The 61,142-nt window shown below is 44.8% G+C and overlaps 5 protein-coding genes across 9 annotated transcripts; 3 read left to right on the top strand and 2 right to left on the bottom strand.

The window, feature by feature from the left end:
* Positions 1–8,459: 8,459 nt before the first annotated feature.
* mul2 (mitochondrial E3 ubiquitin protein ligase 2) lies at positions 8,460–11,444 on the bottom strand. Its single transcript, XM_018753796.2, has 5 exons — positions 11,389–11,444; positions 10,563–10,701; positions 10,378–10,465; positions 10,129–10,249; positions 8,460–9,596 (listed from the first exon to the last, which is right to left on the bottom strand). The coding sequence occupies exons 2-5, from the start codon at positions 10,677–10,679 to the stop codon at positions 8,876–8,878; spliced, it is 1,047 nt and encodes a 348-aa protein (XP_018609312.1). The 5' UTR covers positions 10,680–10,701; positions 11,389–11,444; the 3' UTR covers positions 8,460–8,875.
* A 46-nt stretch (positions 11,445–11,490) lies between these two features.
* Positions 11,491–19,589, top strand: alg3 (ALG3 alpha-1,3- mannosyltransferase). Of its 2 annotated transcripts, none has more exons than XM_018753794.2 (9): positions 11,491–11,757; positions 12,813–12,912; positions 13,020–13,167; positions 13,467–13,627; positions 13,850–13,970; positions 15,219–15,424; positions 16,998–17,071; positions 17,787–17,931; positions 18,025–19,588. In XM_018753794.2, the coding sequence occupies exons 1-9, from the start codon at positions 11,577–11,579 to the stop codon at positions 18,182–18,184; spliced, it is 1,296 nt and encodes a 431-aa protein (XP_018609310.2). In that variant the 5' UTR covers positions 11,491–11,576; the 3' UTR covers positions 18,185–19,588. The 2 variants fall into 2 exon arrangements, with proteins under 2 accessions (XP_018609310.2, XP_018609311.2); XM_018753795.2 differs by having other exon boundaries at positions 11,680–11,757; positions 13,031–13,167; positions 18,025–19,589.
* Positions 19,590–19,723: 134 nt separating this feature from the next.
* vwa5b2 (von Willebrand factor A domain containing 5B2) lies at positions 19,724–35,391 on the bottom strand. 4 transcript variants are annotated; one of them, XM_018753166.2, is made up of 22 exons: positions 35,192–35,391; positions 31,740–31,922; positions 31,347–31,562; positions 30,504–30,729; positions 29,858–30,009; positions 28,740–28,871; positions 28,420–28,544; positions 28,060–28,236; positions 27,757–27,867; positions 27,059–27,261; positions 25,866–25,980; positions 25,566–25,751; positions 24,282–24,480; positions 23,821–24,089; positions 22,437–22,656; positions 21,976–22,278; positions 21,608–21,745; positions 21,393–21,503; positions 21,164–21,214; positions 20,859–20,958; positions 20,665–20,776; positions 19,724–20,568 (listed from the first exon to the last, which is right to left on the bottom strand). In XM_018753166.2, exons 2-22 carry the CDS (start codon positions 31,876–31,878, stop codon positions 19,912–19,914), a joined length of 3,942 nt encoding a protein of 1,313 aa, XP_018608682.2. In that variant the 5' UTR covers positions 31,879–31,922; positions 35,192–35,391; the 3' UTR covers positions 19,724–19,911. The 4 variants fall into 4 exon arrangements, with proteins under 4 accessions (XP_018608682.2, XP_018608678.2, XP_018608680.2 ...); XM_018753162.2 differs by having other exon boundaries at positions 23,821–24,480; XM_018753164.2 differs by having other exon boundaries at positions 23,821–24,480; positions 29,858–30,000; positions 30,588–30,729.
* Positions 35,392–39,576: 4,185 nt separating this feature from the next.
* LOC108935075 (COP9 signalosome complex subunit 7b-like) lies at positions 39,577–46,076 on the top strand. Its single transcript, XM_018753350.2, has 6 exons — positions 39,577–39,777; positions 39,901–40,076; positions 40,546–40,797; positions 40,908–41,110; positions 45,209–45,314; positions 45,628–46,076. The coding sequence occupies exons 3-6, from the start codon at positions 40,792–40,794 to the stop codon at positions 45,676–45,678; spliced, it is 366 nt and encodes a 121-aa protein (XP_018608866.1). The 5' UTR covers positions 39,577–39,777; positions 39,901–40,076; positions 40,546–40,791; the 3' UTR covers positions 45,679–46,076.
* A 3,309-nt stretch (positions 46,077–49,385) lies between these two features.
* Positions 49,386–58,610, top strand: prss56 (serine protease 56). Its single transcript, XM_029250160.1, has 12 exons — positions 49,386–49,479; positions 50,578–50,736; positions 51,398–51,640; positions 52,030–52,219; positions 52,452–52,560; positions 54,978–55,134; positions 55,257–55,399; positions 55,605–55,764; positions 56,067–56,252; positions 56,525–56,689; positions 57,000–57,179; positions 58,346–58,610. The coding sequence occupies exons 1-11, from the start codon at positions 49,386–49,388 to the stop codon at positions 57,107–57,109; spliced, it is 1,716 nt and encodes a 571-aa protein (XP_029105993.1). The 3' UTR covers positions 57,110–57,179; positions 58,346–58,610.
* The last annotated feature ends 2,532 nt before the right edge of the window (positions 58,611–61,142 follow it).

The raw sequence follows: 61,142 nt of genomic DNA, 5'->3' as shown, positions 1-61,142 counted from the left end.
AAATTTATGTAATACGGTTGATGGGACGTCCCTTGTATCTGTACACCTTTTCTGGAACAACCTGGTGGGACTGTTTTTAAACATACGCCCCCCTCCAATCCCACAGGACCTAGCTATTGCAGCGATCACAGCCCTTCCCCTGAAAACGTCCCCAAATTCGCCACCCCACCTCATTATCCTATCTCACAGACTTCTCACAGTTCACATCCCCAAAATGCATACGTCGCAATTTCCTCGCCACCTCACTGCAACCCAGCGGACAGGGACGTGTCGGGCACTCCGGAACAACAGAGGCAGACCCTGACCAGGACGTACCCAGTTTCTCCAAACAGCTAAAATCCCTCTTTCCCATCTAGAAAAATTATGCTGTATCTTACACAAATCCTTCTGACCCACCTTTCTCCTTGCCCCTCCACCCAACTTCTGCCTGTCTCAGAGACCCACCTGTGACACCCTTGTACCCGCAGCTGCAGGAACCCTTTTCATGTCTCTTCAAATAAAGTTTTAACCACATTCAGTGCCACATCACATCATGGGGTCAAAGCCCGGAAAGGCACTACCTTCTGCAGAGAGAACATGTTTCAGAACAATGTCTTCATCCGCCATCCTCTATCCCTTCAAACGTTCTGTGATGTATCACAGATAGGTACAATCCTGCTGCAAATAAACAGTTTCCAAACAGCCAGCAGCCAGTCTGATAAGGAACCTGATATAGGTAAGCCTACCTTTATCACAGTAACTTTCCTGACTTGGGTATTTATCTTGGCAGCATGGTAGAGTAGCGCCTGGGTGGCGTGAGAGAATGTCGGTTTGATCTCCACTCAGTCTGTGTGGAGTTTGCATGTTCACCCCATGTCTGCATGGCTTTCAGCCTAAAGACATGCAGATCAGATGAACTGGTGACTCTGAATTGCCTAAAGTGTGGGAATGGGTGTCTCTGGCTACCCTGCCTTGCATCCAATGTTTCCAGAATAGGCTCAGAATCACCGTGACCCTGCTCAGCACAAGCCTTTATTGAAATTGGATAGATTGATGCTACTTATCTTCTCTTCCACCTATCTAATCTCTGGCCTGTTCTTAAGTAAAAACCAAAACCTTAATATCTTTAGCTCATTCTCACAAAAAGGAAAACTGTGACTGACATCTGTCCTCCTAGCCCACCTGCCCCATATATGACCTTCACCTTGTCCTGATTTGCTTTTGCTCTTGCAACCTGAAAACAGTCATCTATCACTTTCACTACCCCGACAGCTCCTTTCTGATTTGTCAGTACTGTCATGTCATCTGCATGTAGCAATACTTTAACCGCTTTCCAACCCTTCACCAGGTGTCCCCAAGCTCATCACTCTTAGCAGCCTGCTGCAACATCCAGCTCAAGGTTGGATGTATAGGACATACAACAATAACCACTTACTGCCCACATCTAAAAGGCCATAAATTTTGTACACCCTTCTCAAACGGAAGAAACCCACACTGTGCCCTTTCATGATAGCGTACACATTGATAATGCAAGCGGGCAACCCCTCCCGCACTCTTAAAACCCATCCTGAGAGCACCAACCTTACCTCTGCCTTCAAAAACACACTTCTTCTCAGCATTATGGCCACCCCATCTGACACCAAGTTCCCCAACTCCCAAAAGGAGACACTTCCACCCCACTCTTCACCTATCACCAAGTGAGCCTCCCTAAACATCAGAAACATCCCCCTTACTTCTATCCAATAAACTCCTGACAGACGGAGTTTATACCCTCAATGGCCTCATTATATTTACATTTACAGTACTGTGCAAAAGTTTTAGGGACTTGGGGAAAAAAGCTGTAAAGTGAGAATGCTTCTAAAAATAATGCTCTTAATTAATAAACTTCCTACAAAGCTTAATAACCATCCACCATCAACAACCGCTTGGCACGGCAGGCTTGCCTGGGTCCTGCTCTCTGGCGGGTCTGGGATTCGAGTCCTGCTTGGGGTGCCTTGTCCCCTCCCCCTCCAGCCTTGCACCCTGTGTTGCTGGGTTAGGCTCCGGCTCACCGCGACCCTGCTTGGGATAAGTGGTTTCAGGCTGTGTGTGTACTTGTACTTTCTTTCTTTAACAACATACAAAACCCTTACTGTAATACTGTAACTTCTTGCAAAAGGAATGCTCGGAAATTTAAAATATACTCTTTCCCATTGACAATAATTCAGAAGACATTAAATAACCCTCTAAAACAAATATTTTTGTGAAACATCTAAGTGCCTAAGACTTTTGCACAGTATTCATTTAGCAGATGCTTTTATCCAAAGCAACGTACATCTCAGAGAATACAATTTGTGCATTACATTAGGGGAAAGAGAGACATAGATGCAGACGTGTGTTTCTTAAGTACAGTTAGTTTCTTTCCATCATATGCACCAATGTTCATCACACGAGTAGCTGCATAAAACTCAAAACAATATTGATGATTCCTGATCACCTTCCTGCTAGTTTTTTTTGGAGATACACAAACATTTACATACATTACAGGAGTAGCTGTGTAAAGGCTTATCTGGGCATGATCTTAAAGTTATAGATCATGAACATTTAAACCTTACATGAATTTAAGAGATTATGGGCAAAGTGAGTTTGGAAGAGATGAGTTTTAAGACCGTTTTTAAATGTGGGCAAAGATTCAGCAGTTCTGAGTCAGAGGGGGAGGTTGTTTCACCACAACGGAGCTAGAACCGATAACCTCCGTACTTTACCTTTCATGTGTGGGACCACCAAGCAGGCAGATGTGGAAGAGCGTAGCAGTCTGACTGGGGTGTAGCAAATTATCAAGTTTGTAGATATCTGGGAGGAGTTCTATTGATGCATTTGTAATCTAAAATCTATAAATTTGATCCAGGTGACTATAGGAAGCAAGTGCAGAGAAATGAGTAGAGAAACATGGGAACGCTTTGCAAGTCAAATGCAACTCGTGTAGCAGCATTCTGTATCAGCTGTAGAGGTTTGATGGCAGTAGCAGGAAGGCCACACAGGAGAGAGTTGCAGGAGTCCAGACAGTATGTCACCGCAGCCTGGACAAGTAGTTGAGCAGAGTCTGTTGTGAGGTAAGGATGGATCCTGCGGATAGTATGTAGGATGTATCTGCAGGACCGGATTGTGGCTTCGATGTGCCGATAGAAAGATGGACTCAAGTCAATCGTCACTCCCAGACTCTTAGACGAGAAGGCAGGCAAAATGAGTGAGTTGTTTGATCAAGAGATCGTGACAGGAGGACAGGCCAGCTGGAAGGTGTAAGATCTCTGTTTTGGAGAGATTGAGTTGGAGGTGGTGATCAGACATCCATGCAGAGATGTCCGACAGGCGGGCAGCGATGTGCGCAGCCACATCATTTAGGTTGCATAGCAACCCTGATAGTTCCAGTCTCTCCCTTGATCTGAACCCCTAAACTTCCCCCCTCCCCAAACAAGGAAAACCATCCTACTCCCCCTCCTTACTTCCTGGTGGAAAAACGCCTCCCATGTTTTTAGTTCCTACCCCAGCTGCCTCAGCTTTTCTGCAGTGAAGAGGTATAGGCAACCCCCTCTTCACCCTCTCCTTTGAAGTGGCCTGTTCCTGTCAAGGTCCCTCCGCGTCCTCAGCCTCCGTTGAAATCTGAAGGTTTACTGCGGTCTCTTCCTTATCACCTGCCAGCCCCTCTCCCCAGGCATAATTGTGCTGTGTCTGCCATGTCACCTCAGTGGCTATCTCCCTTCCTCTGTGCCTTGGCAGCAACCTCTTCAACAAAGAAATAGCTCCTATGGGAGAGTCCTGACGGAGATGATCCACAGCCACAGTACTCCTTTCTGGCTCTGCAGTCCCTGCTTTTGTATACCTTTACGGCAGACTTTTTTGGAACAGCTTTCTGACATGTGCGTACACAGTCAGTCAGCCCTTAATAGGCGATTCACGACAATACAGCTCCCATCCCTGGTTATCGGTTCAGAGAAGTCATTCAACACAACAAAAGCAAAATGAACACTGAATAAATGCTCACAGGACCCACACACACACACACCGTCTGAAGCGCTTGTCCCATACGGGGTCGCGGGGAGCCGGAGCCTAACCCGGTAACACAGGGCGCAAGGCTGGAGGGGACGCCAGTCCGTTGCAAGGCACCCCAAGCAGGGCTTGAACCCTAGACCCACTGGAGAGCAGGACCCGGTTCAACCCACCTGCACCCCCCGCTCACAGGACCATGTAGTAAAATTTCAGAACACAGTAAATTCATTTAACTATGTACAAGGCAACATTGGACACCTTCCTACATCCTAGTACAATGAGAATCTTAACCAATCACAACTAATGATTAATGCACGTGGCACATGCAGTCTGATGGGCCTGATGGGAGGGACCATCCGAACATTCTGGTAAGTACTAAACTGTCTATTTAACCTCCTACCAACTTAGTAGGGGAGAGAGTGAAAGAGAGGAGCGAGGAAAAGCCTGAGCATCGTCTCTCCCAGCCACGTCACCTGAGACGCCTGTTCCTCAAAGTCACTTCCCCAAGTGGACACAAAAATTCCTCCTGCAGCGAGTACCCTCAGTCAAGATCCTTCCCCTGAACTGATACAGAAAGAATATCAAACTGTATTGTTGGGTACAGTGTTATAAAAATGAGATACAGTGATGACCTGTCGGCGATAAGGAAATCCCGTTGGACTGATGACAAAAATGCTGGCGATGCTGAAGAATTCCCTAAAAGTGCTTTGTAAGCATTATGTACAATGGAAGTCACTGGATGCTTGAAGAGCACTTCACTGTCACTATTAACATATTACAGTATTCAGGCATTTCTGAGCACTTTCTATACGCAGGCGTTGTTTTCCATCACCGTTTTTGTCCGACAAAATCCCAGCTGATGTAGAAACCATGACTGATTTATTTTACAGGTTACTCCTCCCTTGTAAGGGGTCACATTGTCATGGCGGAGAGCCGTGTGGAGCTCTGAGGTGTCAGTGGTTTGCAGCGGTCAGCAGAGAGCTGCGCTACCTGCATCCTAATAGCATCCCCTGCATCAGTCTTTACAGCACAGGAATATTAAACCCCCCAAAAAAATAAAACACTTTCACCCCCTGAAGGGTACTCACATCTATCCGTTACATTTGGCAGATTGTGACGTTCATACCGAACACCACAGAGTGCCCACAGCTGAGGTTAGCACAACTGCTGAGTGACAGCATCCAGAGGCGAGACGTAGCTCATGTCCTGCATCCTCTGCTTGTAACCCCACATATAGCTTACATCAGTGAAAAAACAGACAACAGCAACAGATGGTGTACAAACATTTGAAAAGCATATAATTTTGTAACAAACACTGTAGGACTGTTTTCTGAAAAATACAGCCGATTGTCCCCCAAAGCAGCAAAAGCTATTTTTCTGTTGTGGCCACAGCCAATTATTGAAGCATTTGGGAAAAAGATTACAATTACTTCCTTATAACTGTTTTTCTTGCCATGCTTCACTGTAGCCCTGGATGGAACAGGATTCCTCCTGAAGTAACCCGAGTTCTGCCGTTTCCTTAACCGTACCGCAACCTGAATAAGACTGTTATATAATAATTTAAATCTGCCAGACTAGTTCCTTGCATGAGAAGAAAAATTGAAAATGCGGGCCAGCTGACCAAGGGAGGATTAATATTTTGTTGGATTATGCACTGGTGCTGTCTTTACGTGTGCTGGGAAAGGGGGTGGGAGAGCAAGGCTGAGATCAAGTGGCAGATGGCTGTGTGGTGGAGGTGGGAGACAAGGGCTGTTAAGGAAGACATGGGACAGAATTGCTCAACTCTACTCCCTCTTAAATCCTCTAGCATCCTCGTCTGACCTCCTCATTCTGACAGGAAGTCGGCAATTCGGTCCCTCGCTGCAGACTATGCTGATCAAAGAACCATCGCATCACGGGCCCACATATGTAAGCTTCATACTCATAGCAATAACTAGTATTTCTCTGTATTAAGAATAAAAACAGTGAGCAGTCCGGGATCTGTGAATGTAGATAGAGTGTCACGTAAGGTGCAGTGTTAGGGTTACTTCAGATTTAGGGTAGAATGGAGAGAATGGCCTTCCTTCTGTAAACATACAAGACTGATGACATGCTTCTTGTTAACGGCTAATGCCTACATGTGGCACGCTGTCATCCCTCGGCAGAGGTCTGGCTGTCTGCACAAGCTGTCAATTCCATAAAGACATGACAGCCCACATGAACCAAAGGCTGCAGTCGACACGTAGGCAGAAAGGCTTGAGGTGTCTTGCTGCAAGGGACAACTTCTCTCTCTCATTTCAGTATGAACGGAACTCTAACGCTCGATTTGCATAGCAGTTTTGACAAGGGTTACAACAAACTAGGGCATACACACTGTGTGTGTGTTAAGTATGTCTATATTACAATACGCATCACATCAGTAGCCGATACAGCTCTGCTCTGATTGATTTTTACTGAAATACGTGCTTATTTGCTAATTCACTAGATATGTAAGACACATTAATAAAATGTTAATTTTCATATGTGCACTGTTTCCGAGTAAACAAAACCAGAATTTACTTTTACTTGTATGCATTTGGAAGCCTGTGCATGGATTTAATCAGACTGCCATATCTGTAGGTTTTGGGTTTTTCCCCCACCGAGGCTAATCTCAGCGTTGAGGCGTTCTGCAGTGTGGTCGCCTGAATAATCTTGTACAGCATCGTCAATAATCCTCTTCATTTTGCAGAAGAAAACGGAATCCTTTCAGTTGTGCGCAGTTATTTAACGGGCACGTTGGGAATCAGATTTGCCGACTGCACGGTGTAGTGACGGGGAGCCTGAGCTCTAGTAAGGCTGTGCCCACAGCTGGATGCTAGAACATTCCGCCTGTCGGCTTGTCGCTTGCAGGGCCCATCAGGACAGCTGGTGCAGCCCCTACCCCCGGCTCTCTGTTGTCACTGGAATAGCTTGTTCGTTTGCTGTCGATGTGCGTGCTTTTTTTCTGGCCTGGAAATTGGTGTATCGATGTACGAGTTTAAAGGCACAGTTCGCACTGCAGCGTGAGTAGCCCACAGGAAAGCGTGCTGCTCTCTCGCAGGGTCCCTGCACTAGTCAGTGAACCACTGAAGCTGATCTTATGATCTGGTTCACGGTAACATGGTGCTCAGCTCATCCTCTCAGGTAACCACAGTAACTGGCAGTGCTTGAATGCATCCTTCCCTTTTCACCCCAGCCAGCTGTGTGTCCCTGACGACACGTGCTCCTCCCAGCCTACACCTCCAAGCTGAGAGTTCTCACATTCACTACACGGGTGAATTGGTGATGTTCTCTTCATATCCAGACAGTGAGCAGATGAGGGTGATCAGTTCTCCGATACTGAAATGCTGCTGCTCTAATCGACAATACATGACAATGATATGGTGCACCATTAATGTGTAATCATATGGTGATGGTGGGGCTTCACTAGATACAGCTCTGTCCTTCAGATGATGTCACTCTGGTTCCTGAGGGCCAGATAGCCAGACTCGGTCTTTATGAGTACAGTCCCTGCTCGCTTTCTGCACCCTGTTTTTGGAAGATTACAGTCCCTGCAGGTAGGCTCTGCTCCATTGTTTTTGTCAAAAGCAGGAGTCCACTGATGGGTTCTTTCAGCTGCCTGAGCTGTTATAGTAACATTCTAGAAAAACAGGAACAGAAAGTGGTATCACTCTGCCATCTAGTGAAATCATGGTGAAAAACATCTTCTCAAGGCAGTGTTTTGAAAAACTCATTCGATGGGGATCCATGTTGAACAAAAGAAAATACACATCCGTTATAGTTAGCATTTATTGAACATTCTTCTCCTGGACCTGTATGGTGGACTACCATTTAAGGAGACAGGTTTTAGACTTAATGGTTGTAGCTTTCCTGCCTGTCCTTGAGCTGATGCCGTGCCCTGAGCAGGACACACAAGGTTGCCAGGTAATCCGAACAGATGGCTGCCCACAGAGTGCATGTAAGGATGGTACAAACAGCTGTGAATATTGTGATTGTGACAGTTGTTTCCCAGTCTCCTTACCAAGCACATGAGAATCCTTTCTAAATCTATAGCTGTTGAGGGGACATCTACAGAATTCTACAGGACTAACATCCCTGATCTGTTGGGACAATTTATAGTACCTCAACCCTTCCATCTACTCCATTGACCTCCCAGTTCCATTCCCCCTGTTCTTTCACCGTGCCACTCCATCACTTTATCAGCCGGTTTCGTTACTTCCGTGACCCCCTGCAGCTTTAGCAGGATTACGTAGTTGAGCCCCCCCAGGTCTCTCTGCTGCTTCAGTAGTATGATGAAGGGATATGAAGACGTGCCAACCCAAGCTTTGTGAACTTTAGACTCAGCAATACCAGGAACAGGAATTTAATGTCTGAGTTTAATTTCCATTTGAAAAAATTGTTTCCATCTCTTTGTTTCCAAGAGGAAAATTATAAATTAAATAGGATAATAAAGCCAATACAGAATGCATATACTTAACCAAATATAAATCACAAATTCTATACTTAAAATAAGCAGCACTTAAGGCACACAGCTTATACGCAACATCTGTCAGTAATCTTGTAGTCCCACATATTAGTAGCAACAAAACTGTTTTATATTCACATTTTACATCAGTATTTTTCACCATGGACGGTACTGGTACAGACATCCATTGAACCAGGTGCTAGGAGATGAATCATTGAATTTGACAGTTGATGACCCTGGCAGTGACGTACAGCCTCATTTCACAGTGGTGCTTGGAAATAACAGGCTGTCCTGCGGCTGGCACGGATGCAGCCAACTAAGAATGAGCGCTGACTCAGGGGTTGCCCTCCCTTCCATGAGCCAGCCAGACAGAGTGCATGTGACCTCAGGGCACCATGAGCTCAGGGTTCACGCCTGGTAGAGGGGCACCACTCTCTTAATGGGCTGCCTGCACATGGGGCACACTGGCTGTGGCAGAGCCTGGAAGCAGCGGAAGCAGCAGCACACATGTCCGCAGTCCAGCACCACACAGTTGCGTGGACTGCTCAGACAGATCACGCAGGCGTTGTCTACAGTCTCCACCTCCTCATCATCATCATCCCTGTCCTCAATGGTGCTGAGCCGCTCAAAATCTCTACGCTGCTGCTCTCGCACCTGTTCTGCCTGCAGGTGTTGGTAGTAGCGCCGTGCCACCCACAGGAGCACAGCCACACCTGCTACAGCACAAACCGAGGCCAATACTCGCCACAGCAGTGCCTGTCCCTCCTGCTGCATTCGCATCGTCTCAAAGTCTACTGGTGTGAGAAAGAACTCTGAACCATCTGTGGGTGGGCGCAGCTTGAGTGTGTGATCCGTGTCCAGAAAGAGCTCCCCGACACCAGTGAGCATGGTCCCCACCTTCACCATCTCCTCTGTCTCCAGCTGGCCCTTGGGCTTCTCCCCACTCAGATACTGGCCAATGATGTCAGTGAAGCTGTAGCTGGCCTGGTGGAACTTCTCGTGGACAACTTCCATATTCAAGCCGGAAGCCTCCAGGGGGCAAAGGACACGAACTGCTGCTTCATCTGATCCCACCAAGTTGAAGGGAACTGTATTAATGCGCTGGTGCAGGATCCTCTCACTGTCTGTCCTATATGGGGAGGAAAGGTTTGGTCACGGGCTGCAGAGGCACAACACAGTCTTACACCATTTTACCAGTCCCCAGTCTGTGAGAATTTACTTTCACATGTAAGAGGAATCTGAAACTTAGTTCAATTTACGGATAGTTTAACTGTCCTGCTTTTGTAGCAAATGCCTGTAATATGGTTTAAGGACCGGAAGACAAAATGACAGTTTTGATGTATAAGAAGGGGATTCCACGATGCGTTCTGATGTGTTCTAAATATCAAAGGGTGACACTTGTCAGTCTTCTGTGGAAAGCCTGTGAAAGGGTATCGGAAAAGAGGAAACGACTGACTGCTGAGCCTCAGATTCAGGAAGAAGAAATCGAGTTTTGTTCAGACCATTGCAAGAGAGAAGGAAGGGATGTGAGAATTTTTTATACCTAGACTACATGAGCTCTGTGGACATGTCAGAAATATTTTCACCCCAAAACAAAAGGAAAGTGGGATCAAATGTATGCTAAATGAATAAATGTAAATGTGAATGTGGTCAGTACATACCAGGTGCGTGCCAGGCTGTTCCACACCAGCTTGTGCTCCCTTAGCACCAGCTTCTGGACCACCCCAACACAGCCCTCTTGAAACTGGCTCCGGAGTGGCTCCTTGATGGGCTGTACATTCCCTAGGAGCCGCAAGGTGGAAATGGGGCAAGCACACATTTGGAAAAGTCATCAGAACTACAGGTCACCAAACCAATTCAGTGAAGAGTACGACGATGTGTGAAGAGGACTGCGGACCTTCTCCTCTCACCTTCAACGATGACATACTGAAGACACTTCCCTGGTGTAGCATTTAGGATATTAGCCAGGTTTCTGTCCAGAGAGAGCTGAGGTGCTTTCTACAAGCATGCAGAGGGAACTGTTACGCATTGTGACGACTGGTACAATAGTGTGAAGATATCAAAGAAGAACACAGAGCAACAGGATGATGCATACATTGAGCTTGTCCACAGTTTTCTGTTTTTTCCGGTAGATGTAGTAAAAGAGTCCAGAAAGGGTGATGCTGGTCCCCAGACACAACACCTCAACTGTTCTGAAGGGAAAGCTTTCCATTTTACCACACTGCACTCAGTCCCTGGGTGGAAGGAAGTTAAAAGACAATGTGAAATAAACAGGCCGATGAATTTTATTCTCACAGTATTTTATTTAGCAAGAGCTTCAGATCAGAATGTCTTAATGATCGGACAGAATTTAAATTGCTAGATAATGGAGATAAACTAATAGCAACTACTATTATTGTTATTGCTATTCCACACTTAACAAGAGGAGAAGTGTTTAGGAAAATTTCACTGTGATTTTTCTCTTTCTCTAATAAATAAACAGAGACAGACAGCTGGGCAGCTGAACTGAACATTTTCAACAGTTAAAAGTTATCAGATCAAGGAAGGAGGAGAAACTACTGTAATTTTTAATACCTGAAGCCTTCCCCAGCAGGTGTCAAGAGTTACGAAACCAAAGTATTTTACTTAAATACTTTACTTACGTATTTATTTATTTTAAACTAACTGTTTCCATCCTAAATAAGTTTATATAAGCAGTGCATGAACGCGGGTAGCTGTGTGTGTGAAAAGCGATTTGAGCAGAGAGAGTATTCACTTGACTAGTATCCAGCAGGACACACTGACTGACTCGGTCGCACTTATTGGTTTCCAACTTTTTGTCCAGCTCGCAGTGACTACGAGGACATTTTTATATTTTTATATTCATTAAACATTCACGACCGAAAGAGCAATCAACGACTCGGTAACCACGAAATATTTACCTCTTTAGGAAAAGACATGTTTAACCCCGGAAGTGAAACGTCACTCACTCGTCAGCTACGCGAAAGGTTGCGTTGATGTCACGTGACGGGGATGCAGCCGCCTCCGCCTCCTTCTCCACTTCGTCCTCAACCCTCTTCTTGCCCTGCTACCTAGTGACACGCGGCGTAGCCCGTCTGCGCGGACTCAAATGGCTGCGCGAGCTCGGAAGAAGCACGCCGACGCGACGTGCGGAGCGCGCGGGACGCTGTGTGCGCTGTGGCGGGACAAACACTTGGTTTTGTTTAACGCCGAGTACACGGCTCTGGTGACGGCGTTGCTCTGGTTCGTGGAGATCGGCATCAACGTGTGGGTCATTCAGAAAGTGGCGTGTAAGTGGAGACCGCTAGGCGACATTTGATTGGTTGTGACTGAACGCGTGCGCTCTTCAGCAGAGTGCCGGGGCGCTGCCGTTACTTGCTCGTATTCATTCTGCGCGTGTTTGTGAGCGTGTGACACACAGAGTGTGAGGGCGCGTTCAGCGTACGCATCACACATGGCAGCAACATTGTGTGTGATTGTCATGTTTGAGCCGCTGCCTTTAAGGCTCAGAAGTTGTTTGTTCGAATCCCACCTCCTCAGGAGACTCGTCTCATACCCAACCAACCAAGCCTGGGTCGCAGCTAAAATAGCTGCGGTGAAATTATCATCATATAATTGAGTGTAGTTTAACCTTGTAGGTCACTGAAGTGTCAGCTAAGTATAAATATAACAAGACCCTTATAGAGTGCGTGTACTTATAAGTTATATCAGACCCCGAACAATAATACCACACACACGACAGAATCTTTACTCTTCCGCTACTGATTCGTTAAGTTTCGCTATTCCTCAGAGCGACGTATTCGTTTGTACACGAACAAGCTGCTTACAGCTTTTTTTTTTGCCCATTTGTGTAATTTTACTGAGGGTGAGTAGCTTAAACTAGTAGGGTATCTGTTGTAGGGTAAGTAAAAGTTATGCACTTTGCTCCAGGTACTGCAGGAGGAGCACAACTCAAACCTGGGTCCTTCTCCTGGAAGGCAGTGCCTTTGATCGCTGCACTGACCAGCATTACGTTGTTTTTTTTTTAATGATTACTTGTGTGACATTTGTACAAGGCACCTTGCAGTGTTCCGGAAAAGTGACGGAGGGCTGATCGCTGGGAATAATACACATTTACGTTTACATTTATTCCTTTAGCAGACGCTTTTGTCCAAAGCGACGTACATCTCAGCAAAAAGTACAATTTATGCATTGCATTAAGAGAAGGACACATAGCTGCAGACATGAAAGTCTCAAGCAAACCTAGTTTGTTCCCTACCGCTTCCTGCACCGAGGTTCGTCGTTGGAGTAGACCAGCAGACACATTGCTGGGAGACTGATGAGCTGCCTGCGGTCGTCCTTTCAGACACAGAGATCGACTGGAAGGCCTACATGGACGAGGTGGAGGGGGTTATCAATGGCACCCTGGACTACACCCAGCTCAAAGGAGACACTGGACCGTTGGTGTGAGTCTTCCCAAAGCATCGGTGACCACTTATGGTCATAACCAAATTGATATTGGCACCATGTCAACATCCTGACCGTTTGTGTGTGCACACGTGTGTATAATTAGCTACCCTGCAGGCTTCGTATACATCTTTGGCGCCTTGTACTACATGACTGATCGTGGAGCGAACATCCGGATGGGACAGTACTTGTTTGCTGTCTTTTACCTTGTTACCCTGCTTCTGGTATTCCGAATCTACCATCGCACCCAAAAGGTAAGCCTGTCCAAGAAGGGATCTATTTACCATAATGTAATGGCACCTCAGATTCTTTTAATGTTTTCTATATATTAGTTATACACCTCATATGTCTCTACAGATGATTCTAATTGAGACGTTGAGGTTCAGTATTTTGCCGAATGGTACCACAGCATTACTCCTTCTGGGCCTCGAAACAACAATTGTTCAACTGCAGGACAGTTAATTGCATCTTTACTCCTTAAAGAAAGTCACGGTCATGTTATGTAATATGCTCTGTTTATCTAGCAACCTGTCACTTCGGGTACTTCTTCCAGGTTCCACCGTATGTGTTTTTCTTTGTGTGCTGCGCTTCGTACCGCATCCACTCCATCTTTGTCCTGCGCCTCTTCAATGACCCGGTGGCCATGATGCTGCTGTTTGCTTCAGTCAACCTGTTACTGGACGGTCGCTGGACCCTGGGCTGTGCTCTTTATAGGCAAGTGAGGTCTTTTTCACGAGTATATTTTTCATGCACAGTGTCTGCTCATTTTGAGTGCTTCAGAAAAATGACATTTTGGAAATGCATACCGTGTGTTTAGCCCTTCGCCCTCTTGCTGGTTCAGCCCTCGGTTGAGACTGTGTGACAGTCTCAATTGCTCAGACAGACTTTAAGTAACACTGGTGTCTGATGCACCTGTTTCTGTGGCATCCTGGATAGCTTGGCTGTGTCTGTGAAGATGAACGTGTTGCTCTTTGCACCGGGACTCCTCTTCCTGTTGCTGTGGGAGTTTGGCCTACAAGGAACCTTGCTCAGGCTCAGCCTCTGTGCTGCTATACAGGTGAATTGCTGATCTGGCCTCCTCTGTTATGCCCTCTTAGCTAGGTTAGAAGCTTACGTTTACGGGCAGTCCCCGAGTTACAAACCCCAGACTTGCATACAACCCGTATTCACAGACCACCCCATTACTGACCAGAAGGGGGTTTTCTTTTGGGTCACCATTAAATAACAATCAAATGAAAATTTTGTAATTAAGCTTATTAAAAATTTGATTTACTGTATATATACAGTGGTTTGTAATCAGAAACGGGTGGTACTTTGGGACGCGCATCAAAACATTGCACGTCTGCAGTGGCTTGTCAGCTTGTGGGCGGGGCGTGTGAACCAAGGTAGGACAGACTTCCTTCTTTTCCTGTTAAGTGTCTCGCGTTACTGTATTTGGCTTAGTTTTTTTTTTTTTTTTTTTTTTTTTTTTTTACCGTCCTAACCGTGGCAGCAAAGTGTTAATGTGATGCATCCAAGAAAAGGGGAAACGATCATGATTGAAGCTAAAGTGGAAATAATAAAGCGAAAGGTGCAACGAAAACGAATGGACAAGCGAACATAAAGTTTCTTTAATGTTTTGCCCTTGCACACTCTCGCTCTCTCTCTACTCGGTTTGCTGATCGACCGACTGACCATTTGCCCGTCCCCAACCACGAGAACACGTCCAGTCCTTTGATTCTGAATAAACGATCCTACACTTGGGTCCAGCATCCTCTTTGTCCTCTGTTCATCATGACAGTAGTAACATTTATTATCTCTTTCTATGTCTATTATAAATGCCGTAGTTACATTTATTTTATTACATTGTCATTTACTGTATTGTTATATTAAAGATGTTTTAGTGCATCCCAAGTGCTGTTTTTTTATGCATAGAAAGGTACGTGACATAGTATATACTAAGACAAACATTTGACAAACTGGCGTTAGATACCCACCATACCTAAGTGTTCCCACTTAAGTCAAAATCCAACTTAGACAGACTGAGGACACGGAACTTGTTCGTAACCCGGGGACTGCCTGTACATAGACCTGCTTGTTACGCACTGTTTGAAGGCACAAAGGAAGAGTTCCTCTAGATATCCTTGAAGTAACTAAGTTTTGGTCAGATGTTAATTTCCTTAAGCACTTGGTGAGACTATTAACTGACCTTGTTGTTTTAATGCCGACCTGAAATTGTCATTGAAAGCAATGACGTCGCACAAGATACAAATGCGTGAGAATGCGCATGCTGAATAATGATGAAATTATCTCCATTGTGCATCAGGTGCTGCTCGGTTTGCCATTCCTTCTGGAGAACCCTGTGGGTTATGTCAGCCGGGCCTTTGACCTGGGTCGCCAGTTTCTCTTCAAGTGGACTGTCAGCTGGCGCTTCCTGCCCGAGGAGGTTTTTCTTAGCCGCTATTTCCACTTAGGCCTGCTGGGGGTGCACCTGCTCACCCTGCTACTCTTCACACTTTTCCGATGGAGACGGTAAAGTGCTTTTGTTTACGCTGATGTTTACTGAAGCTTCTCATATAACCAGGAAACAATCCAAAATCTTATAAAATGTTTCACACTGGATCCTCAATTTAGAAACACAATTGGAATCAGAACTTTGGTTTGTTTGTAAGTTCAACTATGTGCCTCAGTTTACTCATGGGTTTGGTTCTGTAAAAATGTCAGATAAAGCTATAATGAATGAAAAAAATTGCTAAGACTTTTATTCCAGTTTCATTGACTGCTTATCTAATGCAGGTTTCTCTTCAAGAACCTATGGTGTCAAAATAAGGCATACGGCAGGGTATACTGTGGGTGGGACTGGAAATGAAAGAAATAGTTATACCCTGAAATACAGTTTGTCATATGCCCATTTGCGTTATGACAGTGTGAGTTTTAATTTAGTATCCCTGCTTCATCTTATGAGTTATTTCATTTTTACAAGGATTTAATTTGGATTTTTCCCACCTCCTGATAGTTGAGTAGTGCCAGACATTTACATTTATTCATTTAGCATATTTTTCTCTAAAACAGTGTAAAATGGTTCTTAACTATTTAGCTGTCACCCTTATTCAGAGTCACTTACAATGTTAGATACACAGCATAGATTCCCTTCTGTAATTCACCCGTTTATACAGTATAGCAGTGTAACACATTCATATACTACAGACAGCTTAAATTGCCAGTTTACCTGAAAAACATGTTTTTGGACTGTTAAGAAACCCATGTGAATATGTAGACTCTAATCAGACTTAATTGGGTGTCAGTTTTGGGGTGCAGGAATACATACTTTTTTTATTATTATTATTATTTACCATTGGAACTAATTGGAATTATGTTTTCAGGTTATGGAAATTCACCCTATTAAGGGATTTTTAGGAACACATTACCTTGAAATTGGAGAAGACTAATGTGTGTGTGTTCAGTTCTTTTAAAATGGTCCATGTAGAGCAAACTGTTCTCTTGTCCTGAGTGAGCATGTGTGTGGACATGGAGTCAGTTATATATGTAGCTCAAAAAAGCTGTGTTTTGAGGGTAGTGGATGCCCCTCATAGTGGTAATGCTCAGAGGCCTTATAGGCGATCAGTACCGTTTGAGGAAAATTTCTATTCTTGCTGAGAAGTACTGGCAAGCCAAGAGAACCTATGAAGACTCGGGTGACCTCAGAGTTCTTCTGGAAAAGTGTATTGTACCTTAGGAGAGGGAAGGCATGATCCTGAAAAGGTGGAGAAGTACTGATCACTTCCAAGAAGATTGTTGAGTGATGGAAGGAACATTCTGAAGAACATCTCAACGCAGTGGACATGTCCACCTACCACGAGACAGAGTTTTGTCTTGGGTGTATTAAAGCCCATTATTATTTATGAAATTATTATTGCAGTTCAAGGCCTTCATAGTGGTAACTAGAGAGGTGGATGAGATTTGGTCAGTGGTGATACATACACTGGGTGGTGATGTGGTTGTGTGGCAAACATGTTGCTTAGAAAGTGCTAGACCTTTCAATGTGTGCTTGTTCAGCTGTTTGTGATCTCTGTGCACAGTTATGAGTTTTGACTTAATGTTTCAGATCTGGAGAAAGTATTATGGCATTGCTGAAGGACCCATCCAAAAGAAGTCATCCCGAGAAGCTCACCTCTGATCATATCCTTTTTTTTTTTTTTTTTTGTTGGCCTTTATGGTAAAATGCAGTAGCTTGAATAATCTTGGTCTTGACATAAACAATCTTGTTTATGCACTGTAGAGACAAGCACAGTGTCACAGTGCACACACAGCCTTTGGTAATTGTAAAGACTGATACTGGCAAGTTGTCATACCTGCAATGCCAGGTGACTAGCTAATTGAGGTAGCAGAGATATGATCAAACTAAATTTTATTAAACTTCTGGTTGCAGTCACTGCACTGCAAGTTGGCGCAGCCTGTTACTTATCTTGTGTTACGAGCATCTTTCTTATGAAATTTAAGATAAGAACATTTGTAAGTCCTTGAATTGTGTTTCCTTCACCTGTCTTTTCACTGAACCTTGACCTGCAGTTCAGCTTTTCACCATTAGGGGCAGCAAAATACTCTCAGAGAATAGATATGCAGGCTGTGGAGAGAAGAGTGCACAGAGTCAGCATGCGTTTCATTTTATTATTGCTATATCAGAGAGTTTGACAACTTCAGTGAATAACCAGAAGTACAGTTCTATTACTACACTTTCTTGAGCACAAATTTAACCACGTGTCATCAAACACGTTCATGGTATTGCAATGGTTGCTTCCCCCTGGCCAATTTTGTGAAGTTTACCATGAGTGTATTAGTCTAAAGTGTATTTGGGCTATTTCTCTTTTGTAATATGACTTTAACAGCCAGCCACAGATTATTTCCATCCTGTTCACTTCCAACTTCATTGGTATGTGCTTTAGCCGCTCGCTGCACTACCAGTTCTATGTGTGGTACTTCCACACTCTGCCCTACCTGCTGTGGAGTGGTGGGGTGAAGAAACTGGCACACCTGCTCAGGTATTCCTGCATCTGCCTTATTATTTTAATTCCACGACTCTGATGCCAAGATGACAGATGTCATTTGTATTGCTTTCTTCTCTAACCTGACAGGGTCCTGATCCTAGGGCTAATTGAGCTTTCCTGGAACACATATCCCTCCACAGTGTACAGCTCGGCTGCCCTGCATGTGTGCCACTTTATCATCCTGCTGTTGCTGTGGCTGGCACCCCCAGCAAGTGTAAGGAGTGTCGACAAGGCCAAACGTCCGTGAGCAGACTGTTGTATTCAAATGAGGATGCTTGCACACCGCTGGCCTGAGTGGATGTAACGAAGGACTGGCATTGGGTTAAAAAGGTGTGGTGGGGTTTCTGAGTCTTCTCCACTACTGTACCACCCCAAGGTTTGCCATCTCGCTTTTCCTCATTGCCGCCAGGATGGTGATAGGCCCACCTCTCCCATTCATGGTACCAGTGAAACTGTGATGAGCTAAATCCTTCCATCACTTGCAACCAAAACAGGACACACTCAGGTATAAAATAAACTAAATTTCCCATATAATGTATTTTAAGTTTCAGTCTCTGATTTAAGTATATTTCATTGTATTTTTTTCCTTTGACCTCACAGGTTTCCTTATGTATTTTTAACAATGATTAATTTGACATGATCCTCATTTTGATATATATATGATGCTGGCCTTATTTGTAGTATCTATTTTTTGATTTATAAGGACTTGCAGGCACAACAGTGCTCTCATTTCACTGTTTAATAGTCAATGTAAAAAGCTCTGGCAGCTTATGCGGAGGCTTTAATAGTAAAGGGGACATCCATGTTAATTTGTATATGCACAACATTTTATTGTTACTGGAGCAAAGACATGCTTGAAGGACAAAGATTATCATTCCTGACAGAAATGATATTGGTAATGATAGTGTGGTCTTTTCCCCTACTGTTGATGAAGAAGAGGATTGGTTTGAATGCTTTTTTTTGTGTTTATAATGTGAAACTATCGTTGGAAACAATTGAGCAATGATAATTTCACTCAAGTTTGTTAATGAATAAACTTAAAGGCAGATCATTTGTACATAATCTGTTTACAGTTTGGAGTGTACCGTCAGTATAAGTTCCTTAATATTTGGAAATAAATTTATTCTGAACTTTTCCACACAAAGGTTTAAGAAAACAATTAAGCCCATTTGTTAAACTGTAAATAGCTTTATTTACACATAGGCATGAGTATAAGCAGTCATTCCATGAATCCATGGTCCCCAAATCCAGACAATTCATCATTGTCATGTTCTCAGTGACAGCCTTAGTGCACACTTGTCTTCTCCTGCTGAAAAATTGTTTATGCAAGTATGGGTCTGTTAGTAAAAAATGGTACTTATAGTTTTTAAATACAGTATGTACAAATGATCATAGCAACTATTTGGGGAATATTATTGAAAAAAGATGTGTTGATTTCAGTGTATTTCTGCAGTGTATTTGCAGCATTTTTTTGGCTGTTTGATAATTATACTGTAGAAAATGTATAGTTCCTTAGAAATATTATGGAAAAACACAAAGGTCGCTCACTCACATAATGAAAGGCACAGTCACTCCAAATACTATTTATGTAAGCTGTTCCTTCCTAAATCAATATTTTCTAGCTATTGATAACAGGGGGTGTGATGTGGTGGCACAGCGGGTTTGACCAGGTCCTGCTCTCTGGCAGGTCTGGGGTTCAAGTCCTGCTTTGGGTCCTCTGCAACGGACTGGCGTGCCATCCTGGGTGTTTGGTCCCCCCAGCCCTGCGCCCCGTGCTGCTGGGCCAGGCCCCAGTTTGCCGCGACCCCGCTTGGGACAAGCGGTTTCAGACAATTTGTGTGTGTGTACTAATAAGTTAAGCCAGGGAACCCTTGGAAATCCCTCCATTTTATGTTGGGGAGTAATTGATCTTTTGGCTAGAACAATTTGTAGCTGTGTTTAGAGAAGCCCAGGTCTGTGTGCTTTTCTTACATTTCACACGTTGTTGGGATTGTAGCATAGCATGTTCAGCTTGATGTTCTCATCCCAGTGACGAATGAGTAAGAAGAGCTGGCGTGCTGCCGTTTTCAGACTGGCCAGGTCCATTCCCTCCGGTAACTGCTGTCCCCGGAGCCAGAAGTCTGCTTTGGCTGCTACTAACTCCCACTCCACGAAGAAGCCAGCACAGCGATGCTCCAGCCAGGCTAGTGCCACTGCTGTAGCCCAGCTTGAGCCCTCTAGATCCTGCTGGACCAGGTAGTCCACAGACTGCTCCGAGGGCTCCGGCAGCGAACCTTCGAACATGTCCGTTTCGGAGCCACGGCCGCTATCCACCTGGGGCACAGCCCTGTGCAGCTCAGGGGTCACCTCCTCCATACTCGTGGGCTCTACTGAAATGTCAACAATGTCCTCGCTGTGGGCAAACCCTAACCTGGAACTCGAAGCTAGCATAAGTATGTCACTCTGACCTGCAGGAGGCTTGGGGCCAGTGCTGGTACTGATGGAGGGGGAGGTACATTGTAATGGGGGGCTCCGACTGCTGCGGTGCCTAGTGTAAGGAGAGGCTCTCTTCAGCCGATCCAGCGGGATCTGGATGCACTCGGAGTACAGGTTTGTCAGAAGAAAGGCCCCAGAGGCCAACTGGAGACGCACCTGTTGGTGGGGTTCAGAGGACACTGTGTTCACTGAATCAATACAGTACCTGCTCTAAGGTTTCGGTGTACATATTCCATTACATGGCTGGCTTACCAGGGGAAGGTAATCGGCACTCTCACACTCTCTTTCGCTGGCCAGGCAGTGGGGTTTCAATGGCCCATGCTTGCTGGGCTGTTCGGCGGTCCTCAGCCGGCTCAGCATGAACCTGTGGCACACGGACAGCGTATTCTGGATTCGGTACTTTTCTGGTTAAGAGGAGAAATCTCAGATTGGGACAAAGTTCTCACTTGGAACCGAAGAAACTCTCCATAGACCAGCTCTCTGCTGAGCGCTGAGAACGTGTGGATGCTGCTGAAGGGCTGGCAGGATTCCAACTGCCCCCTATACCTGCAAAACATGGAGGGTGACAGAGTCAAATGGCTTCGCCTTTCTAGTTTTTGTATGCATCTTCCCCCCACCCACCCATGTTGAGATACTTTGTACAAGCCATTGATTGTTGGTGCACGAGGAACACAAACTCCACAGAGGCTTTATTCTCTGTTAAATAATAGAGGCCACTGAACAGAGGAGAAAGGAAACTAAGGGTACTCACTACTGTCGCAGGAGGTCAGACTGCAGGGGGAAGCAGGTGTGTCATCCCTGTCTGGAGAACCAAGGAGGGATGCTGAGTGACTGCTCATGTATTCAACCTCTGACCTGTTACCTCCATTCCACTATATCTGCAGTTGGTTTGCTGGTACTCTACTTTTACCCGGTAACTTCTCAGTATGTGGCTGTGGTGCTTGAATCCTAGACACAGACACTGGTGTAGACGAGTGTACCTGTAGATGTCATGGTGTCCTCAAAATCCTCAGAGTCGCGCCTGGAGGGTTTGCACCCCAAGCCCATGGAGTCGGCTCTGTGCCTCCTGCCCCGCAGCCCAGAGTGTGTCCCTGCTCAGGTCCAGGGTACACGTCATGGGCAATAAATTACTACCTAATCATGAGTAAGGGAGTATGTGTGCCCAGCTGCAGAAATGTGGTTGGTTGACATTTACCTGCATCGCACATTTCCATAGAGCTGGCCAGACCCTCGCTGGAGGAGCTGTTGATGGGTGTGAAGGCTGTGTACATGCAGAGTATGTTGGAGCCCTTTCTGGTCTGAATGGCTTTTGTGCGGTACCTCTTAGAGAGCCCTAGATAGCACACATTGAGACATGAACACCATGTGTGTAAATGTCTCTGTTGATGTGTAGTTTTGTTTGATTCACAGACTCTTCAGAAGATTCACCAGCTTCAGAAGTACTTATATACATTTTATACTTATGTACTGTCAGGATGCAAAGTTTGCAGTTTAAAACAGCTTCTCAGCAACTCTATTTTGGTTTTGTCTTCATGTTCACATGTCTCAAGGTAAAGCCCTCACCGTGCTCGGAACTGGGCTCCCGCTCAGCCATGTTCTCAAAGTCACGGATGACGGAACGAGCAGTTAGTTGATGTATGATCTCTAGCCAGCTATTCCTTCCCGGTGTGGTCCTCAAGTCCTCTGGTTTCCAGAGAGGTGAGAGGTCCACCACTGCCTCCCAGGACATGGGCTTGCCAGCCAGTAGGCCATGGATGACCGCTCGGCACTGAGTAGGGGGCTCCTCAGGGGGGAGTGCAGAAAACAGGTACTCTGATTCCGTGAAAGTGTCCCAGTCCAGGGGGGAAGCGGGGAATAGCAGGCTGTCTGCGTTTGGGGAAAAGGGTGGATGGGAAACAATAAGGAGTGCCTTTAACATTTCACTCTAAAGGGCATGATGTGGGTGTCTGTCTGAGACACAGGATGGCTATGATAGTGGTATTAGTCCTGAAGGTGTAGGGTGGATTGCTGCAGCTCACACTCACTGGAGTCAGTGAGGCTCCTGTGGGACAGTGCCCCTTTGGGGGTGGGCATGGTCTCCGCATCACCCTCATTGAGCTGGCCACCCAGCACTTGGTGGAAGGAGACCTTCTCAAGTGCGCGGCGAAGCCGGTGGAGGTCCAGCTCTCCCTGAGGGGAAGAGAAACTACGCCCCGACATGGCTGAGCGGGCCAGTGCTCTCTGCTTCAACCTACGTTCTTCTGCCTGGGGCACATGGGGTTATTAGAGAGAGGGAGAGAAATTTGCTGCACCACCCTGACAAAAAGATCTGCCTGCATCCATTCAACACAACACCAACAAAGCACTGATGCAATAAATACTCATGGGAACATTTAAGGAAATTGCAAAACACAATAAATGCATTTAACTATGGACAGAAATTTAATGCTTAGCATAAGGCGGCATGGGAGAACGTCTTTCCAAAGTGACATTCTCAAGCAATCACAACTATTGATTTTCAGTTTAATTTATCTGAGAGGACAGATTCATTATTATATTCTTATTAGTATTAATTTGGTAATAGTTTTCTCCAAAGGGACTTGCAGTGTTAAGTTACAATTACCCATTTATACCACTGGTTAATATTTACTGTATCAATTCAGGGTAAGTACCTTGATCAAGGGTACTGCAGCAGCAGGGGGGATTTGAACCTTGTTCCTTTGAGTCCTTACAGAATTAAATTATAAATGTAACTATTAGCTCGATTACCTAAAATCATAGTGAAACACCAGCTTCTTTCTGGGAGCAGGATTGAGGATGGACTCAAGTTGTGTGTCACACTTGTCCATTTTTTAGTGCTATTTAGAGAAATGGTGAGTGCGGTAACAGTGAGGGACTGGAAGCTCCTCATATCTTCATTGTGCTGCACCCGCACACACAACAATGTGCAAGAGTGCCACAATTGTATAGACTTTTAATAACATGAATATCGTTACAGTAGCGTAAAAGCAGTCTTACGATCGATGAACAATCTAGCGTCAAACATTTGTCTGTAACGTGACACAGGTGCCTCTTACAGCAGTGTACTGATTTGTACAGTAACTGACAGTGTTGTAGGAACTTAATTTACTTTATTATGAGTAACTGATTAATACATAAAATTGAAAGACAAGCTAGGATTCTTTTAAATATTTCAAATTTTTCTTTTAAATATTTCAAATGTTTGAAATATTATCAATTTATATTTTAATCATGTTACTTTCGTCCCCTCTCAACAGGATTTTGCCTGGGTGTGACTTCACGGAGCGACTTAACCCTGCTAAGTGAGGGATCGCTGTTCTTCCTGATGTACAGAATTTTTTCTCCTTCACTGCCACACAGTTCTTTCTCTTCATTTACAAATAGCTCTTGGTGACCTTTGTCTCTCACCATTGCTGACCCACTGTCAGTGCTGTCAGAGGAGGCTGCTTGTCTCCATGTCCCCCAGCGAGTTAAACCCCTGGGTTCAGATGGGGCTGTCCTTTTGAGGCCCTGGGGCAGAGAGCTAGCGTTGTGGAGGAGCACAGCCGAGTCGGACTCGGGCGAGAGGTCGGCCCTTTCGCTGCTCAGGGAACAGTGGGTCAACATGTACTTCTCCTGAACGTAGGAGGCTCGTGCGATCCGGAGGCGCACGTCACTCGGTGACTCCGGCTCCCCGGCTATGGAGAAACGCGCACGAAGAGTCCCAGTCAGTCCGAGCACTTCCCCAACTTCATGCCGATTCGCTGCACACTGGATATCCCCACTTTCACCCAGCTTTTGAGACTGCTGCACGTTTGTATTGCTGTCCACTGAGTGACAGAAAGATGGATTGTGTTTAAGCTCTCTCCCTATGGGTAGGCTGGTCTCACCTGTATCTCCGCTGGCATCGGAGGGACGGGCACAGGAGAATTCAGAGGAGATCTCTCTAGATATCTCGCAGAGGGCCTCCTCGATGTCACTGTGCTCAGGGGCTGACACCGGAGCCTGCAGGAGCTCGTCTTTGGAGTGCCGTGAGAGGGAGCCCTCGGACCCATGTGACAGCCACCTGGAGGGTTGACTCCTGCTCAGCTTTGGGAAGGAAGTGTTCAGGGCCGTAAGTTTCATTCTGCAATCCCACCTTTAATCCAGGATTGCATTCGGATCAATTCTTTATGACACTGCCAATGGAATGGTAAGTGAAAGCATTACTGTTCACTCAGTCCCTGTTATTTAGTCTCCCTGTGTCCGGTCTGAGGTTATTAGCACCACTTATCATAGTTTGGTTTTAGTTGTCAATTATCAAGTCTGCAGAATCTGGACCAGCCTGTGCAACAAACTGAGACCGCATCTGAAAATTTTGCCAAGCTGCATTGTAGGAAACTCAAAACCTCTCTCAACCAGCTCTTAACTTTGTTTTACTTCAGCGAGCCCATGCCCTCTGTCACGGTAAGTTTACTTTTTTAAAAATGTATTTTACATACACTAGATCCCTGATGTATGAAACATCTGCTAACAGCATGTGGAGATGACCCACAATGTGTGCTCTATGGAGGATCATGACAACATCAACAGTGGTGAGGGGGTCAAGAAGAAAAAAATAGCAATGATGCTATATCTTTAATTTCTGTATTTATAAAGTACAAGAAAAAATAAAAACATGAAATAAAAAGAAAATTCATTATTATCACTATTCTAAAGACTATTCTATAGACTTTAAAAAAGCTCTCAGGTATAGAATGGCAAGGATGATTTTAAGTGCATGCAATTCAAAAAAGCTTTTCTGATATGAGCATTATTCAGTGACTTCATGGAGGCGATGGAATAGAAAACATGTAATTTCCTGGAACAAACTAAAAAACCAAAACTGTAAAATTTTTGTGTGTTACGGTACTTTTTCCGTTTGATGCTAAGAATCATTTAGGGTAATTTTGGAATGGGTTTGGGACGAATTGGAATTTATCCCTATAAAAAAATAACGGCGTAACTTCATCTCTTTCTGCAATATTCAGTTGTTTTGTGAGAACATATTAGAACCAGTTAAAAAAGGCTAAGTTTATGTTGTATCATTGCAGCATGCTTCAAATTTGTAGAATTGAGATCCTTCTCACTCAGTTCTTTGGCAGACTCACTGTTTCATCTCATCATTCATAAGTCATGATTCAGTTAGTACTTACTTCACACTTCTTGCTTTGAAAGGCAGACAGATCATAAAGCGTACAGTAGCCTATGAGACAGTTCCCTGGGTAGATCGGAGGGATTTCGCTGGGCGAGAGGAGAGCCTCCATGTTGTCTGGGAGGTACCAGTCTATACGGATATCGGTAAGGACGGGCTCGAAGGCCTTCTTCAGGGCTTTAATCAACTACAATAGAAATGAAACAATTTTATTTTCTCATGGGAAATTTCTCATTCATTTCTTTGTCAGTCAACTATTTTCTCCTTTTCCCAGAAGGGGGCAGTACTGCCTCATTCTCACCTTGGGTTGCAGTCTCTCATCTACATCAAGAAACTCTGAGTTTCCACCGGTCACCTTGGCAACTCCCTGTAGCAGTCGCCGACAAGCCAGAGGACCCAGGCCAAGGCCAAAACACCTGTGAACCAGTACAACCTTTATGTGGACATATAATGAGGGTTAAAAAGTAAAGATACAGTTCAGCTGTAGAAAAAAAGGCTGGCTTTGGGGTAGAGATGACTGGAGGGAAGGTAGTGCATTGGCTGGGAAAACTGTGAGTAATGTCACAGTCTCCATTAGAGCTCCCTCCCAACTAACTCATTTACTTACGGAACCATTTGTCTGACTGCCTAGACATTTTGATTCACCGACTTATTTTAAACCAAATGACATGACGGATTTACCTCCCCCTCATGACTTTGCCTATAAACCATGGTGGGCAACAGAGGAGTGTGGGGGCAAAAGATCTTCAGCATCTCTTTGGGTCATTTGCTTAATGAAAACAAGACAGCTGGCAGCTTCTTGAAGGCTGATTCTCAGCAACCATGTGAGAGAACACGCTCGCTGCGAGTGCTACGGGACACGGAGATGGAGATGCCACGGAGACCACGACCGTGTGCTTGTAACCACGGGCTCTGGATAACCTTACAATCCACTGTCTGTTTTGGCCATTTGCTGCTTTTGGCACACACTACCTAGAAGTGGCCAGACAAATAAAATTAGCCTGAGTGGTGTGCTGCAGGGTCTACGGGAACAGCAGAGAGACACAGCCATGATAAGCACTTAGTCTGATTACTAACGGTGACCAAACCTCACACCGTATCCCCAGGGACCCCCGCCCTGGCTCCCAGCTGCGGATTCCAGACGTACGGTTTATACTCTCCCGGGTCTTCTGCTAGTCTTGGCTTTTCCATAGATTTCAAGGCTGTATTTGTTTATTTACTTGTTTATTTATTTAACAGGGAAGCATGAGTAAACATGAGACGTTTTCTTGTTTAACTGGCCAGCCACTGCTTGCTAGGGTTAGGCTAAGGCTAACGTTGGCTCTCGTCTTCTTGACCAATGCATTTTCCCTGCTTTGCTTTTATGTCAAGGTGCTGTATTTCCAGGACCTCAACAACAAGTTGAGTCTGCCTCTTCAGATGCACAAAGTGTCAGAGGACACCGAGCCAAGAAGGGGTAGCTGTGCCAGCATGTACTGGGATTACTGCCCATACCTGGCTGCACACGTGTGCCTCCGCACCAGCTCCAATACCCGGCCCACGTTGCTGACCGTGCGATCGGTGATGATGAACACCTGGCGTGGACAGCTGCGCTGACCTGGCTGTTGGTACACCCAGGACAGAGCGCCGAGTAGGTTGGTGCCTCCTAAGTCCGCCTTCATCCTCTGGATATACTCACAGGCTGTGGCCAAGGTCTCCTGGGCATTTAAATTAATTCATTATCACAACTTAAACAGATGCACTTGAAGCAGTCACTGTCAGCTGACTAAAAGGACACTCAAGAAAAATATCTAGAACGGTAATTACTACATGCTGTAAATGCATGGGAGGTCACCATATGGTCTGCTAGGTTTTATGGACAAGTTGACCTCCAGGGGCAGATGCTCTGAGAATCTGATATTCTGTGGTCATAGCAACCTGGTGGAATTACCTGGCTAGGGATCGTTCTTGGTTAGTAACACATAATCTCGCCAGGCTCTATAAAACAACAGCCTTTGAAACTTGTGTTCAGTGTATGAGGTAAGATGTTTTTTATTGAAATGTTATGTGTACGCAGGTATAAGAAAGCTCACCCCACCTGTAGTCCTTTTTTGCTGTAGAATGATGGACAGTGACGGAAAAATACCAAAAGAGACTAACTCTAGTGCTGCACCAACATAGTGATAAGTGTCACGAGACTGTGTCCTACTGACATTGGTGCAGAGCCTGCTGCTGGGGAACAGGGTTCTGAGAATGGATCCAAAGCCCACGATGTTCAACAGTGTTCCCGGGGGCAGGCTTTTTATGGCCACCAGCATTCCCTCCTTAAAGGAAGAAGAGAGCAGTCACAAACTGATCGCCTTAACTAATGGGTTCCCAAAACAAAGGGACTGAACTGAAGAGGGGTCAGGCATGGCATACTTACTCTGGTGTCATAAGTACATAACAGATTTAGTCCAGAATAAGGAAGACTTGACATTGTGCACTACAGGGAAAAAGGGAGGACAAGCAGTGACCTTGACTCTGTCGACGTTCGTGCTGCTCATGCTGCCACTACGATCCAATAGAAAGAAGAGCTCTCTGGTAGCATGATGCAGCTCCACAGGTTCACTCAGCAAGTCTGGGCACAAGTTAAGCATCAGAACTGGATTGCATAGGATGTCTTTGTGGAAGCGCTTCCTCACAAATTGCATCTGGGAAGGAGAGAGTATCATGCAGATGTAGTTTTTATTCTTTATATTGTAGGCAGAAACTAAAACGGCACTCACGATGGCTTAAACGGGAGCTGATGTGGAGCAGAAGTATCTGACTTTCTAATGCAGTGTACCTTGTTGTGTTTATCAGAAGTCTGAGGGCAAAATGGGGACCGATCTCACCTTCTTCTCAGGCTCTGCCTCCTTCCGGGAAATACGGATGAAATCGCGACGGGCACTTATCTGCTGCTCATACTCCTGGAAGGTGAGGCGGCCCCTCTCTAGGATTACTTGAGGCTGGAAAGGCTCTGTGGGAGACAGCACAGGTCATTTTCAAGACCCATGTTGTCACCTCCTTCTATGACAATGCGTTAGAAAAATGAGGAGTCTTGGCTTTGCCTTTAGTATTGAACTACAACCCATACTCTAGTGAAAGAGTGAGACCACAGGCTACATCCAGTGCCCTGGTCCTTCAGTTAGACCCCGGTATAGATTCAACTCACCACTCAGGTGCAAAATGATCTCCACATGCCGATCATACGTGTGCTCCTCTGCCAGGGTGATGTAAGTGGTGGAAGCAGACTGTGCACTGGGGTCTGCATCAGCCCGCAGTGCATGGGTTGGGCTTTCCAGACCTGTATAACAGGCATTTGGGTGAAGGGACAAAGGGTCACAGAACATGATTTAGTACCAGAATTAATTTACTGTGTAATATTATTTTTGTTTTATAGTGTTCTTACTATAAAATTAAAACAGTACAAGTAAAGTTCCCTGAAAATGCAGAAATGTTTTTTTTTTTTTCTTCTTCCTACATCTGACATGAGAGAATAGCCAGGTGCCATGTCCTTCCCAACTAGCTGCCTTGTGTGGTGCCTTGACTGCAGGCCCAATAAGCATGCTATCAAATGAGCTCCCTGTCCCCTGCTTCATGGCTGCTGCCCACCCCAGTCTTCTGTGTTTTGACACTCCATGGCTCTACAGTCTGCATACTGACATATTTCACAATGCTGATGTCACATCCAATTAAGTCTTTCATTAAATTAAGTTTAAATGCTGGTCCAGCTTTCGATGGCTCTCCCTTCTTATCCCAGACAGCCTGTGACATTCCAAGTACTTCTTAACAAGAGATGGCAAGGAATGGAGAGACCAGGGGTTTTGCTACTGGGACATGTGCCAAGCCTTAATTGCTCTCATTGTTATTCCACACATCGCCAGATGACAAGTGGCCTGTCATTGCTTGGATGCTTTTGCATGGGTCACGGTCTACTTTTTGGAGCCTTAGACGTAGAGATGTCCTGACAACATCTTAATATCATGACTCAGAAGAAATACCCAGATTAAACCAACTCCGAAATAAAACCTAAAAGCACTTTGTCGTTGCTGGCTGATGGTACAAACAGCAGAGTAACCTCTGTATGATAACGTCCACTAAAATGCCACAGAAGTTTTTTGAACTGTGGGATTTATGAATCTTGATTACAGCCCTTTCAGGGCCAGTAATGGAAACAGTTGGAAACAGAGGCAACAGCTGAAAAGGTGTAAAGGTGGTAAAATGTACTATAATATCCATAAAATTCTTTTTTTAGAAAGCTTTTGGTTTTAGCCCAGAGCAGAACCTTACCTGCAAGAAGACAGGCCCCCCGCACAAGCAGCTGGAAACTGAGTTCATAAGGTAGGCTGCTGGTAGCAGGGTTAGTAAAGATGGAATGGAAACACTGCTGGGCAGAGCCTGGAGGCCTGTCCTGTTTCCCAGCCCCAAAGCAGCTGATTGGCCTGGGTCAAGGAGGGAGTGTGGGGAAGATGCATATACAAACAACTGTCATTGAAAATAGTTTTGATCCAGTTATCAATAAGCCTATCTTGGAAGCACAGGACATGAGGCAGGGTAAACCCTAGATGGGATGCCAGTTCAGCAGAGGGCAATCGTATACTCCTTCACTCACTCACTCACTCACTCTCACACACACACACACACACAAAAAATTCAGAATCCCCAACCCATCTGAAACATGTCTTTAGACTATAAGAGGAAATCACAGCACCTGGAGGAAACCGATACCAATAAAGAGAGAACATGAAAACTTCACATAAATGGATTAGCATTTAAATCCGGGGCTTCGAGGTACCAGTGCTATCTGCTGCATTGCCGTGCCACCCATAAATGGATTAACGTAAATCAAACTTATATGAAAAAAGCAGTAATGAGTTGATGGGCAATGTGGATCTCCTCCATAAACAGTTTCTGGGGGCAGTAAAAGGCAACGTACCCACTTTCATCCCACCTTTCTCCATGCTCACTCTTGTTTGGAATTGTCCTTCCCCTGACAATAGGGGTGAGCACTGAGGGATACAGCAAGCGAACCGCGCCATTCTCCAGCGTGCCCACCTCCATGGTAGTACTCATGACTACAGTCACAAGGTCCATTGGGCCAATGGTTCCTGTGCTCATGATGAAGGTGGTTCTCTCCAGGTCCTCATCCAGGACTATGTGCCCTGAAATGGAAAGTCTGACCATCAGTCACATTGAAAGGTCATTGTCTTAAGTGGCTTGTGGATATTATTGTTTATTCTTCATTTAGCTCATGACTCTGTACAAGAATAATTAAAGAGATACCTTTATTCAAGGCAAAAAGTTAAATGCATTGAGATTAAGCAGCACTAATAGTTTTTGTGTAGCACTAACAATTCTGGCCAGTAACTTAGGACAAAGCATGATTACTTCAAAAAAGTAATTTGTGTGAATGAAAGATTTAAATGAATCCATTTAACTTTACTGTCCCAGTACAGCTTTCAGAGCAATTTGATTATGCATGATTAATAAAGAAATTAAATCATTGTGCTGAAATATAGGCTCTTAAGTTGGTTCATCTGTAAAAGCCTACACATCCTTCTGTATCGTAATGCATTGGCCTAGTGCTCCGTGTTTAGCAAGAGACGCTTTTACCGTAACTGAAAAAGAAAAGAAAAATTGTCTTATCTAACTCTTTGAAAGGGTGAACAGTATTACTATTCATCTGTTTGGATACACGCAACGGATTCCCATGTAGATCATCTGTGTCCTCCAAATGTGCAGTAACCTGAAGAGGCATAAAAAATTGTTGTAGGCTCACCATTGGTACAGTGCATGCCTCGGCCAGAGGTACCACAGCAGCTGCAGTCGTGACCATTCCCATACTGTGTGTCTAGGGTACTGCACGGACAGTAGTCTAGGCGACACTCCTCTAGCTTTGCGCAGCTCTGGATCTGAACGCCAACTATGTGGCCAGCAACAGTCGCCTCAAACCCAACCACTACCTCTCTCTCCCTCATTGGATACACAAATATGCCTGTGGAGACAGCAGGGCAGGAGACAAAGAGCCAATGCATACATCTGAGCAACACTACAGGGAGCAGTGAGTGTTGCTGGGCATTCAGTTCAAGAAAGAGACCATGCTTTTGCATGCTTCCTGGAAGTACTTAAAACTGAATTTCTGGCCTAAGTACTTGGTTCTCAGCATTCTTACCTTCCACTGGCTCGTTCTGCATGTTGGCATAGGTGAGGTTGCTGGTGATGCCTAGGGAGTAGCCGTTGGCACAGGACTTGACACAAGATGCTTTGAGCTGCAGAGGCTCCCAAGTGGACCGGTTCCGAAGGCCTGGCATCACGTCCAACCACAGGGTAGGTCCAGGACTCCTGATAATGAACGCTGAAAATATGCACTGGGTGTACACCAGTAAACAGACAGACCAATGAGAGTAACATGGTTGTGTACTTTTTTCTCTATAGAGGGGGGCTAGTGAAACATGCATCCCCACCCAGCACTGGAGCATAAGGAGGGCCTAAAGTTTACATTTATATTGACCAGATGCTTTTCTCCAAAGCGAGGCACAACTTTGAGTAAACAAAAGTGCGTTTCACCAACAGACAAGAGACACAAATGCAGACATGATTCTTGAAATACAGTTACTCCAACCACCATTTCTGTTGGCATGCAACTATTTTTCTGATATTTTAATGAAAAATAAATACACTTTTAAAACATATACCTGATGCTTTTCTCCAAAATGACTTACACTGTTAAAATACACACACACACACACACACACACACACACATTTTCAGAACCGCTTGTCCCATACGGGGTCACGGGGAACCGGAGCCTACCCGGTAACACAGGGCGTAAGGCCGGAGGGGGAGGGGACACACCCAGGACGGGACGCCAGTCCATCGCAAGGCACCCCAAGCGGGACTCGAACCCCAGACCCACCGGAGAGCAGGACTGCGGTCCAACCCACTGCGCCACCGCACCCCCCTACTGTTAAAATACCTCCGGTTATTTATAAAGCTTTGTAATTTTACTGGAGCAATTTTTTTAAGGGTAAGTACATTTATTTAGCAGACACTTTTCTCCAAAGCAACTTCCAATGAACTCTAGTATTACCAGCCCACACACCTTATCCACCGTGGTGACTTACACTGCTAAATACACTACTTACACGGAGTCACTCATCCATACATCAGTGGAACACACTCTCTCTGTCTCACATTATCAGTGACCCTAAACAGCATGTCTTTGGGAAGAAACCCACACAGACACGGGGAGAACATGCAAGCTCCACACAGACTGAGCAGGGATCAAACCCCTGTCTTCTTGCACCACCCAGGTGCTGTGAGACAGCAGCACTACTTGCTGTACCACCATGCTGCCTGAGGTACTGCAAGTACCTTGCTCAGGGGTATTACAGTTCTAGGTGGGCTTTGAACCTACAACTTTTGGGTGCAAAGGCAGCAGCACTAAACCCTATGCTAGAAGCAGCCCGTTATAACCTTTTCCAAATGAACATAAGATGACTGTTCTGCAATAGACTATTCACCATTCCAATCCTGTTCTGTTCTTAGGGAAACAGAAGAAAAGAAAAATAGTGAACAGTAGAAAAAGTACTGATGCTCAGCCCTGTAGCTCTTCAATATTTGTAAGGGTTCCCTGGAGCTGTTACCAGGTTAATCCAAGTCCGCACCTGCACAGCAACCAGGAATTGTGTATCACAGTGATGCACAGCTCAATCATTAACTACTCAGTCAATATTCCACGAGCAAAAGACTGGAGATCAGCAGACGCTCTGGTGCAAAATCAAATATTCAGATCCTTTGTGTATGTGTCCAGCAGTCAGGGCCACTGCACAAATTAAGAAGTCATAAAAACACACCGCTGTAGAAATTACTTTGGTTTTATTATCCCATCAGCATACGCACTACTCTATACAAATGGTTCAAGGTTTGGAATAGAATGGATATTAATTTAGTAAATTAAATCATACATGTAGATTTAGCTTTTTTTGTATCCTCAGCGATTAAGGATTTAGATGACTTCATACATTTTTTTTTTTTTTTTTTGCAATCATATATTTTTGCAAGCCCTTTACTCACTTCCCACGATTCATCTGGGGTAATCCTGGCAGGTAGTTAGCCTAGGCTAATGTACTATGCAATAACTTTTAAAGTGAAATATCTGAACAAGTACATCAATCTCGGATTTTTAGTTACTGGTCGTCGTTTTAAATGTTGAGGTGTAATGGTTGGTGGTGCTTGTCACAGCTCAGCAAACCTAAGATTGCAGGCAGCGGCTTGGGACTGTTTGTCTTTGAACAGGTAATGGCCTTTTTACATTCATCCTCAAGGTAGATCAACATGTCCCATCTGCTCAGAGGACCCACCGAAAGGCTGTTTAGATGGATCATCATTGAGACAGATCACATCAGTTGTTCTGGCACAAAGATGAAGAACCCTTCCATGAGATACATGAATTAAGCTGTTAGGTGGAAAAAGAATTGAAGCGGTTAAAAAATGCCTTCTAAAGAGTTTAGCCTTGATGAGGCTGTGCACACAGTACTTCTCTACATGAATATGGGTACATTTTAGTCCCTGGTCCAGTCTATTTTTTGCTTCTGGTACCTTTGTCCTGGTGAACAGCATTGCCTCCCTGAATTGGAATTTTGGAAGGTGTAGCAGACAGTTTAAAAAATTCATGGGAATGTGACAATTCGACAGCACCAACCTGAATATAAAAGATCGAAATACTGGCAGATACTGTTAAGTTAAATGTATTTATGTTCATTATTCGTTCCTAAGAGCACCTCTTGTCATTGATTTTTGCTTCGTCTTGGCCGCACTTCTAGCTTTCGGTGACATAATTTCCAAATGATGCCCCGAAGACGTCGCAGCCCTGGAAGATTCCCACAGCACAGCAGAGCTCCGTCCATAACCTGTCCAGCACTGTTCATACAGTACATCTCTTCACTTCTGTTTTCAAGAGGGAAATGGACCGTCAACGACCTCTTTTACAGTACATCAGTACAGCAGACCGGCCATTCTGCGATGCTTTTTTTTTTCTTTTCCAAGTCCGCTCGGACCCGCGCCTGACTGACAGCTGCCGCGCGGTCAATAAAGACCGTTATTTTTAGCGCAGTTTCAGCAGAGAACAGAATAAACTTTCAGTTCGCATCTCAGGCTGTAGTTAACCCCACGTTTTAAATGCGGAGCTTTGCAGTGTGCGTTCTAGTTTACGGCTAAAAGAAATATATTGTTGGACACTGAAGGAGTGAGGATGGAAATGCACGATCAGAGTTTATTTATCGGTGAAACATCGCGCCTATTATACACTGAGTGCATAGAAACGAAACTAAAACTTCCTGAATAATATTTCGAAAACATTTTTTACAGCACCTGACCGTTTCTTTTCAAGGATGCGAACAACTAATAAATCACCACACACAGGCAAAAAAGACTTAAAATGAATATGATGAAGCGAATTTGAGAATATGGCTTATTTCTAATAGACAACACACTTTAAGCTGCTGTAGGCCTGTAAAGGTTTTACAATCGTTTTGGCGGATTAAGGCAAAAAGTAAACATTATGAAATGGGCGAGTATAGGAGTTGAGGGACATTTGAAGAGAGCGCACACACACTTACTTACCCGGTGTGTGTGTGTGTGTCGAGTTTTGCAGCGCTCGAGTCGGGACAGAAAACAGCTCTCCGCGTTTTTTGCGTCCTTTCCTTGCAGGTGTTTCGGGGGTGTGAACGGACCTCGGTCCTCTGAGCGTCGGTCTCCTCCTCGCATCCACCTACAGACGAGACGTGGACGATCGCAGGGCGCGGACCGAGCTGTCACTGACACTGCGCACACGTGGGTCACACCCCGCTCGCGGCTCGCCCGGGGGTGCTGGGACCTCCTCCCACGCGTTCAAAAGATCGGCAACGCGCACTGCTGAGGAAAACGGTCGTTATTAACAGTCTTTGCCGCGTAGCTGACGCCTTTGTTCACTTCGACCTGCAGCGTTGCGTAATCACCTTTACAATGATTTACCTTTTAGGCAGGGTAAGTGCTTGATCAAGGGTACTGCAGCGGTAGTCGGGGGCGAAACAACAAGGACCTTCCGAGTTTAACGCAACAGTCCTGACCACAAAGCTACCTGCTGCCCCATAAAGTTGTGATGAAACCGTTGCTTCACGGTAATACCTGTCAAAGTTGCCTTTACAATTTAATAATCATTATTAAGAATTACATTAATAAATGCAATACAAATAAATTATTATATATTGTAAATCATTTAAATTATCATTTAAAAATAATGAATACCCATATCAGTCTGAACTTTTGAATTTTTCATGATTATAAAGTTTCAACATTTGAAACAGAGGTGAAGCAATGTTCACATAAGCCTGTTCCCCACATGTTTGTATAAGAAATGTCCTGTACAGTTTATATTTTTTCCTGCCAAGTACCTGAAAAGTTGATGCAGCTCTGTACTGGGTTCAGACTCAGTGATGTTTTTCATTCCACTGTGGCAGTTTTATAAGAGACCGGTGGAGGTGTCTAAATGCCCTGGCCATTGCTCCATGACTTGTTTGTGGAGAAAGTGAAGAAGATGGGCTGCTGTGTGTCCAGGCAATTGGCTGTGACTGCAGGTCGTAACTCAATGGTAATGACTGACTCGTAATTACACTTTATGTTTGATCTGAGCAGAGCACACACTGCACAAGAGCGCATACAATGCAGGTCCATCTTATCCACTCAGGTGACTTTGTTTATTCACATGCCTGCCTTGCGCTTTAAACCAGCATCATAGTTTATTATGAGAACACGAGGTGAAGGTGTTGTGAGACTATGGAAAATGGTGCTGCGATACAATGAGACAATGGAAGAGAGTTTTGAGATGTGTTGGGATTATAGAAGAGTTTTGCTGATGCGCTGAGACAAGGGAAGGATAGGAAGAGTGGGTTTATAATCAGTCACTATGAAAGCATAAGTTGCTGAACTGAAATGATGGAACACTGTGTTGAAATGCACTGACACTGTAGCAGAGTGTGTTATTATATACAGTACTGTGATTGTGTAAAAGTCTATCCAAAGACTGTACAATAGTACTAATGAAATATGAAGGATTCTAATATTTGAATTCAACTTTACATGTGAGTGGCAAGTTCAAGTTCAAGTTGTTTTTATTGTCATTCCTTTGTAAAGCTTGTATACAGTAGAACGAAAAGTCGATTCTCCGGAGACCATGGTGCAACACAGAACAACCAGGCTTTGTTAAGATTTTATAAACGAAAGTATATTATCTCATGTGAATACAACTGGCTTCTGCCTTCTTTCAGACTCAGGGACTGTCATTATTTAATAGTGTAAGAAAACATATGTTGAATATATTCAGGCTTTTCAGTGTTCCTGCACACAAACTGTGTCTATTACATTCTTCTCTAGACCAGCAGGAGGTGGACAGCACAAGGAAAAAGCCTAGAAAGAGTACGTCGTGTTCCAGCTTAATGAGTTTATTTTTTGTGTAGCAAGCATAGCGAGGCACCTGCTTCTACAGAATCTCCTAATCCTCATGTCAAGCTGACAGAGAAAAATCTGGTTATTTGATCCAGAGCATCTCCTTTCCTAAAACCACACTGACCGATTGAGGACATGGAAGAACCATGGAAATGCCCATCAACACCCGTTAGAGAAATGTATTGATGCCATCTGTTATGTGTTGTTTTGTGGTACTCTGTGTACATTATTGCCTTTTCAGGTTAAACTAATTAAGTGCAAATGTCATGGCTAATGAAGAACATTTCCACACAGTTGTGAACCTGAGCCATAGTTTCCCACTGTTACCATTGCACTAATCAGTTACAAAAACAGTAAGTATTACAGTGGCACCATGACACAGTAGGTACTGCAGGTGCCTCACAACTGCTGGGCTCTGTGTTTAGATATAGGTTTGAATCTGGCTCAGTCTGAGAGGAGGTATGGGTGAGCTGTGGAGTACACGATAAGGATGAAAGAAAAAGAAAGATTTTATGTTCTCTTTCTGTGTGAACTTTTCTGGATGCACCGTTTTCTTCCCCCCAAAGTTTGTCACATTTGTCTTAAGGCGCCATCTGTCGGTGACTTCTAACCCCTCTGACCACACAATGAAGTGCAAGAAAGGCTGCTGAACATTTCATTTAAGTACCTTTATGTATTGCTAAAATAAACTTTTCAAAAAGGTTTACTTTAGTGACAGTTTGTTGAATTCAGACACCATGTGTAGCCACAATACAATGTCACAGTAAAAACATAGAAGAGGTGGTTGAGGTCAGACATGTACTATTCCCAGGCCCTATCTTTAACTGGGCATCTGCTACATGGATTTACAATGCTCTGGTCTTTGGGGTTCAAACATTTGTGTACATAAATGTGATATTTTTTCTTGTAGAGGTTTCTCAAGGAATCAGTTGCTCTCATGAATCATGTCTGTGAGTTTCTGTACTGATATTTATTCATTTAGCTGACACTTTTCTCCAAAGTGATTTGCAATGCTAAGGTACTTACAGTGATTTATCAGTTTATACAGCTAGGTAATTTTTACTGGAGCAATTTAGGAAAAGTACCTTGCTCAAGGGTACTACAGCTGGAGGTGAGGCTTGAACCTGCAACTTCTGGGTCCAAGGGCTACATTACCATCTGCCGATATATTAGTGGGGGTGAGCAGCATGTGCTTTTTTTGGCAAATATTTAGGTCATACTAGACAACTGCAAAGCATGTTAAGGATATATAAAATCTCTGACTTTGTTTAAGAAAAGTTCACAAAGCCTTCATTAACATGAAGCCCGTGACTCCCGTGTTTCAGAAAGTTCAGCATCAAGCTGTTTTCTGCATGCCATCCACAAGGTTTTTCTGCCTGAAAAACTGAAATCTGGTGTTTTCATACCTGTGTTAAATTTTCAAGTCAGCCCCTTCACCATTTTGGAAGTTAAACACTAGCCAGCATTTGCTTTAGAAATGAACTAAGACCTTTCGCCCACCACATATAAATAATGTGCAAATCACTCAGTTTGGCAAGATATTTCATTAGTCCTGAAGCTTTCATTAAAATGTAGACACATCAGGGTTGCTATGCTCTAAAATGTGCATGTTTTATTGAAACATTTCTAGACAATTTTTAGTTGATGTCAGGCTTGCCATCTTGTTCGTCCTGCACTGGCATCTTTAAGCTTAACCTTGGCACTTAAACATGGAAACAGCACAGATATGTAATACAGCACAATGGGCAAATGGTTACATATTTATCTAGGGTGCTCACGTAGCCCCTTAACCCACCCTAATCTTATCTAACAAATTCCATAAAGGGTGATCATGATAATCCCACTGAATGCTGAAATATCAAAAATAAATTTGAAGGCCAAATGTTAACTTTTCTAGTGGAAGAAAGTCTGACACTTCAGTCATTCACTTTATTATTATTTGTGGATGGAGTTTCTGGTTTGGATCAAGCAAGATAATACATTATTTGTCATGTAGGTAAGAATAATCAACCATGGTCCCTACCTTAAGCAAAAACTACATCTGAGCCATGGCTTAACGGGAATACTGGGTGACAAAACTTTAATTAAAGTTAATTTGAAAAGTTGAATTGACTGTATTTCCAAACTGATATCTCTCCGTCTTTAAAAATCCTTTGTAAATATCAAATAAAGTATCTTAGAAGGGGGAAATTGGCGAAGGAACTCTTTAAGAAACCCATTACAGAGCAAGAGTGAAGCATTTGTAGTAGTGGCTTCTGTTATGAGTCTCTCAGGTTACTAGTATTTTATTACAACGCAGTAAATAATCTTGGAAGCTTATTTAAAAATACACATGAAAACAAATCAGTGGACAAACACCCTCCAATGTACTGTGTGTGTACTGGCGAAAGCCATTAAATATCTGTACGGCAAAACATTTGTGAAAGGGGATATGCGATAGCACGAGCTCATTGAAATTTCAACAAACCCAACAACGCTTGCGCACAAGACGCACAGTCACGTGATATAAAACGTAACCGCGGCCGCGCACGCGACGACTTTCAGAGCGCGCTCGCAGTAGCGAGACGACTGCGTTAGATTTCGCTCAGTGGGTTTGTTTGCGCTAATAGACATTGCACGCTAAATCAAAATCTGCAATAGGTTGTCATTATTATAATTATAGGCGTTAGCCTAGTGCTGATTGTTTAGACTAGTTTTTGTTGCAATTACAGGTTGAAGTGAACAAGGTAATACTAATAGTAGCACACATCACAGCCAAGCAAAATTCATTGCTGTAGTTCTATGCCCAGCTTACTCTGCTCATTTTTTGAACCATGTAATGCATAGCATGTATTTGTCTTTTTTTGTAGAGTCAACTGCAATGGCAGGGGTTGGGGAACAGAACCTGCCTAGTCTTGTACAGCAGTTCATTATAATGGCCCAAAGAGCTGAGGGCCCTCAGCTGTTATCCACTATTAGCCAGATGTTGGAGGCCCCAGGGGTCTATTCCTTTGGAGAGTTTCTTAAGCTGGGCTGCGTCCGAGAGGTAACAAGGCACACGTGGTGATGTAGCACATAGTGCTCACAGTTACAGGCTCTGTCATTGGGTCTGGGTTTGATCTTTGTTCACTCTGTGTGGAATTTGCAAGCTCTTTGTTTGTATGATTTTTCTCCCACAATCCAAAGGTGCTCTGGTTTCCTCCCACAATCCAAGGATGTGTTTTAAAGAAATCTGTGGTGTAGTCTCACTGACTTAGCAATTCTGGGATAGGCTCCAGATAACCACAACTGGGTGTTAGAACAAGCAGTTATTGATAGTGAAATTTTATTTGAGCCTTTGATCTGAGCTGCAGTATGTACAGTTATCCCACAAGGTAGTGCTGTTTCCAAGCTAATCAGTTGAAGTTGCACATCACCAATTTAATTAGCATCATCCTGCAAAAGAACAAGTGCAGCATTGTATTAATGTGAGTCTATGGTAAAAGTGCAGAACATACTTTTCTGTCCTTATACAGCTTGCAGATGGTCCTGATGATGCATACTTTAAGCTCTTAAATGTGTTTGCTTATGGCACCTATCTTGAATATGAAGGTAAGATGCATATGTTCTCTGTTAATACAAAATGTAAGGTTGCCTGCTTTAAAGCTTAAATTTTTTATTTTAAAAATTCCCATTTAGCATACAAAGACAAACTTCCACCATTAACAGAAGTCCAAAAGTATAAACTGAGACAATTAACCCTTGCCACTCTTGCTGGACAAATGCAGGTACAGTGCATTTTAAGTCTTGATTTTGTGGGCATGTTTTTTGGTCTGGCCACAGAACTTACGTAATTTGTGCGGCGATATGGTTTATATTCTCCTCATCCCACCTACAGGACATCCCATACTCAGTGTTGCTGTGTGACTTAGGTCTTGACAGCCAGCAGCAGCTGGAGGACTTGATAATCAAAGCAATCTATGCTGAGATCATCCGTGGCAAGATGGATCAACAGAGGAAAATCCTAGAGGTAGAAGCCTTCATCAGCCGGGATGTCAACTACCAGGTCTTAAATTGTGTCGTCAATGACCTACAAGAGTGGTATGTGTCTTGACAGGATGTATGATCATATAGTATGATGTGATACATAGTGGATAAGACAAGATACTTTTTTTGTCATCGCATCCAATGAGATTTTGTGTGGCAACCCTCAGAGATCAGCAGCAGAGGGAACATTTAAATGCATGAATCAATAAATAAATAATAGATAAATAGATTAAAACTTTGAAATCCTCAGCTCTGAGCAGCCTTGGTGGGGTGGATGTGGGGGAGTGATGGAAGCTGCAGCTAGCTCTTGTGGTTAGTTCTTTGGTTGGGCAGAGTGGTTGGTTAGTGGATTGGAATAGCGCAGAGTTGAGGGGCGTACTGTGGATTTGAATCCACAGATAGATGTTTTTCACCTTAGAAATACAACCTTGCTCTGAACCAAAAGTGGTAATGCACTGGTTCCTTGTTATAAATTTTCAAAGGTATGAAGATTTTCCAGTTAATTTTTAACTGCATCCACCATTGCATTTTCTAAAATTTATACCTGCTTTGGAGTTAAAATTAATTGTCTCTGCATTCAGCCATTAGTTGGCAGAAAAACACAAAGAGAATAGAAACTCAATAACAGTGGGTCTGACTTCATTCTACTGGCTTCTGTAATTTCTAAAGCTCATATCTAGTTTGAGTGCTGGTAATCAATAACAAGATGACAAACACTGCACATCTTCATGGGATGAATTAGTCCGTCCATCCATCCATCCGTTTTCTTTTCCGCTTCTCCTAGTAGGGTCGCGGTGTCAGCAAGGAGAGCAGAGAGGCCCAGCCGCCTCTGTCCCCCGCAACTTCCTCCAGCTCAGCCTGGGGGATCCCCAGCCATTCTCAGGCCAACTCTGAGATATAATCCCTCCAGCAGGTCCTGGGCCGACCTTGGAGCCTCGTCCCAGTTGGCCATGCCTGGTATACCTCCAAAGGGAGGCACCCCAGGGGGCATCCTTATCAGATGCCCGAGCCACCTCAACTAGCTCCTCTCAACGTGGAGGAGTAGCGGCTCTACTCTGAGTTCCTCCCAGACGTCTGAACTCCTCACCCTATCATGGAGAGAGAGTCACAACAACCTGCGGAGAAAATTCATTTCAGCCACTTGCATCTGCGATCTTATTCTTTTGGTCATTACCCAAAGTTCATGACCATTGGTGAGGGTAAGGATGTAGATCGACTGGTAAATGGAGAGCTATGCCTTATGGCTCAGCTCCGCCTTCATCACTACAGTCTGGTACAGCGACAGCATTACTGCTGCCACTGCTCCCAGTCTGCGGCCAGTCTCGCGCTTCCTTCTCCCCTCATTCGTGAACAAGACCCCAAGATACTTAAACTCCTCTACCTCGGGCAATTCTCTCTCCTTACCTGGAGTGGGCATGCGATCCTTTTCCGTGAGAGAACCATGGACTCAGAGTTTGAGGTGCTAATCCTCATCCCAGCCGCTTCACACTTGGCTGCAAACCGTTCCAGTGTGTGTTGGAGACAACCATGTGACGGTGCCAAAAGGACATCATCATCCGCCAAAAGCAGAGACGTCACCTTCCGACTCCCACATAGGATGCCTTCCTGACCTCGACTGCGCCTTGATATCCTGTCCATGAAGACCACAAACAGGAGTGGAGACAAGGCACAATCTTGGCAGAGTCTAACACCCACATTGAGCGGGCTTGACTTAATGCCGAGCATGCAGACACAGCTCTCGCTCCGTGTGTACAGAGACTGAATGGCCCGCAGTAGTGGCCTCAGCACCCCATACTCCCTAAGCACCTGCCACAGAATTTCCCTGGGAACACGGTCATAGGCCTTCTCCAAGTCCACAAAACACATGTAGACTGGATTAGCAAACTCCCATGCCCCCTCAGTTATCTATGAGTGGGTAAGAAGCTGGTTCACTGTTTCATGGCCCGGACGGAATCCGCATTGTTCCTCTTCAGTCCGAGGTTCAACCATCAGCCGGAGCCTCCTTTCCAGCACCCTGGCATAGACTTTCCCAGGGAGGCTGAGAAGTGTGATACCCACTCTCCGGTCCCCTTTCTTAAAGATAGGGACCACCCCAGTTTGCCTATCCAAAGGCACTGTCCCCGAGGTCCATGGAACATTGCAGAGGTGTGTCAGCTATGACAGTCCTGCAACATCCAGGGCCTTAAACAGTTCTGGGCGACTGTCATCTACCCCTGGTGCTTTGCCACCGTGGAGCTTACCAGCTACCTCAGTGACTTCCACTAGGGAAATGAACTCTGACAGCCCGGAAGCCTCTGGCCCTGACTCCTGTAAGGGAGGCATATCTCCTGGGTTTAAGAGTTCCTCAAAGTGCTCCTTCCACCTCCTGACAGTGTCCTCATCACAGGTCAGAGTTTCTCCACCCTTGCTGAGCACAGCTTGAGCGAAGCTCCTAAGACCCCTCCTGAGCTGCCGGATGGTTCTCTATAACCTTTTTGAAGCCGACCGATAGTCATTTTCCATAGCCTCTCTAAACTCTTCCCATGCCCTGGATTTTGCTTCTGCAACTGCTGCTGCCTTTTTTGCCTGCTGGCACCTGTCTGAGTCAGGAGTCCCCAGAGCCAACCAGGCTCTGAAGACCTCCTTCTTTAGCTTGACGGCTTCCCTCACTACTGGTGTCCACCAGTGGGTTCTTAAGCTGCTGCCATGACTGGCACCAACAAGCTTTTGGCCACCCATGTGCCTGGCTGCTTCCACAATGGAGGTTTTAAACAGGATCCATTCAGATTCCATGTCCCCTACCTCCTCCAGGACGTGGGAGAAGCTCTCCCGGAGGTACGAGTTAAAATCATTCCGAACAGGGTCCTCTGACAGTCATTACCAGCACACCCTCACTAAATGCCTGGGCCTACCGGGTCTGTCCATCAGTTTTTCCTGCCATCTGATCCAACTCTCTGTCACATGGTGATCGGTTGACAGCTCAGCACCTCTCTTCACCTGACTGTCCAGAACATGTGGCCTCAAGTCAGATGAAACAACTACAAAGTTGATCATTGATCTTTGACCCAAGGAGCTCTGGTACCAAGTACACTTATAAGCATCCTTGTGTTCGAACATGGTGTTTGTTATAGACAAACCATGACTAGCACAGAAGTCCAATAACATTTCACCATTCAGGTTCAGATCGGGCAAGCCGTTCTTCCCAATCACCCCCCCCACCAGATTTCACAGTCATTGCTGATGTGAGCGTTGAAGTCCCCCAGCAGGACTATGGGGTCTGTAGGTGGGGCCCTGTCCAGAACCCCACCCACCCTCTCCAGGAAGGTCGAATACGATAAACTGCTGTTTGATGCATAAGCGCACACAGCAGTCAAAGTTTTCCTCTTTGCGACGTTACGTCGCATTGAGGCAACCCTCTCGTCCACCGTGATAAACTCCAACTGTATGGCAGCCAGCCGGGGGCTTGTGAGTATCCCCACGCTAGCCTGGTGCCTCTCACCCTATGCAACTTCTGAGTAAGAGAGAGACCACCCTCTATCGAGGAGTTTGGTTTCAGAGCCAACACTGTGAATGGAGGTGAGTCCAACTATGGTTCTGGCTCCTATCCCCCAGAGAGGTTACATTCCACGTGCCAAAAGCCAGTTTCTGTCACAAGGGGCCGCGACACCACGCGCCACCCTGCCTGCTCCTACCGCCTGATACACATCGCACCCAACCCCCATGTTGGACCTTGCGAGTGGTGGGCCCACATGGCCCTCCCAAGTTGTCTTTTCCGGCTGAGCCCGGCCGGGTTATGTGGGCTGCCCAGGCGCTCACGTAGGAACACTACTCCCAGGCCTGGCTCCAGGGGTAGATCCCAGTGACCTTATTCCGGGCAGGGTAAACGTTCTCTTGTTTACTTTTTCCATGGAGGTTTTCGGATCGTGCTAATCCGGATCTTCACTCCAGACGTTCAATTGAAAAGTTGAATTTTCACTATAACTGTGTCCAAGAATTTCTCAGAACCTATTCTGTGGATAAATTGAGTCTGTATTTTTAAGATTTAAGATGTCCTAGTTTGACTTATGAACAGCTTTCCAGTCCCAGTTGTGTCTGTAAGTAGAGGACCCTGTGTATTACTTAAAATATCACATTAAAAGTGTTATTTACTGTTAACCCACAATGCCTTTACAGGTGCAGTGGCTGTGAGTCTGTTTTGGCTGAGATTAAGTGGCAGCTAAATAGGCTGGGCCAGTTTCAAAAGGATCACCTTAGTTCTCAGCAACAGTTGGATGCAGAGGTGGGCAGTGTATTGGGGGTTCTCCTTTGAAATTAGCAGGTTCCTAGAAATTAATACACGTAGTCCTATAGAAACATATTTTCATAGTGCATCTATATGGAATCCAACAATATTCAGTAAATCACTGACACCTGGTACTTCTGCATATCAACACACATTGTATATCTCAGAAAAGGATGTGCACTTCATGGCTGTAGTTGAATAACTAAATCAGTGATTTTGATACTTGTGCTTTTCAGTTACATGTTTTATATTTTTGAATCTGAGCTTGGATTGGTGCAGTTATTTCAGTTCTGCATGTGATTATCTGCAGGTGTCAAATATCAAGAAACTGATGACAACCAGCATTTCATCCCAGAAATAAGACTATAGTTGTGATCATGAGGGTGCCAGACACAACTTTCATCACTGTCCAACACTGACTTCATCCAGTGGGAAGGGGCAGCTATCGCAGCGCTAAAGCTGTAGATCTTTGTGTAATGCTTATCTGTGATGCAAAAACATTTTCAGAAAAGCAATGAATGAGAAAGAAGGGCAAAACTAAAGCAATTTGTCTAAATTGTTTGTTTTGCATTTTGTTCCAAAACTCTGAACCACCGAAACTTTTGGTCAACTTCTGGAATTTGTGGAAACGCCAACAGCTGACTGAAAGCATAGGTATCACCTTTTTTTGTCTTTTCTTTCTTTCCTCCCCTATTCATCAGTCTGACAGCAAATCAACTTAGGTCAGTACACACTTTTTTGTGTATTAAGGATGTATGAAAACACCATTTTAGATTTGTTTCAGCATTTATGATAAAATTCATGTACATGATTTGATAAGTTGAAGGAAAACTTTTTCCCCTCTTTGTTCTGTGTTTCTGATTTAAGACTCTTTCTTGTTTGAAATCTGTAATGTATCAAGTAAAGTGTATGCATACATGTCTGTTTAGTGTTGGATGTTTTCGTTGAACTTAAGCTGAACGGGTTTTACACTGGTTGAGCGTTCCCAGGGAAAGATGCAGTCTGTTTATACATGTTAGGAACCATTTTGTTCCTTCAGTACCCTAGTGACCTACTTTTCAATTGTTTTCTTCCTGAAACAATGGGAAATGGTTTCGTAACTGTACACAATACCTGGGTGTTACCCGACATGATTGTTGTAGCATCTCATTGTCCCATAGCTATGCTGCCTTTGTGCCGTAGTTGTAACTGCCTGCTGTTGCCCACTGGCCAGAAGTTGCCAAACCATGACTATGATCTTCAGACTGCTCTCTTTTGGGAGATCTCTTTTATGTATTAGCTTGGAAAATGCTGTCATGGATCATGTGTATGCTCTCCCTAAACAAGGGGTTAATTAAATGTGGGGAACCATTGTTGTAGTGAGCTCAGGTTTGAGAGTGTAATTCCAGATAGTTTTTTTTTAGACTTCAGGAAGCTCTATGCAACCACTACCACAAAATACATGCTGGATCCTGCAGGTCCTCTCTTTAGTGGTCAATTGTGTTCCATCTTCATATTTGTTTCTGGACTGGTGTAACACAACATGGAATCCACAACATTCAGAGAGGTCTTAACATGGTAATATGTCATTTTTCACTTGATGTAAAGCTTTCCCCTTGTGCTCTTTTCAAAACATCTCCAAGCCAGTGAAAACATTCAGAGGGTTAATGTCCTTGTCTTTCAGGGACAGTCGTATGTCTGATTAAACTGAGGACTTGTAGAGATCAGTGTGTGGGCAACCTGTGGCGTGAGAGTGGTTAAGCTCATCATTTTCCCGAGAAGAGTGAAATGGGTTTCCTAATAGTCTCATCCCAGCCATTGCAGCCCTGGTGTGATGAGGAGGGTTGAGAACACCCAGTGTGGGGTTAAAGGACTTGGGTCAGGGTGTGCGCTGCCTGCATGGCGTGTCTCTGCTCTCCACGATGTGACTCAGAAAGGGACAGGAGGCGGTAGTGCGGCCCAGAAGCGGAGGGTCTGCGCCTGCTGCACTGCGATGAGCGGCGGCGCTATAATCAAAAGGATATCAAAGGCGGTGCGGGGAGATGGATGAAAGGGGGCCGTCTGTTCATCCCTTGCCATCCCTCTCTGCTCGAGTTAGCACACACATCCCAGCACCATTGTACGCTGCAGGCGCTCGGAGGGGCCGGCCGGTTTGATTTCACGTTCCAAGCGGGGGGGGGGGGCACAAACTGTGGCAGCAACAGCATCTCTTCTTCTGACCACCGCAAAGTGGGGCCTCCCGTTTCCTATGCTGGAGACGTCAGTAGTGGCAGACCCTCGTTTGTCCTCCCCCCTTCGCACAAGCACCCATACACACGTGTGCGCGGTGGACTTACCGCTCATATCAGCAGCAATGGCCCATAGGAGCAGATCTGGTGAAATCTTGTGAAAGTACAAAGGGAGCGATGCTCACCTGTCATTCCAGCACCCAGAAGGACTTCAGCTATTCCGCTGCCTTGAAATCCAACCCCACTTTCCCTGTCCAATGATGCAGCAGCTGAAAAGTACTTTTATCCAATTTTAAATGCTATGCTTGATTGATTAACTTCACTTAGTTACCTTACTTTCAATTAAAACTTTATGTTGGTATACAAATTTGAAACTACAAATTGTTTTTTAATGTCTTGGTTTAGCAGTAAAATAATACCAGGTACTTGCTCTCCATTTGCTTCCAGGGTAATGAGTTTCTTGGGATGTAGTGGAAATCGTGGTTATCATAAACCCGCAGGTTTTATAGTCTTTGGTTTTATATCTCTTCGTCTTTTACTTAAGGGTTGTTCTTGTTATTCATTTCTTTTAAGGTCTTTTGAAATGGTTAAAGACATTTAGCATGCGATTTGTTTTTGGACAAAGGTATGAGCTGAATAAAATCACAAATTTCTCTAAACTGCTTGTTAACCTGTGTACTGTGCGCCGTACTAATTTCCATCCATCCATCCGTTATCAGTAACGACATAATGTCTATCATCTCATGTAACAACCTAAACACACTGCGCTCTTCCAAAGCATCACCAAAATCTGCTCACATCACCCATTTGTGAAAGGTGCTTCTCCGAGTGGGGCGATCACAGCGATCCCGGGGCACCTCTGCGACGCCCCGGGTACGAGGCAGGCTGCGCCAGTCTGCCACCGCTCACTCTCTGCCACGTGCAGCACACACCATAGTACCGGTCCACCTGTAGCACAAGCCTTTTAGGGGGGGAAAAAAAGGGGGGGAAAGGATGCTTATTTATTAAAAATGACAAAGTAACACATGACCTCTACTGCTGCGGTGTTAGTGAATTTCTTGGGAAAAGAAACGTAAGTCCAGTTTTCTGTGATGACATCGTTGTTACTAGCATGTTTTATTTACGTAATGAATGTAAGTTCAGCTGAGAAAGACAAAAGTGATCTGAACTGACAATATTTTAATGGAGGAGATAAAAGCGTGAAAATGATCAAGGGCAGCGGCTCGGCTGTGATCGTTAGAGGGCAGCTTTGAAGTGGGACAGCTCCGAGCCATGAGGGGACAATGGTCCCTTTGAGACGCAGGCTCAATGGCAGACGTCCCCCCCTCCTCTCTCCCTGTTCCAGTCCCTTCCTGTCTCTCTGTCTTTCTCCATTTCCAAGCAATATAGTCCACCGCCATTGTCCCCCCCCAACTTTGTGTTGAACGCTAATGAATGGAGCCCCCACCCACCCCAGCGCGCAGACTCGACTCATCTCCCTCCCCTCTTTCTTTTCACACAACCAAACTTTTTAATGTGCGGCCTTGGCAACTTGTTCTCAATTTGCTGTCACCATCTTAATGAATTCAGCTGTTTGTGCATTGGCCACGAGACGGTCCCCCTCCCCTCCCCCCTCCTGTGGAGCCCCACAGGACTCTATATAGGCCCTGCGATGCTGCTGTACCTATTGTTCCGAAGGGAAGCTGCAGGCAGATGTCCCACTCAGCCGCGCAGGAGAGGCTCTGCACACCGAAGAGGCGGGAGATCGCTGCTACAGAAACGCTGAGATACAAGGACCAGAGAGTGAGCTGAGCCTCCACATTTCCCCGTCCTTTGTTAGATAAAGTGTACGCTCTTGCTCGTTTGATCTGCTACGGAGAGAATGCTGACAGCGGTGCTGCTGCTGATTTTGGACCTTGGCTCCGCTGCTCCCCCAGCCAGAGAGTCCTATAGGATGCCACAGAGTGCACTGCAAGGTAGGCACCGGGTGGTGGTGGACAGCGGAGGGTGTGGGTCACACCGCACAGCCTGATTTTCCTGAACGTCTTAGAACCTGATGAGTTTTGTTCTTTCCGGTTTCTTTTTTTTCCATGATAAGCAATTGGTTCATTATATATTATAGCCATAATACACCTTCTAATGCTAAAATGTAAGACAACAGCAGCTATAACTTAGAAATGAAAGCTGTGGTCAGTATGACATATGATTGAAGGCATCTGCTAAACTAATAAATGTACAGTGTGATGGCCAGCATGATTATAATCATTTGGTCAGTGGAAAAATCAAGAGTACCTTCACAACATAAGATATTAATTTGACAAACACCTTCGATGATATTGGGAGGACTCTGATGCAAGTAACCTGCCAAAAGTTTTAACTGATACGTGCATAGGGTCTGCTTTGCCCACACTTGAGGGTAAATTGTGCAAAATATAGAATAGATGCTTGTGATGTACGGGGTCAGATTCTTCTTCTATCACCTGGCTGAACTGTCCAAGCACAGTGTTGGACAGTGATGAGAGTGCAGACTTTTTTTGTACTGAGACAACCTTAGCAGTGCTCACCTGACTACCAAAGAGTTATCATTGCTTGGAGGGTCAGTCACACACGTTCCGCTGCGGTGAGTGTGTTTGCAGGCATGTCTGCTCTGGGTTTCTGATGCCAGTGGTCGTTCCCAGTGCAGCATTCCTCAGAAGCCCACACTTGTGTAACGCAGACCTGTGACACGAGGTCAGTTTGCTCTGGAGTGGGGTGGGCGGATTTTCCTTAATCACATTATGACCACACTGCAGTCCCATCATCACAGTTCCGTGCAGAAGCGGGGGGTGGGTGAGAGCTTCAGGCTGTTGGCAGGCTGTCTCAGGAAGGCTGCTGATCTGTTAACCAGCGTGCTGAGTGTGAGTGAACTGTTGAGTGCCATCGACGTGCCACCGCATTGGGCACTGTCGCCAGAGGAAGAGCACACAAAACTCACACGTGTATACAAAACGTCTGTAAGTTAGTTAGTTAGGAGCCTCCCCACACTCAGGAGCAGAGCTCCAGTGCTGACTCGAGACCCCGTCCTGCTCCCACAGCACTGTCGGACCGTGGCACTGTGGTGCTCGAAGCGGCGCTGGCCAGCGCGCTGTCAGCTCTAGAGCGGGTAGCATCGGAGCGCAGAGCGGCTGAAACCACTTGCCGAGGCTGTGTGCCCTGTCTCTTCCAGGACTGTGGACAGCGCTCTGGACCCTGTGGTAAGAAACATAAGCATCATCCACTTCAGTGAAAACGTACACCTGTTTTGAATAAAAACTCATTTACATTTAGCTGGCACTTCTCTTAAAACTACAGTTATTTACCCATTTATACGGCTAGAATATAGCTGCTGTTTTTTTTTTTTTTTTTTTTTTTTTTATTGGAGCAGTTCTGGGTAAGTACCTTGCTTAAGGGTACTACAACCGGAGGTGGGATTTGAACCTGTGACCTTTGGGTCTGAAGGGAGTAACACCAGCTGCCCCTGCATGTATAAAGTGGAATGAAAATTTAAAAGTCAAAAAAGGGTTGGAACTGTTGAATATATCAGAATATTTCTATATGAATTTTACTTATTTGCTTTTTATTTTCATCACAAAATCAAGTAGAAATGTTGCACTAGTGCAAACCCTAATAACTGACTGAAGCAGGAGTAGAAAATACACCTGGAATGAAGAGAAAATAAAAGGAGGAAGCGAGAAAGGGCGAAAGGAGATAAAAATGCCCTCAGAGGTTTTTGCAGTTGTTACAGGCTTAAAGGATGACTGTTCCATGTAGTAGATGTGAGATTTAGCAACAGCAGAATGGCAGCACATCATGAAAGGCCACTGAAGTCGGCACTGTAGTTCAGACAGGTCAAATTCCCTGTCTCCCTGCCAGCAGATATGCCCTCAGTGGAGCCCACCTGTGAAGTCATCAACAAGGTGCAAAAGTTACCAAATGAACAGGAGCGGAACTGGGCAATGAGTCAAGCATGTGGGTTCTACCGACGACGCTGCCCAGCTGCGGAGCTGGACTCGGGTAGCTGCATCCGGATTATGGGCGAGAGCTGCAGCATGCGGGCCATGCAATGTAGCCTGCTCAGCACCATGCGCATCCTGGACACTCCTCAGGCCAATACGCAAGGTGACTATCCACCCCCTGCTTGGAGTCTTAGAGGTCCAAACCTTCTGTGGATTTCTTGCCCCCACCAACACCAGAATAAGCTCAAAAAATAAGATGCAACTGCTTGAAATGCCTCACTTCCCTGTACATAGTTGTAGAGGTACTACCTCATTGTAATGGTCACTTAGTGATGTTCCTGTGTTGAGAGTGGTGCGCTTATCTAAGGTAGTTCATAAATGATATGATGGCGGCACCTAAGCTTAGAAATCAGCTCTTAAGTCTCTTACCTTCGGACTGCGCCTCTGCTGCTCCACACAGCGCTTTTCCCCTCTTCCTCTCGTGGACTGTAAATCATTTCGCTGTTCCGATGTCGCCCGTTCATCAGCTGCCACCTCTTTTCTGTCCAGCAGCTCTCTGCGGGCACCGGCCCCCACTGGTCCACAATGCCACACAGCCACGCTCTAAGATTGTGGGTGGCTCGCTGGCGTCCCCAGGAAGCTGGCCCTGGTTGGTCAACCTGAGGCTGGACGGGGGGCTCATGTGTGGGGGGGTGCTGGTGGACAGCTCCTGGGTGGTAACAGCTGCTCACTGCTTCTCTGGGTGAGGATCCTGATCACAGATCAAGCTGCATACAGGTGCTGTAGAAATGTTAGATGAAATAAGTCTTCTGTTTAACAGAATTAGGGTTTCATCTTATTTGGTGAAGTAACATGGGATATATTCACTTTGGTTTGTGTGAACTTTATAACAATGACTGCGAACATCTCTGGTGAATGCCTGACTTTTCATCTAAAAAGTATCATGTCAGACTTTGCTTTCTTGCAAACCCCAGCAGTCGAAGTGAGAACCAGTGGACAGCAGTGGTGGGAGAATTTGACATAACCAAGTCTGATCCTGATGAGCAGATCATAAAGGTCAACCGCATCGTAACTCATCCCAAGGTAACTGTAGGCATTATAGTGGATTTATGTCTACCTACTCATCTTTAAGTCCTACCTTTATTATACTGTGGTCTATCTGTGGCTTTTACATTGCCTTTTTACTTAGCTGATGTTATTCATCCAGAGAAATCTAAGTCACTCTGGTCTTTTTCCAAGTTGGGTTAAATGCTAAAATAAATTCAAGTCTCAAGTTTCAAGTTAATGTTAGCAGTATAGCAAAGGTATAACTAGAGGTGGGCAAAGTAGCCCAAAAAAGTACTTACTTTTTAGTAAGAAACTTATTAAAAGTTCTTCTCCAAAAATTTGTTTCAGTGGAAGTAAAAGTTGTTTTTTTGTTTAAAAAAACCCTACATATCAAGCTACTTTAATTCAAGTTAAGGTTTTTAATGATCTAAAACACTTGCTAACAGGTTCAATATTCAGTTTTACTTAGGGAAAAAATGGAATATAATTTGCCCTAAGTGTGTGTATGTGTGTGTTGCACTGCTGTGCTGTTTAAATGTGTGCAGGGAGTTTAGTGTAATGTATCTCCCTTTGTAAGTTGTCTGGGACAGCGATGTCAGCTAAACATTACCTAATGATTATTATATGTCACTTTGGAGAAAGAGATCTGATAAATGTAGTTCCTTTTTATGAATTTGTATTGATCAGTTGACCTGGCTGATTTTATTGTTACCTGACTGCCAAACATCTTAAGCCAGTCAGTTAGGATCACAAAATTCAATGAAAGTTACACACTTAGTTTACTGTAGTTGGCTAAATGGTGTGGAATGTGACTATTTAAGTGACATTGTATTGCTAATGCACACACCGACGCTCTGGTTGAAAAACATGCAGGGCTTGTTAACCTGAGCAGTGAACACTTGGTAAGCAATCTACACAACAGGAGAACAACAACTTGCTGTAATGTAGGGTGTACATTACACCGGTGTAAGAACGGATGTGGGGTTTTTGTACAGAGACTGACATCCTTTTGCATAGAAGGATTCAATTCAGTTGATTTCAATTCATTTTTTTATGAAGGACTCTTCTCCACAGAGCGAGGCAGCATGATGAACAAGTGACATAAAACTGATGAAAGAAAACCAGATAACAAAGATAATGTCTTGTAGACAATAAGTAAGCTGACTGATCATGAGGATAACAATACAAGTGTGAAGTGTATTTGATAAGGAACCACTGTACCCTTTGGTGTTAGGATGGATGTGTAATTGCTAGAATACCATATAGACTGAACAATCCATCTATACTATAAACTTAGAAAAATCATATCAAGTAATCATATTCAGAACTTTGTTAGATTTGTGTTAGTCAACATTAGATTGTGAATTTCTTTGGCATTTGTTGCAAACTTGGTACTCAAACACTTGTTTGAACATTATCATAAGAGGAAATGTTGTCATAACATGACCCTAGGTGCAGCATTTTCACTTAAGGGAATGGGGAGAAAGAATTCAGCTTTCAAAAAATGTAATATCTGTAATGATATTGCTGACTGTCAGGGAGAAATTGTATTATTAACCTATTAAATTCCCCAGATGTGAATGAACCAAGTTGGGAAGAATCTCAACATTAACATCTAACTGGTCTCCCAACTGGGGAAAAGTATAGCTATGGCCAGAGACATCCACAGAAAAAATGTTATGGTTAAAAATAATAATGACTTGATTTCTTTCAAGGAAAGTTAAAACATATCTGAAAAATTCAAAAGTAATGAGAAGAGGGTGACAGAAATGTGGAGGAAAAGCTAGTTTTTTCTTTATAAATGCAGTTAAAGTAAAATGTAAGTGTATTTGAAAAGTGCAAGCAATTAAAAAAATTACTTAAGTACATGCAACTCTAACTCCATGTCAGTATATCTAACTCATTACTGCCCATCTCTAAGTACAACAGATTTTTTCTGGAATCTGAACCAGCATCATTGTGAAAATTTGGCTCCCACTGCTGAACCACCAGGGGGTGTGGTGGCACAGTGGGTTGGACCACAGTCCTGCTCTCCGGTGGGTCTGGGGTTCAAGTCCTGCTTGGGGTGTCTTGCGACGGACTGGCGTCCCGTCCTGGGTGTGTCCCCTCCCCCTCCGGCCTTACGCCCTGTGTTACCGGGTAGGCTCCGGTTCCCCGTGACCCCGTATGGGACAAGCGGTTCTGAAAATGTGTGGGGGTGCGGTGGCGCAGTGGGTTGGACCGCAGTCCTACTCTCCGGTGGGTCTGGGGTTCAAGTCCCGCTTGGGGTGCCTTGTGACGGACTGGCGTCCCGTCCTGGGTGTGTCCCCTCCCCCTCCGGCCTTACGCCCTGTGTTACCGGGTAGGCTCCGGTTCCCCGTGACCCCGTATGGGACAAGCGGTTCTGAAAATATGTGTGTATGTGTGTGTGTGTGTGCTGAACCACCTGTTCATTCCTCTTCCCTTCACTGCAGTTCAACCCAAAGACCTTTAACAACGACATTGGCCTGGTGGAGCTAATGGCACCAGCGATGCTCTCAGACCGTGTGCGTCCTGTCTGCCTGCCCTCTGGACCTGATCCTTCCACGGGAACACCGTGCCTTGTGGCAGGATGGGGTTCCCTGTATGAAGGTAAGGAGATAACATAACAGGAGGAGACCCCTGTTAATTGTAATATTAGAATGAGGATATCCACCAAATCTTTGGTATGAATCAATGGAACTGCTACACTGTCTGCCAAACTCCCTCCCCAGATGGTCCTTCTGCTGAGCAGGTGATGGAGGCAAAAGTGCCCTTGTTACCCCAAAGTACCTGCAGGAATGCCCTGGGCAAGGAGCTGGTCACCAACACCATGTTCTGTGCTGGCTTCCTTTCTGGTGGTGTTGACTCCTGCCAGGTGGGCATCCAAGCAGTTCCCATCACGAGCCTCAGATTCACTTTTCTTTATCATTCAGTGCAATAGATTAAAAGGGGTAAACTGATACTGCAGTGCCATGTTTGCTGCCTCCTGGGTTTATAAAGGCACCTCAGTGGAGAATGTTACTGAGATCCAAAACTGCTCTTATGAAAACACAGGTGACGGGTGGCCTCTCTCCTCGCAGGGTGATTCCGGTGGACCGCTCATCTACCAGGACAAGCTTTCTGGTCGATTCCACCTGTACGGCATCACTTCGTGGGGTGATGGCTGCGGGGAGCAGGGGAAGCCGGGGGTCTACACTCGGGTCACGGCCTTTGCTGACTGGATTCAAGCTGAGATGCAAAGTGAGAAGAGGCAGACTGTACATCACATGACTGCCTCGTCAACACATGTACTGCATATCACACCATTTAGACTCTTGGTAGAAAAGAAACCTGAATCCAAAAAAAAACAATTTACAGTTTTACATTTTAGACATTTCAGTATTTCACTGAACAAATTCTCGATCAGGAATACAAAAGTAGGCCCCTCCAAGGGTTCTTGAACCAGTTGCCTATTGGACATGAGTACAAAAGCAGTACTCTGCTTCTGACACTCTGTTTGCTCAGGGTCACCTGTTCTTCACCATCCCTGTCACTGGTTCCAGAATCTGCAGAAAACCGGGAGCCCACATGTCCAGAGCTGTTGAAGACGTCTGAGCTATCAGAGGAGCAGCAGAGGTCAGAGTTTGGCACCTTGTGTCGCTTCTACTCTCAGTCCTGCCCCCAGGGACAAGGTGCCGCCTGCAGCCGACTCGCAGAGGACAAGTGCCGCACCCGTTTCAAGAAATGCCGTGAGTCTTTCTACCTTCCACTGCCTATTAAAACTCTGCCATGCTTCTCCATACTTAAGCCGAAACCTCTCTCCAACCATAAGGTAGAAATCCATGTAATATTGCTAGATTTAAGGCCATCTCAGGCCCACTGACTGGACTGTGAGTGTTGTTGACTTGATCTTTCTAGCTTTTCATTAGTTATGTCATTAGCGACTGTTATATGAAAGGGTTTATGTGCACACTTTGTGGTGCTCTGAGGAATCCTCATATTCTGTGTTTTGCTCTCGCAGAAATGCGCTCCTTTCTGCAGACCCTCCTGGACCTGCTGCAACGTGCAGAGGACTACATCCGGGACAAAGTAGATCTGACATTCTTTACCCAGACTCTCCCCCAGCTGGTGGAACACATATACAGCACAGCCTTCTCCACCAGGGAGCGGAGAGCTGCGCTGGCAGGTATGGTCCAGCGATCCATAACAGTAACTATTCAGAGGTCTGAAGGACCAGAGGGCACATGATCTGCAAATCTGTACTGTTAATTTTAAGAACTATGTTAAATACCAAAGGATGTTTTTTGTGTAATTATTTGTATATTATTCTTTACATTGCTGGCTACAGAGTTCTTATCCTCTGTATATTAAGTGACTATAAGTCAAAGTACTGTTACCTTCTCAACAAAAAGTTCTGGTAGAATTTTGGGAGACTTTTAAGTCAGGAAAAGAAATTTTCTGTGATGTAACTAGGAAAAATTATTTCAAAAGAACAGGTCGGAGTCACCGTGTCGCCAGAAGTCGTGGATCTTCACCCAACGTCCCTTTTCGAGAAGGTGGGGCCCCTACTAGCAGACTGGACGGATTATCTGAGGGCCATTGCTGAGGTCCTGGACCACCCTTCAGGCACTGTGAAAGTTCAGTCCCTACTTAACGAGAAAAGCCTCTTCTTGCAGGTATGACACTGGGAACTGTGGGAATCATGGAGGACAAGTCACAGTAGAAGTTACTTGTACTTCCTCAGTAATAATAATAAAGCAATGAAACATACTTTATTAATAATCCCCATACATATTCACACATATACAACAACGCATATGTAGTACATACATATGTAAAGTGACAATTAGATAAATAAGGAGATAAATAATAATTTAGCACACAGCTTTGTCCATGGCGACTGACAAAGTTAGATTTGCGCAATACATAACACCTAAGCGCTTACAAGTTACAGGGTAACAATTATACATTGCTCATCTACTGCAAGATGAAATACTGTCCTGAAGTTAATCTGTGGCTGGATACAACTGCCAGAATCAATGTCAAAAAAGGAAACTGTTACAGGAATCAGGGAGATATAGTGAAAAAGCTCTGTGAGTAACACTGTTGTACACAAGATGTAGCTTGAGTGACTGATGGTACTGAAGAGCAAAAATCTGACCTGAAGGTTAGGATGATTGTCTCAAACTGGATGTTAGCGATAATGGGGAGCCAGCAGAAAGACCAGAGTAGGGAATGGGAGTGGGTGTAGTGATGAATTGCTAAGTAATAGTATTTTGAATGAGCTAGTGATGGCAGGTTGTAGATTCAGAAAGACCTGGAAGTAGGGAGTACCTGAAGTCCAACACAAAAAAAGAACAGTCTTGAAAAAAAGCAGCTGAAGTAGCTTTAAGGAGGGGATGAATTGGTAGAAGCAGCACCTTACTAGGTTTGAACAGAATTCAATAGTGTTTATAGGGAGCCAGGAGGGGCTGTGCTCTAGTGTCCTTGGGAAAACTGCGAATTGTGAAATTTTTGGGTACATATCCAGGCATGCAATTAAGTAGAATTATGTTTTGAATTAAAGCATAATAACACAGTAACAGTCATTTCAGCATGAAACAAAAAGATAATTGAATAATTCTTTAGCTAACCACAAATATGCGAGATTAAGAATCGTAGCTAAACTCATATGAATTTAATTAAAAGGTACATACAAATTACTCATAGCAGCATACTGTGGATTCATTTGATCTTTTAGTTCATAATGGTATAGGTTAAAGTTTGGGGAGTGTACACTGATCTTGTATGTGTTCAAAGTAGAGAGTACAATTTGTGCAGTGACTGCTATGTTGAATCATAGGTGGAGGACACAGTTGTTGCACACCTGGGTGGAGAGTACCGCTCGCTGATTGACCGGCTGCGCTCAAAGCTGGATGATAGTGCTGGACTTCCCTCCCCTACTGCTGATCTGGGCCCAACCCAGACCGTGCTGCCATCCCATGAACCGAGCACGGCGCCGGGAAACTGGGAGTCTGACTCAGAGATCTCCCTGATGCTGAAGCCACGACCATCAGTTGTTCCTGTTAGCAACCACCTCCCCACTACCAAGGAGGAAGGACCCTCAGCCGCCGAGTCTTTCATCCAGCATCCAACACTTGCACGCAACGGCCAAGGGGGTGGATTGCGCACTGTGGTGGCTCTGTCAACCTCAGAGACCCCCCAAAACAGCCAAACCACCTCCAAGTCACAGAAAGGTGTGTTTTCCTGCAACCACATTATTAATTACAGCATATAACGCACATTTATGAAGATCATTTGAATCATTCAGAGAAAATTCAGCATTGTACTGCAAGACACTAGCATGGCTTTGGATGTGCACAGGACCTCAGAGGCTCAGCCAGGTGTCTGAATTGTGATGGGGACATACAAGGTTGGGCTATGGTGGCAGGATCACTAACACTGTGCTATTGTCGAGTTACCTGCAATGCTTCAAATACCTTGAACCGCATCACAGTTTATGGAGATGATATCATTATTTTTTAGAGAGAATCCATAGGAGACGCAGAGGACTGCACGAAAGACCTGCATTGGGAGCCAGTACTAAAGGTATGTGCTGAAGAAGTTTTTATTCTGAGTACTTTAATTCATATCTGGGATTTTTACAGAGCTGGTAAATTTACTGAGCTGGTATAATTTTTGCTGTGTTTGTTCAATATGTGTCTCTGTTTGTACCCTCAGCGTGCCCTGGGGCAGCTGAGCTTGAGCACAATGCTAACCTGATCAGAGACATGTACCGTTGGGTCCTGAGGATCCCCAGTAAGAACCTCTGCATGAACTTCCAGGAGGTGAGTTCCATCTCAGAGCAACATGTATGCTTTTCAAAATGCTATGGCAGCTTTCTGAGAGAGGGTCTCATTGGCTGGTGCTGAATTTCATTACCCCTTTCCCACCTCATGCAGTATAATGAACGGACTCTCTGTCTACTCTCAGATTTTGGTTGACCTGGCCTCCAAGAACAAAAAGGGACTTTATGAAGCACGCATCCAGGCCACAGTAGGTGGACGACCCCTCACCTTCTACAGCCTGGTGGGGCTAGAGAACGAAGCCTTCTACCGTAGCATGCCCAGGGTAATCGCTTTGGCTCTGGAGGCACTCAAAGCCTAAAGGGCAGGGGGCAGGGGGTTTTGGGCTTTGGGGACACAGCAGCCTTGTATAGTTAGGTGCAGCATGTTTCAGATGCTGCAAACAATGCTGCAGTCAATGCCTTCTCTGTTCCTGAAGAAAACAACCAACCGAACCCCACCTTGCTCATCTGGGAATCATGAGAGCTGCATGTTACCACAGCTCTTGGTTCTTTAGAGTCAACATTACTGAAATATGTAAGGCAATATTTTAAAAATGCCTATTCTGAATGCATGGATCACTAATTTACCAACATGACCACATTAAGATTTGACAAAAAGGGCCATTTTTTGGAAGCAGAACGTACTGAGACATGGTGCTGGCTCACCCACCTTGTGTACCTTGTGTTATAAACTTATGGACCAACTTGTGGAAACCGACAAGAAATTACTATGCTTGTCGAGTAAATTATTTGAAGTGGCTCTTTTTACAAAGGTTGAACCTCTTGTGAAAAAGCAGACTGTATATCTGTAACCTGTTTTCAATTTTGGACATATTTATTTGTATAGAGAAATACATTATAATATTTTTTTAAGAAAACCAATAAAAATCTTATTGCTGTGCTTTGTGAAGACTTGTTTTGGAGGAGTGACACAATGATTTTTTTGTGAGGAGCTCTACCAACCTCTCCTGTAATGTTGTGCCTTCTCCAATTTTCTACTCCTTTAGCTTAACATTGTAATTTGCCTCGGAGAAAAGCATCAGCTAAATGAATAAACGCAAATTTAAATGTACTTCACAACATATTTAATGTGTTCATAACAGAATGTGAAGTAAAAAAGCAGCAGACATTTCAACATTTATTTTAGATTTGTAGACTTTTTTCTACTGAACTGCATTCAGCAAGAATTCCCACCTTACAAATTTGTCAAATGTCTGTCAAGTAATGTCTTCATTGCTTTATTGGAGGTGTTATTTGGGTTGTAACTCAATTGACATCAGAACTGAACTGATTACAGATCATCTTGCTTTTGAGAACAGCACTTCAGCAACCTTGGTAGACATTGGCTCCTTGCAATAGACAGTCTGCGCTATAAAGGCATTTTTACTGCCAGCAGAACTCCGCCCACGGTGTAATATGTTTGATGTACAGGGGAAGGTCACATTGCTGCATTCACAATAAATGTAAATTGCTCATGTGAAGCACCAAAGTCATGTACATGTGCTTGCCTTCCCTTGAGGAGGATCCACAACAGTGTCCAAAGCTATGGTCTTTGTGGAGACTCATTGTGGTCCATTTACAATTGTTTGCAGGGTCAGTTTGTTAGCAACATCTGTCATCGGCTGTCACTCACACACACACTGTTCGAAACCGCTTGTCCCAAGCAGGGTCACAGCGAACCGGAGCCTAACCTGGCAACACAGGGCACAAGGCTGGAGGGGACACACCCAGGATGGGACGCCAGTCTGCCGCAGGGCACCCCAAGGGGGACTCGAACCCTAGACCCACCAGAAAGTAGGCACAGGCCAAACCC

Source organism: Scleropages formosus, chromosome 3 (assembly GCF_900964775.1).
Source record: "Scleropages formosus chromosome 3, fSclFor1.1, whole genome shotgun sequence".
NCBI lineage: Eukaryota > Metazoa > Chordata > Actinopteri > Osteoglossiformes > Osteoglossidae > Scleropages > Scleropages formosus.
Note: the sequence above shows the minus strand (reverse complement) of the source record. Positions and strands in the feature narration are given on the sequence as shown.

Coding starts and splice junctions, on each gene's coding strand:
- alg3 (XM_018753794.2), top strand. CDS start 11,577: ATGGCTGCGCGAGCTCGGAAGAAGCACGCCGACGCGACGTGCGGAGCG. Junction 13,628..13,849: donor CTGGGCTGTGCTCTTTATAG/GCAAGTGAGGTC, acceptor CATCCTGGATAG/CTTGGCTGTGTCTGTGAAGA. Junction 17,932..18,024: donor AAACTGGCACACCTGCTCAG/GTATTCCTGCAT, acceptor CTAACCTGACAG/GGTCCTGATCCTAGGGCTAA.
- mul2 (XM_018753796.2), bottom strand. CDS start 10,679: ATGGAAAGCTTTCCCTTCAGAACAGTTGAGGTGTTGTGTCTGGGGACC. Junction 10,466..10,562: donor AAACTGTGGACAAGCTCAAT/GTATGCATCATC, acceptor GCATGCTTGTAG/AAAGCACCTCAGCTCTCTCT. Junction 10,250..10,377: donor TCAGTATGTCATCGTTGAAG/GTGAGAGGAGAA, acceptor TGCGGCTCCTAG/GGAATGTACAGCCCATCAAG.
- prss56 (XM_029250160.1), top strand. CDS start 49,386: ATGCTGACAGCGGTGCTGCTGCTGATTTTGGACCTTGGCTCCGCTGCT. Junction 49,480..50,577: donor GCCACAGAGTGCACTGCAAG/GTAGGCACCGGG, acceptor CTGCTCCCACAG/CACTGTCGGACCGTGGCACT. Junction 56,253..56,524: donor CACCCGTTTCAAGAAATGCC/GTGAGTCTTTCT, acceptor TTGCTCTCGCAG/AAATGCGCTCCTTTCTGCAG.
- vwa5b2 (XM_018753162.2), bottom strand. CDS start 31,878: ATGCCAGGCCTTCGGAACCGGTCCACTTGGGAGCCTCTGCAGCTCAAA. Junction 30,010..30,503: donor GAAAGGTGGGATGAAAGTGG/GTACGTTGCCTT, acceptor TCCTTGACCCAG/GCCAATCAGCTGCTTTGGGG. Junction 21,215..21,392: donor GGACACCATGACATCTACAG/GTACACTCGTCT, acceptor TTGGTTCTCCAG/ACAGGGATGACACACCTGCT.
- LOC108935075 (XM_018753350.2), top strand. Junction 41,111..45,208: donor GTCAATGACCTACAAGAGTG/GTATGTGTCTTG, acceptor ATGCCTTTACAG/GTGCAGTGGCTGTGAGTCTG. Junction 45,315..45,627: donor AGCAACAGTTGGATGCAGAG/GTGGGCAGTGTA, acceptor GATTATCTGCAG/GTGTCAAATATCAAGAAACT.